The sequence below is a fragment of the Papio anubis genome, chromosome 2, assembly GCF_008728515.1.
Source record: "Papio anubis isolate 15944 chromosome 2, Panubis1.0, whole genome shotgun sequence".
Classification (NCBI taxonomy): domain Eukaryota; kingdom Metazoa; phylum Chordata; class Mammalia; order Primates; family Cercopithecidae; genus Papio; species Papio anubis.
The window spans coordinates 114260363-114332451 of record NC_044977.1 but is presented as its reverse complement, the minus strand read 5'-3'; the positions used below and the strand labels follow the sequence as shown (position 1 = coordinate 114332451).

At 37.6% G+C, this 72089-nt stretch overlaps 1 long non-coding RNA gene across 2 annotated transcripts; it reads right to left on the bottom strand.

Annotated features, from left to right (window-relative positions):
* Nucleotides 1–23269: 23269 nt before the first annotated feature.
* LOC103882176 lies at nucleotides 23270–71721 on the bottom strand. Of its 2 annotated transcripts, XR_002520472.1 has the most exons (7): nucleotides 71077–71721; nucleotides 70125–70307; nucleotides 64323–64470; nucleotides 60946–61035; nucleotides 44536–44641; nucleotides 30539–30686; nucleotides 23270–23731 (listed from the first exon to the last, which is right to left on the bottom strand). It is a non-coding gene; the product is annotated as an uncharacterized LOC103882176 (long non-coding RNA). The 2 variants fall into 2 exon arrangements; XR_002520473.1 differs by lacking the exon at nucleotides 30539–30686.
* Nucleotides 71722–72089: the final 368 nt, after the last annotated feature.

Below are 72089 nucleotides of genomic sequence, written 5' to 3'. Positions count from 1 at the left end.
ATGAAACACGTAAAATATATGAGGTAAAATTCACCAATAAGAATAACCAGAAACAATAACCAAAAGACTTATAAATAATATAAAATAAGAACATTTAAAATAATAAATGATGAAATCAGAAACACTAGAATGACACAAAACAGTATTTAAAAATACTAGGAAATCTTAAAAAGAAAAATAGATTTATATTAATAAAAATAAAATCATCACAAAATCAAACATATGAGTTAAAAGATTGAATGTAAATTGAAAAGAAAGTTGGTGAAGTAAAAAATAGATCATTTTTGTGAACTTCCTATATTTACCCAAGAAGAATATAATCTCTAATTGTTAGAAGTAGGTTTCAACATACATTCAGATGAATCTGTTTCATGTTAAAGCGTATATATACATGTTAATGATATGTCTGCTTCTTTATCAATTACTGAGAAAAGTATGTTATTATGGAAGTAAAGATTAGAATATCACTTCTTTATACCCATGTAGAAAATGCAATTTTAAGACAGGCACAGTGGCTCATGCCTGTAATCCCAGCACTCTGGGAGGCCGAGGAGGGCGGATCACAAGGTCAGGAGATTGAGACAATCCTGGCTAACATGGTGAAACCCTGTCTCTACTGAAAATACAAAAAATTGGCTGGGTGTGGTGGCAGGTGCCTGTAGTCCCAGCTACTTGGGAGGCTGAGGCAGAAGAACGGCGTGAACCCAGGAGGCAGAGCTCTCAGTGAGCCAAGATGGAGTCACTGCACTCCAGCCTAGGCGACAGAGCAAGACTCCATCTCAAAAAAAAAAAAGTAATTTTAAATATATGTAAATATACTTATTTATAATAATCACAAAAAAAGTAGTAAGAATAAATTTAGTAAAATGTTTCTAAGACCCTTATTAAGAGAAACTATAAAATCTATTTGCAACACATTTTCACTGATGTTAGTGATATACACCATAGTCATAAACTATAATGTCACTATATCATTAAAATATCAGTTGTACCGAAATGAATATATCAACTTAGCATAATTACAATGAAAATTCTAATAAACTTTTCATAGAACTTGATGGACAACTAAAGGACCAACACTAGTCAAGACTCTACCAAAGAAGAGGGTGAAAGACTTTAATCTACTAGGTCTCAATATTTATAATCAAGTTACATTCCTTATGACTGGACAGAAATAGAAAGGAATGAAGAGCCCAGAAAGAGACTGTATATACATGGAAGTTTGATATATGATAGATCAGCAGAGAAAGGATGTAATTTTCAATAAATCATGAAGACCAACTGATTTTTTTTTTGGAAAATAAATGAACCATCATCACTTTGGAAAATAATAATCACTTTGGAAAATAATTACATGACCCTTTGAAAAATAATTCATCAGATCTCTATCATACAGTGTACATGTACACTTTAAATCCAGATGTATCAAATATGCAAATGTAGAAAAAGAAAAACTTAAATCTTAGACAAAAACATAAGAAACCGAGGCAGAAAACTATTAAACAGGATGCATAAACATACCCCATTAGGGAAACTACTGATCCATTTAGCTTTATTACATTTAAAACTACATAAAAACACACACAGACACACACAGACACACACACACACACCAGAAAATGACAAGGTTCAGGCTGGAAGAAGAGATTTGCAATTCTTGAGATGAAATATTAACATCCTGAACATTTAAAAAACTTACATAAATCAAAAAGTCGAAAATAAACAAGCCAATAAATATTAGCCAAAATGTAAGAACAGATAATTCACAAAAGAAACCTGGGCAGTCAGAAAGCAAATGCAAAGATGTTTGGCTTCACTGTTAATCATGACTATATAAAATTTTAAAATCACAATGGGATAATGTTTCACATCATTCAGGCTCAGAGTATTTTAAAGTGTAAGAATACACTTGGGCATAGATGTTGAGCCATGGGAACTCCCAAATAAATGGAAATTGCTCCAAATTGGAGAGCACTGTGATGCCTCCCTAGTAAAGTTGAAATTAAGTATCCCCTTAACCCAGTAAATCCACTAATATGAATACAGTGTGGAAGATTCTTCCACATACTTATGACACATGTATAAGAAAGTTTAGCAAAGCAGCATTTATCATGGCAAAATAATTGAAAACATCCTAATTGCCAATCAAAAGAGATTAAATATTTATAGAATTAATGCCACAGTAATTAGGATGATTAGTGTAGAGACACGCTGCCTAACATGGCAGCTATTAGCCACATTTGGCTACTGAACGCCGGAAATGTATCTAGTCTGGTGTAAGATGCACTGAGAGTAAAGGACACAAAGAATTACCAAGATTTACCAATTTAGAAAACAGGGTTGTAGTTTATATTATTGCTATAAGCTTTTATTTATATCCTCCCCTCCAGTATTTTCTGCTGCTTTCTCCAACTTTGTTTTCATTTTTAACAGTCCTCAATCATAAAGGTATAATATATATTGGGCATTCAAAAATCATACCTAAATCAGTATGTGTTTCTCTAATTTTTTACACACATTTACAGAAAAAAAGTGTTGCTGCTTTTAGCAAAGATTAAATGCATAAAATTATTTTAGAGGATTGAAATATTTAATCCTCATCTCAAAATAGAACAATGAATATATTAGATCTAGAGTTTCAGAATTATAAACTTTAAACTTAACTTTCAGATTTTAAACTATACTTCCTGTTCATATACAATCATTGCATAACTAATCAGGGTCTTAAAATGTAATACAAGTTATCATCCATTAATAAATAAATATTAGTCACAAAAAGGCATTCAATTTGGGGCAACATTGCTGTTATGTTATTTTCAGACATACTTTGATGCTGTCTGGGAAATGTAACACCTACAGACCCAATATATTGGTTACATTCAAAATTTATTGGCAAATAGAAAGTGAGTAGATATTCAACATGTACCATAAATATCCAATCACTAATATAAACATCCCTGGCAAACAATTATTTCAACAAGTGTCCACTAAATCTTGCTGGCCTAGCAGAGAGTGCTGCAAAGTGAACACTGAACTTGCTCCAGAAACCTCCAAAAACCTAACATTCTAAATAAACCTGCCAATATTTCTTTTTTCTTTTTTTTAACTGTACTTTAAGTTCTGGGGTACATGCGTACAACGTGCAGGTTTATTACACATGTATACATGTGCCATGTTGGTGTGCTGCACCCAATAACTCATCATTTACATTAGGTATATCTCCTAATGCTATCCCTCCCCCTCCTCCCCACCCCATGACAGGCCCTGGTGTGTGGTGTTCCCCACACTGTGTCCAAGTGTTCTCATTGTTCGATTCCCACCTATGAGTGAGAACAGGCTAAACCTGCCAAGATTTCTGAGATGCATTTTATACAGCATCCTCACAGTCATAACGGAAGACGCCATGTGTAGCTCTGCAGAGAACAAATGAAGGAAGTCACAGTTGCTTGGCAACTCAGGCAACACTATGCTTGTATCAATTTTGACTGCTCTATGACTTTAGGCTAACCACTAACCTCACTGTTTCTCAAGAAACACAGAATATACCACGAGGTATATTTTTAATTACTCATAAGATTTTTGTCTACAATCTAGTAAAATCAGTCCTTAACTATCCACGTTTTTACTTACTCCAATTAGTAAAAAAAGCACGTGCTTTATTGTAATTGTGTAGACCTATGTTTTTAATCAAAAGAACACAAAGAAATTAATAGGCATATGTTCAGTCTTTGAATATTTACATTTATAGGCACACATACTTAAAAAGTCAGTTCTATTTAGGGAATAATTTAACCATTTAAAGAAAAGATGACGGTTAAGAGAATGGGTAGGTAAAATAATATTAATGTCAATGAAAGAACAATATAAAAATTACTATTCTATACCAGGAATCAGTAAACTTTTCCTGTAAAGGACCAGATAATAAATATGTTAGACTTAATGTGTCACACAGTCTGTGCTGCAGCTACTTAACTCTGCCCCTGTAGTGTGATAACAGCCATAGACAATACATAAATGCATGAATGTCGCTGTATTACAATAAAACTTTATTTACAAAAATAAGCATTGGATTAGATTTGACCCTTTGGCTGTAGTTTGGCAACTCCTATCTGCAACATTCAATAGTTTAGAAATTTGTGATTGCACAGAACACTGTACTCATTTTTAAAAGAGACAATGCAGTATTAAACAATTCTTGTACTACTTATCAGGTATTTAAACAAAATTAACTTTCCTCTCAGCCAATATTTTTCGTACTGGCTGAGACACGGAATGAAAAGGCTTCAGTTATATTTATTTTCTATCACACTGCATTTATCATACTAGTATTTTCTCTATTTTTAAAAGCAAGTTTAAAGTCAATATCAGTACCTACAAAGCATTATGGTAAAATTGGTCAGAGATAAAAACAATTTACGTAGTGGATTGCAGGAGCTACATCATTCATGTAATGAAATGTATTGATTATTAAGAAAATTCAATCAGCTGTACTGATCAGATTTCTCATGCCGGTGTAGGTTTGTTTCGCCACAAAGAAGCAATCGTTTCTCTTGTTACCTTTGTGAAATTTCAAAGACAAATATACTTTGTTCCGTAGTCAGACAGGTAGTACACTCTTGAATGAATAGCTGCTGATCATTTTAGGAGCTTTTGAGCTAAAAATCAAGGTGGATGAATATTTCAGCTCAATTAAAACACAAAACAAAATTATCTCTTCATTGTGGATTCTCTACAACACCTCTCTCTTTCAAAAACTAAAAATCCTCAGTGAAACTGAACAATAAATAACCATAATAAACCAGATGCTTTCTGTCATTTTCCTGCTTTATGACTCATATATCCTAAGGGTATAATTTATGTCTATATATTAAATACATTTTGTTGCCAGCACAGCCAGGGCCATATTTGCTGTGAACTGACAGAGAGCTGGGTTCCAGTTCTTAGTTTCTAATAGCCAGCTGTGTGTCCTTGAGTAGTCTGGTATGGAACAAAGTATTCCAGAAAATTAGAAGCAGGGTAAATACTATAACTGTATGGGTTCCTATAAACACAGCTTCATGAAACAGGAGAAATATCAGTATTCGTCAATGAACGTCCAGGTGACTTGATGTTTTCCATGCAGTGATCCATGACCAAAAAAATTGATGTGCCTTGTGAGACTCTGAGGAATACAGGATGCTTCTTTGGAGAAGGAATGCCCCAACCTATTCTTGAGAAGCAAGATGTTGGTCAGGTCAAGAGAGACTCCTAAAGCTCCTGTATAAGGGGCTACAAAGATCCCAGGTAATCTCTTTTGAATCTGAGATTCCAGAAAAATTCCCTAGCCCCAGAATGCCTAAAATTTCTCTAGGCATGGCTATAGGAAAAATAATTGCTGATGAGATGAGGACTGGGCTCTAATGATTTTCCAGCAGTGGACAACAGAGGCAGGAGCAGAGAAAAACCCATAACAGTGAGAGGTCAAAGGCATGGGAGGCAATGAATATTACAGTTCAGAAGACAAAGTTCTGAAAGGCTCCCACCTGAAAAATCCCAGAAATTGCCACTACTCTTGAGTAAAACACTTTATGAAACACTGAGGCACTGAGGACCACAGTGTCATGTCCAGTTCTATAGCAGATTCATGATGATTATTGATTTTGTCTTAAACTTTAGATTATAGGCAGTGTGCATATATAAGAATACACACATGCAAACTGGGCATATAGATATGGAGAAATTAAACAATCTGCTACATATCTATTTTATCCACAGTCCCAGGAACAATTTCTTCTTTAGAACCCTTTCTTCTTTAGAGGTGCAATGGTGAGAGACGGGTAAGAGCAATATAAAGAGCAATGTAAAGAGACAGGTAAGAGCAATGTAAAGAAAAGGTTCACTGCTTGAGTAATGGAAGTAAACCTTCTAGAGAGCACTTAGCCCAGAAAATATTCACGTTCCCTGCTAAAACCATGGCAAACTTTAGAAATTCTTTCCCATGCAGTCATGTTGACAGCTCCTAGAAGTGTATTCCTGAAGTTGCTACACAGCCACAACCATAATTCCTGCTTCACCCAGATTCCTCCAGTATCAAAAAAAGAGGGCTTCAAATTGAATGGTGTGATGAAAACATCAAATTATTTAAAGATTAAGTCAAGCATTTGGGGATAAGAAGAAAAAAAATCACAGCAATTGGCAGAGAGTGAGTAAAAATCAAGAAGTGTTTGGTCTGTTCTAGACCTCGCAACAGTCACAATGCAGATCAGGCAAGACAGGACAGTGTAGCATCCAGATTGGACAAAAAAAGAAAGACCTGATACTGTCTTGATTATATGTGGCTAATAACTTTTCCCTTCACCTGAGGCAGTAGGGATATTGACTTAAAAGTAGATCAATGTTAGTTCCAACACCCAGATCCGTTCAACTCACTCATAGTTATGAGAAAAACCTGTACTAAGATGCAACTGTCTTTCCCACAGGTTGATTCTTAATGTGGTTCTTGCAACATAGTGTCCCATGGTAAGACTGTAAACCAGTTGTTCCCCTGAGATGTAGTACATGCAAAGAAAATTTTAAAAAGCTCATCAATTATGTGCTAAGTGTTTACAGTACTAATGCTGGGATACATTTTTTAATAATTATTGAGCAACTTCTGTCAGCCATTAGGTGCTAACAGTATAGCATAAAGTATAGTATAAAGTTATAGTATAAAGATACAGACAGGCCTGGGTATGCCACTATTAGGAGCTCTGTTTACTCAGGAGAGAAACTGAGCAATTTTTAGTTACTTTGCAAGGGCAGCACAGCTTATATAAAGAGTAAGTTACTTATAATTTACATTCAGAGTGTAGGTTGTGTTGGGGTCAATTGGTTTCCTCCAGGCACAGTTACCTACAGAAACCTCTGTGAAGTACACCTCTCCTAAATATTAAATTAAAGATTTTGATATACAGTCATCAAAACTAACAACTTGATCTTACTCTTGACTCCATCACAGAATTTAGTGTTACCGAGGATTATTTATGATCAAGTATACTACATTCAAAATTACACTAAAAGGATGGAAATTAGTCTTCCTATTTAAGTGGATAGAAAACATGTCCTTTAGACCAAGGTTCTTCAAATAACACCATATTAGTAGGCCTTAGCAGGACCTAAATGGCAATTGGTACACATTTAAACCCTCTGGTGATGCGCAGATACCTTTTGTTTCTGAATGAAGGTAAAAATCCAGAAGTCTTGAACACCTATTACATAAGCAGCAAGGAGGAAGTTCTACATTAACCGATGAAAATCTTGGCTTGTATATTCACCCAGAAGGGAAGCCATCTTAGCACTTCAAAAAGATAAGCTATAAGGGAGCCTTCAGGCAGACCAATATGTTCTTCAAATTGGATTTCTCTAATCCCTGAACTGTGACCAGCAAAGACTTCAGTCTGGAAAATTGATTTTTCAACTACACTTCCTGAGGACTCACCAGAGCCACAAAGTAAAAGAAACAATAATTCTTCTTTGCCCAGTGTATTGATGAAATGAAATCACATGGTATTTTTATACCCACTAGTATAACTGAGAAATAGTCTTGTAATTGGTTACCTCTTGATAGTTAAAATATTACATTCACTAAGGGAGGAAGGTTGTTTATGTACCATGTGGGGTGATACCACACACGTATTTTGCTCATTTTGATTTCTTTTAGTTTTGTTCAATAAAAGCTGAACTGCCAGGCCAGAGTTTCTTCAAAAGCTTTAAGGAAAGAAGGAGAAAGAAAATAAACTATGGTTTCATCTCAATGTTGTAGTATAACACAAAGACAAAACACGGGTCCAGCCCCCAAGGAGTAGTAATTCAGAGATGGTTGTATCCTGCAACAATGGCATAAATAATAAAAATAAAGAATTGTTTTAGTCAAAGTCTGCTGTGTGTTTCCATTTTAATAGTCTTGTGTCTATATTACTGCATGCCACCATATGTGGCAGGTAGATGAGAAATACTTCTCAGTTCCTCATAAAGCACAATGGTGTTGAAGTGATGAGGGTTTCCTTGCATGCATATCCAACCACCCAGCAGGAAAGTGATCTCATAAGCATCTTAAAAAGAATAACATCTCCACCAAGGAAAACTGATTCTGAATCATCTTCCTTTAGCACTTCAACAAGCAAAAGAAGAAATGTTTTATCTTTCTTATACTCTCCAGTCTCCTTTGGAGTCCTTTTTATCATTCTTCCTGGCTTTTTTATCCATAAATAATTCAACAGGTGAATTCCTTTAATGATATGGTCACATGCCATCTGGAATCATTAATTAAGATATATTTACATTAAAAACTTTCTCTTACCTATTCTTTAGTAACAGAATTTTTATGTTATTTTTAACTTTTAGCATTAGATTTTCTTTCTTGTCAAAAAAATTAATAACTCAGCAGCTCAGTAATTTTAACACTATAATTAGTTTTCAACCGATGGTGAATTTTGAAAGATTATTTTCTTTATTAGTTTTCATATTAGGTTAGATCTAGACAGCACTGAGTACTAGGTAATTACTTAGGTTTTATCTCTATAAGAAGTTTGCAAATTTCTTAGAGACAGGGTTTATTATGAATGGACTTATTTTTAAAGTACTAAAGTAGGTGGCGGTAAGTAACTAGTTGATCTTCCATAATGTAATTTATTGTTTCTTCTGCATCTCAAATCTGTCTATGCTAGTGTCTGACACTTGTAAATCATTTCAGTATTCTTTGTTATCTACCTTTTAGCATCCATTGAATCCTTCTTTAATCTCTAGTTATTGTGTAGTAGGTTTTAAAACTGTTACATGAGAGGTGAGGAGGTCTGAATTTTAGGCAAGAATGGCATTGACTTTTTAAAGAAATTTGATATATTTGGACTTCAGTAACCTCCTAGGTTTAGAAGACAAAAAAAAAAAGAAAAAATGTTGGCCGGATGCGGTGGCTGGTGCCTGTAATCCTAGCACTTTGGGAGGCCGTGGCGGGCGGATCACGATGTCAGGAGATCGAGACCATCCTGGCTAACACGGTAAAACCCTGTCTCTACTAAAATATAAAAAATTAGCTGGGCCTGGTGGTGGACGCCTGTAGTTTCAGCTACTGGGGAGGGTGAGGCAGGAGAATGGTGTGAACCTGGGAAGCGGAGCTTGCAGTGAGTGGAGATCACGCGCTGCACTCCAGCCTGGGCAATAGAGCAAGATTCCATCTCAAAAAAAAAAAAAAAAAAAAAAGTTTACTGTGCTAGGTTGTATATATGTAAAGTTACTTCCAGTACTAAAATCCCAAGTTTCATAATTAAATGTCATAAGATTAGATCAATATTCAGTTGACACTTGAACAACACAGTTTTGAATTGCACAGATGCAGTTATACATGGATTTTCTTCCTCCTCTGTCACCCCTAAGACAGCAAGACCAACCCTGCCTCTTCCTTCTTTTCTTCAGTCTACTCAATGTGAGGACAACAAAGATGAAGGTCTTTATGATAATCCATTTTCACTTAAGAAGGGTAAATATATTTTCTCTTATAATTTTCTCAATAACTCTTTTCTTTAGCTTGCTTTACTGTAAGAGTACAGTATATAACACATATAAAAATATGTGTTAGTCAACTGTTTATGTTATTGATAAGGCTTTCAGTCAACAGTATGTATTAGAAGTTAAGTTTTTGGGGAATCAAAAGTTATACATGGATTTTCAACCTGCTTTGTTCAAGGGTCAACTCTATATGCCTATCTCGCCCAGTTAATTCAGAATATTCCAAATTAAAATTACATGAAAGGTCAAAATAGCATTTAAGCTTCCAAATAATAATAGCATTTAAGCATATATACCTTCTTAGAAAACTTTGCAAGTACATATGTTTTTCTCCCGATGATAAAATCTTACTTTTATAAGAATAATGTTCTTCTGCAAAATAGATGTTCCAAAGGTAGAACTGGAATCAATGGTTATAGTTTGCAAAGAGATAGATTCAACTTCAATCTACCAAGACCTTTCTAACAGTCAGAGTTTTCCAATAAATGGATTGACTACCCATGGGGTATTAAATTAGCCTCTCCAGGGAATTAAGGTAGAAACCAACTAACCACTCGGCATTAATGAGAAATTGGACTAAGGATCTTTAACGTTCCTTCAAATTCTGTAGTGAAGGGAATAAGACCCAATCAGGACTTCTGAAGTTATTATTTTTTTGAAATGTCTCTTTCTAACAATCAGATATTTTAGCAGATAGAAAAGCCTTTTTAAAATATCAGTTTTTCATAGTGCTCAGTCATTTAGGATAAAGACACTTTTAAAGATCAAAGACTTACAGAGGGTTTGTTATGTACTTGTTTTTAAGTATCTGCCAGAGCCCCTATAATAAGCTGCATTCATAATGTTTTGCCCTACAGGGGAAAAAAAGTTTGTCGTAGTAGGAGGAAACTACAGGCCACTGTCTGGTAGATTAGATGGACAGTCCTATGAATCTTAATAGGCATTGTAATCCATATACAAAGTCATTCCCAGATAAATGCATTAAAGACATGGAGAACACATGACTTTAGCAGTTATGTTGCTATTATCCAGAGAAACAGTTACTTTGTGAGTTACAGGCTGCTTTGAAAACCCACTCAAAACAAAGATTTAGATCGAAATCTATTTGGATCTGAACAGACAAGCGAGAAAGAATGCAGGACGTCTTGACAGTGGCTCCTTTCCATCTCTTCCCAATTCTACATCATTTAGAGATGTATGTTTAGAGCACATGGAGCAATTAGTTTATGTTCCATAAATAATGATGCTATATTTACATCTCTTCAGATCCAGTCTGAAATCATGTCTACTTGTGTCTCTGGCCTGCAGAGACTTAAACATAGCTTGGCTCAAATAAGATCTCAACTCCTTTGTCACCACAGCAGGAGGAATTAATAAGAAACTTTCTTCCCTGTACTTAGAAAAGCACCTGAAAAATAGCTTCAGAGCTCAGAACCAAAGACAAAAAGTTACGGTCCTGGGATTAAACTGATTCTCAGAGATCAGATGCCTCCAAGAAGTATGGTAGGTTTCTCTGACTGCAGAAGGACAGGAGATGGAAAGGCTAACCCTGAAATAAGGAGACAGCAGTAAAAGCAGAGATCAAGGAATAGTATCTGCAACTTAACAGGGCCTGAAAACCTACACAATATGCACGAGTAATGCAGACACTCAAGTAAGGTTCTTGCTGTTTACAATACTGTATTTGACAAACCTCAGCCCAGCAAGTCCAAGAAAAAATGTCAACTAAGCTAAAGGGCCTGAAAAGCTAGAGCTGATCCAGAAAAATAATCAGAATAGATATCCTGTGATACAGAACTGCTAGAGGAGATAACTTAGGATCTGAATAAAAATATATTCACTTGAGAATTCTTCAAGGGAAGCATAAAGAACTCCTGGAGCTAAAAGTTACAATTTCCAAATTTAAAAATTCAACAGATGAGTTGAAGGATAAAGCACTATTGAGGCCCAAATTAGTGACTTGGAAGTTTAAGTGTGAGAACTCTCACATTGTCTTAAAATACAGAGCAAATTAAGGAGATGAAAATCACCAGGTAAAAATAAAATAAGACAATCAAAGAATAAACGCAGAAGAACTAACATAAGAATATTTTGTTAGCTCCAGAGGAAAAACAGGAGCAGATGGAAGAAAAGAAAATAAACTAATATCAGAAGGAAAATTTCCCAAGGAAAGGAACAGACCTGAGTCTGAAAATTCAAGGGACTTGCTAAGGGCTGGATTGATGAGAAAAGACGTGCAACTAAGCATGCCTTGGTAACTTCTTGAACTTGGAAGATAAATTTTTTTAAAAATTCACAGACTTTCCAGCTGAAAGAATCACTTAGCTAATAAAGGGAAATTAAAGTCAAACTGAGAATGACTAGAAAATAGAGGAGTAGAAGCAATCCGGCTTCCCTCTCCTCCACAGAAAACCACCAACCACTATCCAGTGCCAAAATTATCACCAGCAAAAGTCCAGAACGCAAAACTGAGTCTGTGACAATCCCAGGGGCCACAGAGAAGTGAAAAACTATGAGCAGAAAGTAAGATAAATGGACCTCTCCAGCCATAAAATCTCTCGCCCAAACTTCCAGGCACTTCATTGAAAAGTCCTCCTGGACTCACTGGGAAAAGTGAGCTTGAGGCAGACATCCAGCTTCCCCATGACCTTGGGTTCCTTCACAGGAAAATGGTCCCTGCTTCAATCCATGGAAACCATCAAGCCTGTAGGGTGAATAATTCTGAGGGCAACTAGAAATGAAGAGTGGATGTGGGGCTAGCAGCTCCCAGCATGTGAAACTCAGTGGCTGCTCTTCATGTCAGCCAAAGGAGATGCCAAATCAGAGATGCTGTTCAGCAGCACCATGCTGTAAGAGGCATGCTCCATAGGTCCTCTGGACACAAATCCCTAGCCAGTCTTCTCACACAGCCAGAGTATCTCATCTGGGGTGGGCAGTGCTCCAAGCTTTTGTGAGGGCCACAGGAAACCTGGACTTAGTGTCCTATCAAGTGCCTAAAAGGAGGCAGCAGTCTTGAACTAAAGGAACCCAATAGTCAATCTGCATAAAACTTTTAGACAGGCGTACTTGTAAAAGACCAAACCAAGCCAGACAACAAAGACTGGAATAACTAATACTTCCATGTGAAGGCATGACATATGTTTATATATTAAAAAAAAGAGAGAGAGAGAGAGAGAAAAACATGGAGCCATGACATTCACAAATGGGAAAAACAAAGACCCAGTAATCAAACCTAAAGAGATAGTAATGTGTGATTTTTCAGATGAAGAGTTCAAAATAACAGTTCTGAGGAAACTCCAGAAGTAATAAAACCGCAGTAGTAAGTCCTTACCTGTCAATGTAAATGTAATAAATTATCCAATCAAATTCATACTAGTACCAGACATCTCACCTTCAATCCAGAGTAAATAATAGCCAGTGGAATCGCATTCACAGAACCACTGAAAAAAAATGATTACAGTCCAATAATCCTACAGGCAAATGCTATATTAATTACAGGTTGAGGTGAAAGAAAAATATTTTAGGAAGTACAAGACATCAGAGAATATATCACCCATGTACTACCTCTGACGAAAACACTTTAGAAAATTTCCTAATCAAGAAAAAAATCAATAAATATTAGTTATTACTAATATTATTACTAAATGATCTCACCAAAAACAAAGAGATTAGGTAAAAGAAAAGAGTAGTAAATGTAATCCAAGTGTAATAGAAATTGGATTTTTAAAAATACTTTCAAATTAATAAGGGGGAGGGCTAGCAGACTGAACACAAACTTGACCAAAGCAGAAACAATAAGGAAAAAGAACATATAGAAATAGAAACAATTTTTGAGATACATAGATGATGATAGATAGATAGATAGATACATAGATACATAGATATCACCATGGAATACTCTTTAGCCATAAAAAAGAATGAAATAATGGCATTTACAGCAACCTGAATGGAATTGGAAATCATTTTTCTAAGTGAAGTAACTCAGGAATGGAAACCTAAATATCGTATGTTCTCACTCATAAGTAGGAGCTAAACTATGAGGAAGCAAAGACATAAAAATGATACAATGGATTTTAGGGACTTGGGGCAAATAATGCGAAGGGGGTGAGGGATAAAAGACCACAAATTGGGTACAGTGCATACTGCTCAGATGATGAGTTCACCAAAATCCCACAAATCACCACTAAAGAATTTACATAACTAAATGCCACCTGTTCCCCAGAAACCTATGGAAACAAAAAAAAAAAAGGAAAGAAATTAAAGCAGAATCTAAGTAATTAAGAGAAAGTGAGACAAAATAAATTTAAAAAGTGATTCCAGTAGTAGTCAAGGAGTCAGGGAGAAGACCAGCTATAGACTGTTTGAAAATAAGTAATTTTTAAAAAGCTTAATGAAGTGTAAGCAAAGAGATATCATGTAAGGGAAATCAAACAGAAAGTGGGATGAACTGAGGAGGGGTGTACAGTATCAACCAGAATGGGATATAACATTAAATACACTAGTCAGATAAAATGGATATAATTATGAATCAGTTAATATACGATAGTGAAAAAAGTGGCTGTGTAACTGTCATAAACATGTATGTAACAACCAATATAGCTGGTAGTTCACAAAATCAAACCTTTCTAAGGTGCCAGGATAGCAAAGAATAAAAAGTTAATTACTGTGGGAGTCTTCAATGTATTTCTGTCAGAAATGGACAGATGTAGTAGGTTTGAGTCAGATAAAAATTGAATAATAGAATTCATTAAATGTGAGCTAATATATGTTAAGAACTATACATACCTCAAAAGAAACAGGAGGATTTCAGTAAATGTATGTCCCTGTAATGTTTACAAAAATTAGTCATCTTGGTCACAAAGACAATCCTAGTGAATTTTTTTTAGGTAAAGATTTTTCAGTCACATTCTCAGCATAATACAATACAATTAAAAATTAATAGACCTAGTAAAAAATTGTAATACAAAAAATAGGCAAAAGGCTCATATCAATGATATACAAGCCATTATAAGTTGACATAGAGAAGACAAATATCCCAACAGAAAAAAAATGGCAAAGCATATGAATGAATATGCACAGAGAAGATATCCAAGGTCTTAAAACAGGGCAAACATGCTCACATTTACTGATTAGCATCAACAGTGAAAGAACTGAATAAAATACTGTGTATCTACACCCTGGAAAAATGTGCTGAAATTCAAAGCAAAGAATTAGAGACTACTCATTTGAGTTGGAGGGATTTCCATTGCATATTATTTTTAAAAAGCAAGATAGTCAAATCTACAGAGACTTGGGGAAAAGAGTGGGAAGGGGGGTGAGGGGTAAAAGTCTACAAATTGGGTACAGTGAAAGTATCCAATACAATAAGATTAATGGTCATCAAGGGCTGGAGATGGGAACAGGGATTAACTATTGATCCCAGCAGAGATCATACTGGGGTGATGAAAATGTTCTAAAGTGGATTATGGTAATGATTGTAAAACTCAGTAAAGTTATTTAAAAATCATTGAGCTGTGCACTTAAAATAGATGAATTTTATGTTATTTAAGTTACATTTTGTTTAAAATTTTTAAAAAGACATTTTTTAAAGGTATAGAAAAATGGGCATAATATTATTGCTTTTTTTTTGCAAAACACATAATTGAGGAAGGTGTAAGAGAAGACTAAACAAGCAATAAAATAAAATAAAAAGATTCCACTAAAAAAGGAGCATATATGGAGGGCACACCAAAGATGGCTGAATAGGAACAATTCCAGCCTCCAGCTCCCAGCCTGAGTGATACAGAAGATCGGTGATTTCTGCATTTTCAACTGAGGTACAGGGTTCATCTCACTGGGGAGTGCCAGACAATCGGTGCTGGTCAGCTGGTGCAGCCCGACCAGTGGGAGGTGAAGCAGGGCGAGGCATTACCTCACCTGGGAAGCACAAGGGGGAAGGGAATTCCTTTTCCTAGCCAAGGGAAACTGAGACACACAACATCTGGAAAATCGAGTAACTCCCACCCTAATACTATGCTATACCAAGGGACTTAGCAAACAGCACAACAGGAGATTATATCCCACAACTGGCCTGGAAGGTCCCACGCCCACGGAGCCTCCCTCATTGCTAGCACAGCAGTCTGAGATCTAACTGCAAGGGGACAGCCAGGCTGGGGAAGGGGCGCTGGCCGTTGCTGAGGCTTAAGTGGGTAAACAAAGCCACCAGGAAGCTCCAATTGGGTGGAGCCCACTGCACCTCAAGGAGGCCGGCCTGCCTCTGTAGACTCCTCCTCTGGGGGTAGGGCATAGCTAAACAAAAAGCAGCAGAAACCTCGGCAGAGGTAAATGCCCCTGTCTGACAGATTTGAAGAGAGCAGTGGATCTCCCAGCATGGAGGTTGAGATCTGAGAACAGACAGACTGCCTGCTCAAGTGGGTCCCTGACCCCTGAGAAGCCTAACTGGGAGACATCCCCCACTAGGTGCAGACTGACACCTCACACCTCACACAGCGGGGTACACCCCTGAGACAAAGCTTCCAGAGCAAAAATCAAACAGCAACACTAGCTGTTCAGCAATATTCTATCTTCTGCAGCCTCCACTGCTGATACCCAGGCAAACAGGGTTTGGAGTGGACCTCAAGCAAACTCCAACAGACCTGCAGCTGAGGGTCCTGACTGTTAGAAGGAAAACTAATAAACAGTAAGGACACTCACACCAAAACCCCATCAGTACCTCACCATCATCAAAGACCAAAGGCACATAAAACCACAAAGATGGGGAAAAAGCAGGGCAGAAAAGCTGGAAATTCAAAAAATCAGAGAGCATATCACCCTCCAAAGGAATGCAGCTCATCGCCAGCAACGGAACACAGCTGGATGGAGAATGACTTTGACGAGCTGAGAGAAGAAGGCTTCAGTCCATCAAACTTCTCAGAGCTAAAGGAGGAACTATGTAACCAGTGCAAAGAAACTAAAAACCTTGAAAAAAGACTGGATGAATGGATAACTAGACTAATCAGTGCAGAAAAGACCTTAAAAGAACTGATAGAGATGAAAAACATAATACGAGAACTATGTGACAAATGCACAAGCTACAGTAACCAACTCGATCAACTGGAAGAAAGAGTATCAGTGACTGAAGATGAAATGAATGAAATGAAGCAAGAAGAGAAGTGTGGAGAAAAAAGAGTAAAAAGAAATGAACAAAGCCTCCAAGAAGTATGGGATTATGTGAAAAGATGAAATCTATATCTGATTGGTGTGTCTGAAAGTGATAGGGAAAATGGAACCAAGTTGGAAAACACTTTGCAGGATATCATCCAGGAGAACTTCCCTAACCTAGTATGGCAGGTCAACATCCAAATTCAGGAAATACAGAGAACACCACAAAGATACTCCTCGAGAAGAGCAACTCCAAGACACATAATTGTCAGATTCACCAAAGTTGAAATGAAGGAAAAAATGTTAAGGACAGCCAGAGAGAAAGGTCGGGTTACCCACAAAGGGAAGCCCATCAGACTAACAGCAGATCTCTTGGCAGACTCTACAAGCCAGAAGAGAGTGGGGACCAATATTCAACCTTCTTAAAGAAAAGAATTTTCAACCCAGAATTTCATATCCAGCCAAACTAAGTTTCATAAGTGAAGGAGAAATAAAATCCTTTACAGACAAGCAAATGCTTAGAGATTTTGTCACCACCAGGCTTGCCCTACAAGAGATCCTGAAGGAAGCAATAAACATGGAAAGGAACAACAGGTACCAGCCATTGCAAAAACATGTCAAAATGTAAAGTCCGTCGATGCTAGGAAGAAACTGCATTAACTACTGAGCAAAATAACCAGCTAATATAATAATGACAGGATCGAGTTCACACATAATAATATTAACCTTAAATGTAAATGGACTAAATGGTCCAATTAAAAGACACAGACTGGCAAATTGGATAAAGAGTCAAGACCCATCAGTTTGCTCTATTCAGGAGACGCATCTCACAGGCAGAGACACACATAGGCTCAAAATAAAGGGATGGAGGAAGATCTATCAAGCAAAAGGAAAACAAAAAAAAGCAGGGGTTGCAATCCTAGTGTCTGATAAAACAGACTTTAAACCATCAAAGACCAAAAGAGACAAAGAAGGCCACTACATAGTGGTAACAGGATCAATTCGTCAGGAAGAGCTAACTAACCTAAATATATATGCAACCAATACAGGAGCACCCAGATTCATAAAGCAAGTCCTTAGAGACTTACAAAGAGACTTAGACTCCCATACAATAATAATGGGAGACTTTAACACCCCACTGTCAATATTAGACAGATCAATGAGACAGAAAGTTAACAAGGATATTCAGGAATTGAACTCAACTCTGCACCAAGTGGACCTAATAGACATCTACAGAACTCACCACCCCAAATCAACAGAATATACATTCTTCTCAGCACCACATCACACTTATTCCAAAATTGACCACATAGTTGGAAGTAAAGCACTCCTCAGCAAATGTAAAAGAACAGAAATTATAACAAACTGTTTCTCAGACCACAGTGCAATCAAACTAGAATTCAGGACTAAAACTCAATCAAAACCGCTCAACTACATGGAAACTGAACAACCTGCTCCTGAATGACTACTGGGTACATAACGAAATGAAGGCAGAAATAAAGATGTTCTTTGAAACCAATGAGAACAAAGATACAACATACCAGAATCTCTGGGACACATTTAAAGCAGTGTGTAGAGGGAAATTTATAGCACTAAATGCCCACAAGAGAAAGCTGGAAAGATCTAAAATTGACACTCTAACATCACAATTAAAAGAACTAGAGAAGCAAGAGCAAACACATTCAAAAGCTAGCAGAAGGCAAGAAATAACTAAGATCAGAGCAGAACTGAAGGAGATAGAGACACAAAAAACCCTCCAAAAAAATCAATGAATCCAGAAGTTGGTTTTTTGAAAAGATCAACAAAATTGATAGACCAATAGCAAGACTAATAAAGAAGAAAAGAGAGAAGAATCAAATAGATGCAATAAAAAATGATAAAGGGAATATCACCACCGACCCCACAGAAATACAAACTACCATCAGAGAATACTATAAACACCTCTACGCAAATAAACTAGAAAATCTAGAAGAAATGGATAATTTCCTGGACACTTACACTCTCCCAAGACTAAACCAGGAAGAAGCTGAATCCCTGAATAGACCAATAGCAGGCTCTGAAATTGAGGCAATAATTAATAGCCTACCAACCAAAAAAGTCCAGGACCAGATGGATTCACAGCTGAATTCTACCAGAGGTACAAGGAGGAGTTGGTACCATTCCTTCTGAAATTACTCCAATCAATAGAAAAAGAGGGAATCCTCCCTAACTCATTTTATGAGGCCAACATCATCCTCATAACAAAGCCTGACAGAGATACAACAACAAAAAAAGGAATTTTAGACCAATATCACTGATGAACATCAATGCAAAAATCCTCAATAAAATACTGGCAAACTGAATCCAGCAGCACTTCAAAAAGCTTATCCACCATGATCAAGGGGGTTTCATCCCTGGGATGCAAGGCTGGTTCAACGTAAGAAAATCAATAAACATAATCCAGTATATAAACAGAACCAAAGACAACAACCACAGGATTATCTTAATAGATGCAGAAAAGGCCTTTGACAAAATTCAACAGCCCTTCATGCTAAAAACTCTCAATACATTCAGTATTGATGGAACGTATCTCAAAATAATAAGAGCTATTTATGACAAACCCACAGCCAATATCATACTGAATGGGCAAAAACTGGAAGCATTCCCTTTGAAAACTGGCACAAGACAGGGATGCCCTCTCTCACCACTCCTGTTCAACATAGTGTTGGAAGTCTGGCTGGGGCAATCAGGCAAGAGAAAGAAATAAAGGGTATTCAGTTAGGAAAAGATGAAGTCAAATCATCCCTGTTTGCAGATGACATGATTGTATATTTAGAAAACTCCATTGTCTCAGCCCAAAATCTCCTTAAGCTGATAAGCAACTTCAGCAAAGTCTCAGGATACAAAATCAATGTGCAAAAATTGCAAGCATTCTTATACACAGGTAACAGACAAACAGAACCAAATCATGAATGAACTCCCATTCACAATTGCTTCAAAGAGAATAAAATACCTAGGAATCCAACTTACAAGGGATGTAAAGGACCTCTTCAAGGAGAACTACAAACCACTGCTCAGTGAAATAAAAGAAGACACAAACAAATGGAAGAACATACCATGCTCATATATAGGAAGAATCAATATTGTGAAAATGGCCATACTGCCCAAGGTAATTTATAGATTCAATGCCATCCCCATTAAGCTACCAATGACTTTCTTTACAGAATTGGAAAAAACCGCTTTAAAGTTCACATAGAACCAAAAAAGACCCCGCATTGCCAAGACAATCCTAAGCCAAAAGAACAAAGCTGGAGGCATCACACTACCTGACTTCAAACTATACTACAAGGCTACAGTAACCAAAACAGCATGGTACTGGTACCAAAACAGAGATATAGACCAATGGAACAGAACAGTCCTCAGAAATAATACCACACATCTACAGCCATCTGATCTTTGACAAACCTGAGAAAAACAAGAAATGGGGAAAGGATTCCCTATTTAATAAATGGTGCTGGGAAAATTGGCTAGCCATAAGTAGAAAGCTGAAACTGGATCCTTTCCTTACTCCTTATACAAAAATTAATTCAAGATGGATTAGAGACTTAAATGTTAGACCTAAAACCATAAAAAGCCAAGCTAGGTAATACCATTCAGGACATAGGCATGGGCAAGGACTTCATGTGTAAAACACCAAAAGCAATGGAAACAAAAGCCAAAATTGACAAATGGGATCTAATTAAACTAAAGAGCTTCTGCACAACAAAAGACACTACCATCAGAGTGAACAGGCAACCTACAGAATGGGAGAAAATTTTTGCAATCTACTCATCTGACAAAGGGCTAATATCCAGAACCTATAAAGAACTCAATCAAATTTATAAGAAAAAACAAACAACCCCATCAAAAAGTGGGCATAGGATATGAACAGACACTTCTCAAAAGAAGACATTCATACAGCCAACAGACACATGAAAACATGCTCATCATCACTGGCCATCACAGAAATGCAAATCAAAACCACAATGAGATGCCATCTCACACCAGTTAGAATGGCAATCATTAAAAAGTCAGGAAATAGCAGGTGCTGGAGAGGATGTGGAGAAATAGGAACACTTTTACACTGTTAGTGGGACTGTAAACTAGTTCAACCATTGTGGAAAACAGTGTGGCGATTCCTCAAGGATCTAGAACCAGAAATACCATTTGACCCAGCCATCCCATTACTGGGGATATACCCAAAGGATTTTAAGTCATGCTGCTATAAAGACACATGCACACGTATGTTTATTGCGGCATTATTCACAATAGCAAAGACTTGGAATCAACCCAAATGTCCATCAGTGACAGACTGGATTAAGAAAATGTGGCACATATACACCATAGAATACTATGCAGCCATAAAAAAGGATGAGTTCGTGTCCTTTGTAGGGACATGGATGCAGCTGGAAACCATCATTCTCAGCAAACTAGTGCAAGAACAGAAAACCAAATACCGCATGTTCTCACTCATATGTGGGAACTGAACAATGAGATCACTTGGACACAGGAAGGGGAACATCACACACCAGGTCCTATTGTGGGGACGGGGGATGGTGGAGGGATAACATTAGGAGATATACCTAATGTAAACGACAAGTTAATGAGTGCAGCACACCAACATGGCACATGTATACATATCTAACAAACCTGCACATTGTGCACATGTACCCTAGAACTTAAAGTATAATAATAATAAAAACAGAGCATATATGATGAGCTCTCTACATTTATGTAAAATTTTATATATGTATGTTATATGCATAAATATTATGGTACCTGTTATTAACTTTAAATACTTCAGCATAGTATTTTGAGGAATTTCCATACTGTTCCCCATAGTGGCTATCCTAATTTACATTCCCGCCAACAGTGTATGAGATGTCTTCTTTCTCCACATTCTCGCCAGCATTTGTTTCTATAAAAGCCATTTTAATGGCTGAGATGATATTACATTGTTGTTTTAAATTGTATTTCTCTGATGATCAATGATGTTGGCTTTTTTTATGTGTCTATTGGCCATTTGTATGTCTTCTTTTGAGAAATGTCTATTAAGATCTTTTGCCCATTTTTAAATGAGATTATTTTATTTTTTCCTTTTGACTTGTTTGAGTTCCTTATATATTCTGGTTATTAAGCACTTGTCAATGGGTAGTTTGCAAGTGTTTCTTCCCATTCAGTGAATTGTCTCCTGACTTTGTTGATTGTTTCCTTTGCTATGCAGAAGTTTTTCAGCTTGATGTAATCCCATTTGTCCATTTTTGCTTTGGCTGCCTGTACTTGTGGGGTATTGCTCAAGAAATATTTGTCCAGACCAATGTCCTGAAGAGTTTCCCCAGTGTTTTCTTGTAGTAGTTTTACAAACTGGAGTCTTACATTTAAGCTTTTAATCCATTTTGCTTTGATTTTTGTATATGGCAAGAGATGGAGGTGTAATTTCATTCTTCTGCGTATGGATCATTAACATATGATCCAGCAATCTCGTTGTTAAGCATGTATCCTAAAGAAAGGAAATCAGTATATGAAAGAGATATCTGCACTCCAGAGTTTATTATGGCACTATACACAATAGCCACAATTTGGAATCAACCAAAGTTTCCATCAACAAATGAATGCATAAAGAAAATGTGGTACATATACACAATGAGATATTATTCAACCAAAAAAAAGAAGAAACTCCTGTCATTTGCAACAACATGGATTGAACTGGGGTATATTCTGTTAAGTGAACTAAGCCAGACATAGAAAGACAAATTTTGCGTGTTCTCACTCCTGTGCAGGAGCTAAAGTTAAAACAACTGATTTCATGGAGACAGAGAGTAGAATATTGGCTACTAGAGGCTGGGAAGGGGATCAGGGTGGAGGGGAAAAAGTGAGGATGGTTAATGGGGACAAAAATATAGTTAGATAGAATGAATAAGGTCTAGTATTTGGTAGCACATCAGGATGATACAGTCAACAGTAATTTATTGTATATTTTAAAATATTGAAAGAGTAGACTGGAATGTTTCTAACACAAAGAAATGATAAATTCTTGAGGTGATGGATACCCAATTACCCTGATGTAATTATTACACGTTGTATCCTGTATCAAAACATCACATGTGCCCCATAAATATACATAACAATTGTGTACCCATAATCATGAAAAAACAAAAAAATTTTTGGGAAGTGATTAAGTCATGAGGGCTCCACCCTTGTGAATGGGATTAATGACCTTATAAAAGGGGTTTCCGAGAGCTGCCTGGCCCTTCCATCTCTCTGCATGTGAGGACAGAGCATTAATCTCTTTTGCCTTTCTGTCATGTGAGGCTGCAGTGAGAAGAGGATATCTTGGAAGCAGAGAGCAGCCTTCACCGTGTGTAAAAATTTTGTAAGAGATTTCTTTCATTATAACCTGAAAGTAAGATTTTGGGGGACTGCTAACTCTCACCCCCTACATCAAACTAGTTGCTACCATTCTCAACCAAAGAACCTCTTCAGAAAGAAATTAGCTGTGTCAGTTCACAACAATAAAGAAATAAAAGTATCTTTTAAAAAAGAAAAGTATACAGATTATCTCTTCATTAAAAGAATAATGCCATGAGTATACACAAACAAAACTTTCACATTTAATTTTTGGGAGGTCACAGGTTTGCCCATTTCCATTCACAGACTACTGGGTCTACTGCATTGGGTCTAATGCAAATTCAACCTTTACTTCAGTAGACAAGAAGTGAAAGTTGAAGGACACAGGTAGGATCCCTGATTCTATTCAATTACAGTATTCCAGAAGTAAACTTTTTGGAGGCAGACTTTTAATAATGTACAAGATAGGATAGTTTTCTGATCAGAGAGATTTGCAGTTCTTTCTCTGCAGGTACAGACTAGTGTATATGTGTCCATTTGGCTGGTTGTCCATCATGGCCGGTTAGTGAATGCTAAGATTTCATAATGAGAAAGTCACTGCAGAAGTTTCCTTTCTTGCTTGGGTTTTGAAAAGCAGGAATATGAATGAGGAAATGACCAAAATCTTCATCTCACTGGAAAACATACAGTAAAGGAGGAAATCCTAAGAAATAAAGGAAATTAAATTAGATAAGAAATGGACAGAAGTACCTTGAACTCATAATTAGAGATTTTTATTTAATTAAAATGAGCCACTGAGAGGTTTTTGATTAGTTCAATGGGTGATCTTCTTCCACGAAAGTTACTAAAAAGACAAAAACAACTGGCATTTTTGAACTAAAGGAGGAAAGGTGGATGTCTGAGAGCAAATTAAGAGAAAAAAAAATGATAGTGGCTGCATATGAAATTGAGAGACTAATAGAAGAAAAATGAAAACTATTTAAAGACATTATTTAGGAAGAAACTACAAGATCTGTTGATAGTGAACAAAAGACAAATTTCCCATTGATGTAAGGTGAAACAAACACACATTTCATCCATCCACCAGCATCTCATGAATCTTCTAAAAGTGCTACTTCCAACATGTTATCTTTCTGTCCCCAAAGGGGAGAGCCTTAGTTTAGAATCTTAGAATAAAGTCTAAATTCCTTATCTTGAAATTTAAGACTTTCTGCAGTATAGTCCCAAATTCTCTTTCTCAAAACTACCTTTAAAAATAATTCTGATAAAGGAAGACATTTATGCGGCCAACAAATATATATATATATATATATATTTTTTAAAAAGCTCATCATCACTGGTCGTTAGAGAAATGCAAATCAAAATCACAATGAGATACCATCTCATGCCAGTTAGAATGGCAATCATTAAAAAGTCAGGAAACAATAGATGCTGGAGAAAATGTAGAGAAATAGGAATGCTTTTACACTGTTGGTGGGAATGTAAATTAGTTCAACCAGTGTGGAAGACAGTGTGGCAATTCCTCAAGGATCTAGAACCAGAATTTCCATTTGATCCAGCAATCCCATTACTGGGTATATACCCAAAGGATTATAAATCATTCTACTATAAAGACATATGCACACATATGTTTATTGCAGCACTGTTCACAATAGCAAATACTTGGAACCAACCCAAATGCCAATCAATGATAAACTTGATAAAGAAAATATGACACATATACACCATGGAATACTATGCAGCCATTAAAAAGGATGTGTCCATGTTCTTTGCATGGACATGGATAAAGCTGGAAACCATAATTCTCAACAAACTAACACAGGAACAGAAAACAAAACACTGCATGTTCTCATTTATAAGTGGGAGTTGAACAATGGGAACACATGGACACAGGGAGGGGAACATCATACACCAGGGCCTGTCCCGGGGTGGAGGGCTAGGGGAGCGATAGCATTCGGAGAAATACCTAATGTAGATAATGGATTGATGGGTACAGCAAACCACCATGGTACGTGTATACCTATGTAACAAACCTGCATGTTCTGCACATGTATCCCAGAACTTAAGGTATAATAAATAATAATAATAATAATTCTGATTGCAGGAGTCTTGTGAGTTTCTGTTACACAACTCAGAAGCAGATTTAAAACTAATTTTATATAATTCAATCCTGATCAAGAGCAGGGCTTTCTTATCCCACTATCTTTCTAAGTATTCCACCTTCTATTCTAACATAGGGAGATGTACGAGGGGGTGAGTTAGAGAAATCAGTGAATGCATTTCACATTCAGGTGGAACACTGTCTGTGTGGGATGGATCTGCAGGTGGGAAGGGTCTGGGCAGACACATAAGCACAGGTAAGCTAAGCAATTGACTTTGGTCTATGGGCTGACCATGCGCTGTGTTGGCCTCACTAAAGGCTATGTCTCTCTTGTAAGAACTTTCATTTCTTCATTTCACTCTCTCCTGTCATTAGAAGCCCAATTTTTCTTCCCTCAGCTTCTGGTTACTTTTTCACTCATCCCTGTGAGTTGAGAAACCATGGACCTGTATGATGGTTGAGTATTTGTAACCATCATGGCTCCTCAGTGGACAACTGCAGACTCCCATCTAGCTCTGACACAGTTCAAGCTGGAGGAAATAAGAGTTTCCTGTGGGGTATAAGCAAAAGGAGGAACCCACAAAAATAGCCATAAAATAGTTATTGCCATTAAGTTACTTCATGTTTCCTAAATTTTAAAAGTAATTGATTCATTCTTCATCAAATGTTTCACTGGTTCCTTGGTATTTTAGTCTGCTTTGGAGTCTAAGCTACATTTCTAAGACTCTTAGCTTTTCCATTGCCTCATTTCATTATCTTTATTCCCATTCCACTTCAAACTTCAGGCCCTATGGTCATGTCCTAAATACTTTTATCATTACAATTGTTCTCTACCGATATATTAGGTTAGTGCAAAAATAATAGCGGTTTTTGCCATTAAAAGTAATGGCAACAAATGGTAATATTAAGTGCAACCACCCTGACACAATGCCATAAAGTAAATTTTCAACCCTGCTTCATCCCAAAGTCTACCTTCTTCATATTTATACCTGGACTGCTGATTCAATCACTGCTAGAGAATAATCACACAACCACTGAGATTGATACCATTAAAAATTCATGGCTTCAAATTGTAACTGTCCAGAAATCTTGCAGTTCTTCTCCAGGAAAATCTCTTTCCTGTTGTCCACAGTGACTATTTTTATACTTCTCCACCTTCCTCAAACCTCTGAACCAGATGCTGCTCACTTCATTCTCAACAAATGACCTAAACTGCTGTTAATAAAGAAAATAGAAACCTGCTGTGTGTAATTACCTCAATTCCTCCACCAAACCCATAACCTCATCTGTTTCTGAATATTTACCCATATTCTATCCTCCTTCCCTTGCTATAAATGCAAAAATTAACATATGTCCTCACAATGTATTATTCTCTTTTTCTTTTTCTTTTTTTTTTTTTTGAGATGGAGTCTCGCTCTGTCACCCAGGCTGGAGTGCAGTGGCCGGATCTCAGCTCACTGCAAGCTCTGCCTCCCGGGTTCACACCATTCTCCTGCCTCAGCCTCCTGAGTAGCTGGGACTACAGGCGCCCGCCACCACGCCCAGCTAATTTTTTGTATTTTTTAGTAGAGACGGGGTTTCACCCTGTTAGCCAGGATGATCTCGATCTCCTGACCTCGTGATCCGCCCGTCTCGGTCTCCCAAAGTGCTGGGATTACAGGCTTGAGCCACCGCACCTAGCCTATTCTCTTTTTCATATATTATTTTGGAGAGGTAAACAGGAGTTTCTGCTGGATAATATTGGTGGCTACCTCCACATTGCCTGACAAGAAGCTGCCTGAGATTAGTGGCTCCTCATTCTCCAATGGGAGGAGATTCTATTATTTTCAGCTTTGCACAATGTGTCCAGGTTCTATCACACCAGGGATTTGATATCCATGATAGCAGGTAGCTAGCTGCGAGATATTTGTCTGTGACCCCTTGAGTAGTTGGTATGCAAATCTAGACTGCATATTATTTGCTCTCTCCATTTAGTACAAAGGATAATAACAGGAGAGTTAGAGCCCCTTCCTAAGAGCACCGCTCTACTGTGGGTCCAACTGTGCCCAGGAATAAGGCATATACAGATCTAATGCATTTCAGCATATAGTCTCTTCTTTAGTCATTGTGCAAGAATAAGTAGGGTCATCTCGCTCCAGGGATACAGGTTTACTCACACCATCCGTACTGTTAAGTGTTTCCCCAATCATTCGTAGCTGACAACCTCTCCTAGGGAGTAAAGGTATCACTACAAGATGCAGGAACTAACATCTGTGACCTTCACCTCAGTTTTAAGATGTTTTTCCAGTGGTGTGGTGGGTCTCACTCTATCTTACCTCCTTCAGGACTGCTGACATCATGTAAGAGAGAGTTCCAGGTCACTGGCAATGGGAAAATCCCTAAGATGGAGCTAGGTGCTCTGCTCATTCTGACATCAAGATGTACCACCCCAACATGCAGGGTTTTTATTTTGTTTTGTTTTGTTTTGAAATAGAATCTTGCTCTGTCACCCAGCCTGGAGTGCAGTGGTGCTATCATGGCTCACTGTAGCCTTGACCTCCCAGGCCCAAGCAATCCTCCCACCTCTGCCTCCCTAGTAGCTGGGACTATGGATGCACCCATCACACCTAGCTAGCTTTTATATTTTTTGTAGTGATGGAGTTTGGCCATGCTGCCAGGCTGCTCTTTAACTCCTGGGCTCAAGTGATCCTCCCACCTCAGCCCCTCAAAATGCTGTGAGTACAGGCCTGAGCCTGTAATATGCAGTTTTGATAAACTGTACCCAGCAACATGCAGTTCTAGTAAACACCAAAGTGACATGAATCATAAAAATCACAGCTCAAACCATATCGTAATCACAAAAGGAGCCCAAAGTATTAATAAAAGAGAATACAAGATGTTGAAAAGTGATAACAGCCCTTCCTAGCAGAACAAATGGAAGGACAACCAAGGCCATGATAGGCTAACCAAAGACTTCAATGGTTCAGATGCAATTTTGTTTACAAATCTCACTTTTTAACCATCCTCAGAATAAGAAATTGAATGCATGAATTATTTCCTGGCACCCCATCAGCACTGATTCATTAAGATGGGTGGCTGGCACCCACTTTGACTCTGCCTGGACCTATGAGGTAGCAGGTGATTCCAGAGGGACTTTCCATGGAACAGCAGGCAGAAGCTAACTGCATGGTGGTCCAAGAGCCTAAGAAGTGGATTCCACCTGGGTTGTTTTTTTTTTTTTTTTGTTTGTTTTTTTTTTTTTTTTTTTTTTTAACATACCCATACACTCGATAATAAATTATCAGTATCCATCTTCCACTGGCTTGCAGCACGTCATTTCTTCACATTTCCACAATATTTTGCTCGAACTTCACTATCATTTGGATTTGGGTTTACTTTTATTCAGCTGTTTTTTTCCTTGATTTCACATTTTCCTCACGTGAGCAGCGAATACAACTGGACTTCAAATCAGAGCATTTGATCTCTCCTTGTGCTTAACTTTCCAGGAAGATGTCGCAATTGCCCCTAAACAATAATCAAAAGGCACTTCTCTCTCTTCCTCTGAAAAAAATCACAGCTCTCGGATGGGGAAGTGAGTGGAGATGTTACATCTCTCACATCCTTACTTTAGTTTCGAGAGTGAGAAGAGATGAAAGAAGATGAAAACAGACTTCAAAACACACAGAAAACTCCTGTATTTTCAAAGGGGAAAAAATGATGGCATTCAAAACACTACAGAGCAATATAAGCAGTATCTCCAACTCCCAAACAAATAAAAGAACCTTTCACAAAAGAAATCTTATGTAACCTGAGACAGTAAACCTCTGTACAGTTTGGCAGTTGGTTTTATAGCTAAAATAGTCAGGCTTTGCCTCGACATACCCACGGTTCTGGAACATGAAACTTTTCAATACCCATCATGTTCAAATTATTGCCACCCCATAATTTCCTCAATCCCGTTCCACTGAAATGGAATGTGAATTTCCATCTTAGCAGCCATTTTAAATCAAGAGGGGCAGAAAATTACCTATACAGTCTGTTATGAACTTCCTAAACTTAAGTAAGAGATTTCAATCCCATGCAAGTAGAAACCAGTGGTGAATTTATGACATGAGTTTTGCCTTTTAATTAAGAACTTAAAAAAGAGGTGACAAAGCTTTTTTGAATGCTTTGAAAAGAGGCAAAATAGATCTATTGGAGAGAGCTTCTGAGTTGGAGAGTTGAGTACAGGCAACCTCACGAGGAGCTGGGACCTGGGAATCAGCATTTACTCTAACTTGTAGTGAACGTCAGGGAAGGGTAGGTGGTGGAGAGGGACAGTTTCGGCAGGTGGAATTTAATGTCTAGAGACACGCGGTGTCTTTTGGCACAACTGGTGATTATCATCATCAGAGAGCAATTGGGTGGGGTAAAGTCTCTGTAGGTGGAGGGTGCACTGCAATGGGGTATCTGGGATGCTGGCCAACAACAGGAAAGACTGGCAACAAGGAAAGAACCTCAACTCCTGGACTCTTGTGTAATTTAATAACTGAAGGAGAATGGAGGGAGCAAGGCAGCATTTCAATACAAATGACAACAATTGCTAACTAACAATAACAGATTTGCTAAAACACTGAGAAGGATTGAGTTTTGTACTTCACAGAGGAAACTGCTACTCGAGCTACAAAGTCTTCCCAAATTCTCTCAGCTAGTGGGTCCAGAGCCAGATTTATCAAAAGGCAGATCTACTTAGAACTCATAAACATCATGCTGCATTTTACTGAGCTAGAAAGAGCAGAGGTTCAGGGAACTCGGGAAATGAGTCACAGGGTTGTGACCCACATGTAAGTACATAACAGTTCCTGTTCCCATAATTTTAAAAGTAAGGAAACATAACTAAAAAGTCTACAGCATTCTAGAATTTACATAGCACTTTCACTTGGGTAGTCTCCAAATCAAGATAGAAACCTAGATAATGAGGCTCAGTGTCCAAAGACCTAACAGAATCAGCACGGTTCTGTCTAGGATGACTTGAACATTAAACCATCCTTTAAAAAACATCTACCAGAATACATAGGAGAAAGTTTTAAGACCTTGGATTAGGCAAAGGGATTTTAGATATGACAACAAAAGCACGAGCCCTAAAATAAAAAAATTGTTAAATAAGGCTTTTAACACTGTTAAGAGAATAAAACAGCAAGCGTATTTAAGTAATTTATTTTCAAATCACATATCTGACAAATGACTTGTATCCAAATCTCAGAATTCAACATTTTCAAAAATCTCCCAATTTTTAAAATGGTCAAAGATTTTTTTAAAATGCTTCACCAGAGAAGATATACAAATGGAAAATAACCTCAGTGTCATTAGTCATTAGGACAATGAAAAAATTAAAACCACAATGCAATACAACATACATCTATTTAAATAGTTGAAATTGATAGAACTAACCGTCATAAGTCTGGCAATGAGGCAGAGCAACTGGAACTCTCACACATTGCTGGTGGGAATGTAAAATGGCACAGCCACTTTGGAAAACAGTTTGGCTGTTTCTTCCAAAATTAAACATACATTTACCATATGACCCGCAATCCCACTCCTGTTTATACAAGAGAAATAAAAACTTATGTTTACCAAAATAGTTGTAAGCTAATGTTTTCAAGTGCTTTATTCATAACTGCTAAATGTTGAAACAACCAAAATGTCCCCCAATTAGTGAAACAGTTGCACATACATTCAGTGTAACATTGCTCAGTAACAAAAAGGAACTACTGATATGTATGACAACATGAATAATCTCAAATGCATTATGCTAAGTGCAAGAAACTCCATTCAAAGACTACACACTCTATGACTCCATTTATGTGACATTCTGGAAAAGGCAAGAACTATCAGGCAGAGAACAGATCAGTGGTTCCCAAGGATTGAAGTGGAGGAGGGGCCAATTACAAAAAGGCAGCATGAGAAATTGGTATGTGTGTGTGAAGAAACTCTTTAGTAGCTTGATTGTGGTGGTGAACACAGGACTCCATGTATTAGCAAAATATATACCACTGTACACCGCCCCAGAAAAGTTTACTGTAAATTAAAGAATAAAAAATTATAAACATTAAAAACTGATTATATATATATAATTTTTACTTTTGCTGAATAAATTCTGTGTGTGTGTATGTGTGCGTGAGAGAGAAAGAGAAAAAGAGAGTAAAGAGAAAGAGATTTTGCCAAAAAATAATGGTTCTTTTATGAAAGTATGGGAAGTATGGGCTGACCCCTCATGCAGTGTTTTATGCAGAGTAACTATTCAATATGCATTTGTTAAGTCAAAATGAATAAAAGAATAACAAAGTATACTAGTTATTTCAAATTAATTTCATTTACAAAATATAAATACCAAAATTAAACAATTAATGATATTATAACTGTCTCAGTAATGATTCACATTGAGATCTTTGAACTTATATCACTCTCAACACACAAAACTTGCAAAGTTACATAAAAGCAACAAAGCCAACTCAATTAATGTATTAGCATATTTAAAACTCAGGGTGCCAATGATAATTTTGGTTGTCACTTTAAGTTATAAAGCAGCAATTTAAAAATCGTAATAATGAAAAAGAAGACTAAGACTTATACATATTATGTATGATTATGATTTTCTGCACATATTAAAATTAATCTTTATTATAATTGATGAATATAAAATACATAAAATTACTTTAGAACGATGTGGATACAAAGAAAGTATATCAAAGGAATAATATTTCATATGCTGAATGCATTTTATATTTTATTTTTAATCCAAATTTTTGTAGAATGATTCAATGCTACTTTAAAAATTAAAGTAGCTTGTAAAGAATACAAATTACAGTCATTATAATGATTTGTTTTAAAAACAGATTACAGCTTAAATAAGTTTCACGTGAAAGGACTCAACAATAATTCAAAAAGCAAAAGAAAATATTGAGAAAACAACCTAAGTGTGATATTAGCAGATATATTTCACTTCTGAACATAGATAAATGCCAAATGAAATTATCTTTTGAAAGCATAAACTCTTAGGAATTTATTTTAATTTATAAAATAGCTACAGCTGTTAGTATGAAAGTCTAATAGTGTTTATTGACATGCACTGAATTGGGAAAAAAAGATACAAGGAAATGAAAAGTGTACACATGCAACAGAATTTTAGGATGGTGTATATGCCCAAGCTCGCAGTGTATATGCTTTCAATAGAAAGCAAGAATCTGGTTAATAACGAAGCCCCTCCCTAATCTTAAGAAAGTGCAGCAGAAAATAAAATTAAAGAAAAAAATTATCTCACTTTGCAATTGTGTATTTTAGACATTTCAATTACCAGTTTTAATTTTTCCTTGCAACATGAAGCTTTATTTCCAAGATAGCTAGTGCAACCTCACATATTAATACTTGTGTTGTTATCTCTTTTGATGAAGACTTGACAAATATTCCTAATTGAACAGTGGAACAACAAGGATATGGAAATTACATCCAGCAACTTTTTTTTGTCCAGAACAACTAGTTCAGAGTTTGCCTATGAGTCAGTAATGTATTTTATGGTGATTACTAATATTTTCTTAGGAGTTCAATAAATATTTGGACAAAAAACAGACAAAAGTTATATTAATTTATCTAAAGTATAGAACTAAATAAAATATTTGGAGAAAATGTTAACTCGTGTCGCACATCCAAGATGATGATGATAAATTATTTGTAATGGATTGTTAGTGGTGCCACAATACAGATACAATTCTCCTCCTAAAAATCCTCATCTAACAAGATTTACATTTCCTCTTACCTTTTTCTATAAAAGTGGTTGATGGTCATGTATCTAGACTGTGACAAGTAAAGATACTGACTATGAAAAATCACAGATTATATTCAGCACCTAGCACAGTGACTGGCCCACACTAATATTCAATGAAAGTTTATTGGACTGATGGGAAATGTGAATAAATTCTATGTAAAAAGAATAAAATTATGTTCTTAGGACATTATGCTAGAGTCATTTTTAAGTAAAATGGATATTTTATTTTTGGAGGATTAGGAATATTCTCATACACTATATGCATGAGCAAAAATTTATACAGATTTTCTGATAGAAATTTACTAACTTTTTTTAAAGTCTTAAAATGTATATACACATTGATCTAACATTCTTAGATCTAGGAATTTATCCCAAGGAAAGTATTTGGAATTTGCACAAAAAAATGACTATGTTTTTAATAACAGCAAAGACTGGAAACCTTCTTCTAAATATATAATAATAAGTAATCGGTTAAATAAATTATGGCAGACTCACATAGTGAAATATCTTTGAACTCATTAAAAATGATGCTTTTTATGGAAACATGTTTTATACATTAAGTAAAAATGTAGTTTACATTGGAATGTATACTGTTATCTCATATCTTGTGCAAATATATGTATGTGCATGTATACACAGAAAAGTGGTACATACCAAGTTGTTAATTATTATCTATGAATGGAGGATTTTAATTATCTTTTTTTCCTATCTGAATTTTATAATTTTTAAACAGTAGACCTTATTTATTGCTATTGAAGTGTGAAAATACAAGTAAGAAAGTAAAAAACTGATGTTTGAAACAAAAGAGCAACAAGACCACTCACCACCACAAAAATGACTAGCTTGCCCCTCTTCTGGCTAAGCTGAGTGATTGGTACTTCTTTACCAACACAACTCTACCCATGCTATAAACCTCCCACCTGCTAGACAAAAATAAATAAAGAAATCCAATCATCAGCTGTCTCTGTTTCTCTCTCTCTCTCTTTTTTAATCCCAAGGACTTCAAAACAGTCTCTGTTTCTTGATAGCATTTGATCCAGAGTGAGTTTCTGCTTTGTAATCCATCCTCAGAACCATCGGCACAAACCCAAGCCCATAAGAAGCTCCTCTCAACATCCCCTTACTGAGGTGCTTTCACAATGACACTTAAATGCACTCTCAGATCCTGCTGCACCAAGAAAAATAAATCCCTTTGTGACTCTGAGTTTTTGTGATGGTCTTTGGTTGTTTCTTGTGATGATGATGGTGATGATGGTGGTGATAATGATACTGATGACGTTAGTAGTAGTGGTGGTTGTGATGATAGTGAGGCTGGTGATGATGGTAGTGATGATAGTGGTAATAGTGATGATAGTGCACAGGTGTTTTTAAAACTAGTAGTATTTGGACCCCAAGAAACCGAAGAAAAATGTTCTCTTTCACATAGTACAACAACACTGTAGTAAGTCCTACGACTTCCAGCACAGGAGAGGCAATCTAGTGAAGCAGAAAGAAACTCTACTAAGAGTCAGGAGTTATAGGTTCTAGTTCTGGTTCTGTCGTTAGTTTACTTTGTTACCTGGAGCTAAACCTCTCAGGACCTCATTTAATTCACCTGCAAAATGAAGATTTCTGGATTGATTTCTAAAGTAACTTTTCATATTGTGCAGCTTTTTGTCTCTGTTCTAAGTTATTAAGTCAGAGACCCGGACTAGATGATCTACAGTCTAACTCAACTACCTGTTTTTGTAATTAAAGTTTTTATTTACATATAGCCACATTTATTTACACATTATCTATGGCTGCTCTCATATTACAATGGCAGATCAGAGTGGTTACAATAGAAACTATATAGCCCACAAGGCCTAAAATATGTATTATCTGACCCTTCACAGAAAAATTTTGGTACATTAACATGCCCCTGCTCTAGGAGAATGTTAACAAGAGTCTGGTATGTTGAAGATACATCTTATTAGCAGAAGGTCTGCTTAACAAGGTAGGGATTTCCATCCATCCTTAAGGTTCACTAGTGTGTCCTTAGCACCTATGTCAATGCCTGGTTTCTAGCATATGCTAAATACATACTTGTTAAATGAATGAGTGTATTAGGATGAATGACAAAATGAATTATAGCCTCTGGAGAGCTGAAATGTTTATTCTTTAGTATTTTTCCTGTCTTGCCAACGTTTCTATTTGCTATGGAATTTAAAACATATCCAGATGGAGGGAAGTTTATATACAACACCCATTTTCAGTGTTGTCATATAGCATGTCCAAGTGTATATAGTTCCAACTACATAACGGTGCTTAGTCTGAAGTGAATTCTAGTATGATTTTCAAATACAGTAGCAGCATACAATATCTCATCCCCCTCAGGAGACAAGCGTGGATTAATAAAAGTAGACTCTGAGATTTCTGGAAAACACTTCTTCCTCAGTTCTGAGGACAACAGAATCAAGTAAAAGTGGAAAAGAATCACCATATATTATAATCTTAGTACCAGTATTTATTGTTTTCAGATTTCTAAAAATAAGGCTTGCTGATTTTTTTTTATATACTTTAAGTTCTAGGGTACATGTGCACAACATGCAGGTTTGTAACATATGTATACATGTGCCATGTTGGTGTGCTGCACCCATTAACTCGTCATTTACATTAGGTATATCTCCTAATGCTATCCCTCCCCACTACCCCCTTCCCACAATAGGACCCGGTGTGTGATGCTCCCCTTCCTGTGTCCAAGTGATCTCATTGTTCAATTCCCACCTATGAGTGAGAACATCCAGTATTTGGTTTTCTGCTCTTGCGATAGTTTGCTGAGAATGATGGTTTCCAGCTGCATCCATGTCCCTACAAAGGACACAAACTCATCCTATTTTATGGCTGCATAGTATTCTATGGTGTATATGTGCCACATTTCCTTAATCCAGTCTGTCACTGATGGACATTTGGGTTGATTCCAAGTCTTTGCTATTGTGAATAATGCCGCAATAAACATACGTGTGCATGTGTCTTTATAGCAGCATGATTTATAATCCTTTGGGTATATCCCCAGTAATGGGATGGCTGGGTCATATGGTATTTCTAGTTCTAGATCCTTGAGGAATCGTCACACTGTTTTCCACAATGGTTGAACTAGTTCACAGTCCCACTAACAGTGTAAAAGTGTTCCTATTTCTCCATATCCTCTCCATTACCTGTTGTTTCCTGACTTTTTAATGATTACCATTCTAACTGGTGTGAGATGGCATCTCATTGTAGTTTTGATTTGCATTTCTCTGATGGTGAGTGACGATGAGCATTTTTTCATGTGTCTGTTGGCTGTATGAATGTCTTCTTTTGAGAAGTGTCTGTTCATATCCTCTGCCCACTTTTGGATGAGACTGTTTGTTTTTCTCTTGTAAATTTGTTTGAGTTCTTCGTAGGTTCTGGACTGTTGCTGTTTTTTTTTTTTTTTTTTTATTATTATACTTTAAGTTCTAGGGTACATGTGCATAACATGTAGGTTTGTTACATATGTATACTTGTGCCATGTTGGTGTGCTGCACCCATCAACTCGTCAGCACCCATCAACTCGTCATTTACATCAGGTATAACTCCCTATGCAATCCCTCCCCCCTACCCCCTCCCCATGATAGGCTTTGGTGTGTGATGTTCCCCTTCCCGAGTCCAAGTGATCTCATTGTTCAGTTCCCACCTATGAGTGAGAACATGCAGTGTTTGGTTTTCTGTTCTTGCAAAAGTTTGCAGAGAATGACGGTTTCCAGCTGCATCATGTCCCTACAAAGGACACAAACTCATCCTTTTTTATGGCTGCATAGTATTCTATGGTGTATATGTGCCACATTTTCGTAATCCAGTCTGTCACTGATAGACATTTGGGTTGATTCCAAGTATTTGCTATTGTGAATAGTGCCGCAATGGAACATACATGTGCATGTGTCTTTATGGCAGCATGATTTATAATCCTTTGGTTATATCCCAGTAATGGGATGGCTGGGTCATATGGTATTTCTAGTTCTAGATCCTTGAGGAATTGCCATACTGTTTTCCATAATGGTTGAACTAGTTTACAGTCCCACCAACAGTGTAAAAGTGTTCCTATTTCTCCACATCCTCTCCAGCACAGCACCTGTTGTTTCCTGATTTTTTAATGATTACCATTCTAACTGGCGTGAGATGGTATCTCGTTGTGGTTTTGATTTGCATTTCTCTGATGGCCAGTGTTGATGAGCATTTTTTCATGTATCTGTTGGCTGTATGAATGTCTTCTTTTGAGAAATGTGTTTATATCCTATGCCCACTTTTTGATGGGGTTGTTTTTTTCCTGTAAGTTTGTTTGAGTTCTTTGTAGGTTCTGGATATTAGCCCTTTGTCAGATGAGTAGATTGCAAAAATTTTCTTCCATTCTCTAGGTTGCCTGTTCACTCTGATGGTAGTGTCTTTTGTTTTGCAGAAGCTCTTTAGTTTAATGAGATCCCATTTGTGAATTTTGGCCTTTGCTGCCGTTGCTTTTGGTGTTTTACACATGAAGCCCTTGCCCATGCCTATGTCCTAAATGGTATTACCTAGCTTTTCTTCTGGGGTTTTTATGGTTTTAGGTCCAACATTTAAGTTTCTAATCCATCTTGAATTAATTTTTGTATAAGGAGTAAGGAAAGGATCCAGTTTCAGCTTTCTACTTATGGCTAGCCAATTTTCCCAGCACCATTTATTAAATAGGGAATCCTTTCCCCATTTCTTGTTTTTCTCAGGTTTGTCAAAGATCAGATGGCTGTAGATGTGTTATTTCTGAGGACTCTGTTCTGTTCCATTGGTCTATATCTCTGTTTTGGTACCAGTACCATGCTGTTTTGGTTACTGTAGCCTTGTAGTATAGTTTGAAGTCAGGTAATGTGATGCCTCCAGCTTTGTTCTTTTGACTTAGGATTGTCTTGGCAATGCGGGCACTTTTTTGGTTCCATATGAACTTTAAAGCAGTTTTTTCCAATTCTGTGAAGAAAGTCATTGGTAGCTTGATGGGGATGGCATTGAATCTATAAATTACCTTGGGCAGTATGGCCATTTTCACGATATTGATTCTTCCTATCCATGAGCATGGTATGTTCTTCCATTTGTTTGTGTCCTCTTTTATTTCACTGAGCAGTGGTTTGTAGTTCTCCTTGAAGAGGTCCTTTACATCCCTTGTAAGTTGGATTCCTAGGTATTTTATTCTCTTTGAAGCAATTGTGAATGGAAGTTCATTCCTGATTTGGCTCTCTGTTTGTCTGTTACTGGTGTATAAGAATGCTTGTGATTTTTGCACATTAATTTTGTATTCTGAGACTTTGCTGAAGTTTCTTATCAGCTTAAGGAGATTTTGGGCTGAGACGATGGGGTTTTCTAAATATACAATCATGTCATCTGCAAACAAGGACAATTTGACTTCTTCTTTTCCTAACTGAATATGCTTTATTTCTTTCTCTTGCCTGATTGCCCTAGCCAGAACTTCCAACACTATGTTGAATAGGAGTGGTGAGAGAGGGCATCCCTGTCTTGTGCCAGTTTTCAAAGGGAACGTTTCCAGTTTTTGCCCATTCAGTATGATATTGTCTGTGGGTTTGTCATAATTAGCTCTTATTATTTTGAGATACTTTCCATCAATACCGAATTTATTGAGCATTTTTAGCATGAAGGGCTGTTGAATTTTGCCAAAGGCCTTTTCTACATCTATTGAGATAATCATGTGGTTTTTGTCTTTGGTTCTGTTTATATACTGGATGATGTTTATTGATTTGCATATGTTGAACCAGCCTTGCATCCTAGGGATGAAGCCCACTTGATCATGGTGGATAAGCTTTTTGATGTGCTGCTGGATCCGGTTTGCCAGTATTTTATTGAGGATTTTTGCATGATGTTCATCAGGGATATTGGTCTAAAATTCTCTTTTTTTGTTGTGTCTCTGCCAGGCTTTGTTATGAGGATGATGTTGGCCTCATAAAATGAGTTAGGGAGGATTCTCTCTTTTTCTATTGATTGGAATAGTTTCAGAAGGAATGGTACTAGCTCTTCTTTGTACCTCTGGTAGAATTCGGCTGTGAATCCATCTGGCCCTGGACTTTTTTTTGTTGGTAGGCTATTAATTATTGCCTCAACTTCAGAGCCTACTATTGGTCTATTCAGGGATTCAGTTTCTTCCTGGTTTAGTCTTGGAAGAGTGTAAGTGTTCAGGAAATTATCCATTTCTTCTAGGTTTTCTAATTTATTTGCGTAGAGGTGTTTATAGTATTCTCTGATGGTAGTTTGTATTTCTGTGGGGTCGGTGGTGATATTCCCTTTATCATTTTTTATTGCATCTATTTGATTCTTCTCTCTTTTCTTCTTTATTAGTCTTGCTAGCGGTCTATCAATTTTGTTGATCTTTTCAAAAAACCAACTCCTGGATTCATTGATTTTTTTGGAGGTTTTTTTGTGTCTCTATCTCCTTCAGTTCTGCTCTGATCTTAGTTATTTCTTGCCTTCTGCTAGCTTTTGAATGTATTTGCTCTTGCTTCTCTAGTTCTTTTAATTGTGATGTTAGAGTGTCAATTTTAGATCTTTCCTGCTTTCTCTTGTGGGCATTTAGTGCTATAAATTTCCCTCTACACACTGCTTTAAATGTGTCCCAGAAATTCTGGTATGTTGTATCTTTGTTCTCATTGGTTTCAAAGAACATCTTTATTTCTGCCTTCATTTCGTTATGTACCCAGTAGTCATTCAGGAGCAGGTTGTTCAGTTTCCATGTAGTTGAGCGGTTTTGATTGAGTTTCTTAGTCTTGAGTTCTAGTTTGATTGCACTGTGGTCTGAGAGACAGTTTGTTATAATTTCTGTTCTTGTACATTTGCTGAGGAGTGCTTTACTTCCAACCATGTGGACAATTTTGCAATAAGTGTGATGTGGTGCTGAGAAGAATGTATATTCTGTTGATTTGGGGTGGAGGGTTCTGTTGATGTCTATTAGGTCTGCTTGCTGCAGAGATGAGTTCAATTCCTGGATATCCTTGTTAACTTTCTGTCTCATTGATCTGTCTAATGTTGACAGTGGAGTGTTGAAGTCTCCCATTATTATTGTATGGGAGTCTAAGTCTCTTTGTAAGTCTCTAAGGACTTGCTTTATGAATCTGGGTGCTCCTGTATTGGGTGCATATATATTTAGGATAGTTAGCTCTTCCTGTTGAATTGATCCCTTTACCATTATGTAATGAATGGCCTTCTTTGTCTCTTTTGATCTTTGATGGTTTAAAGCCTGTTTTATCAGACACTAGGATTGCAACCCCTGCTTTTTTTTGTTCTCCATTTGCTTGGTAGATCTTCCTCCATCCCTTTATTTTGAGCCTATGTATGTCTCTGCATGTGAGATGGATCTCCTGAATACAGCAAACTGATGGGTCTTGACTCTTTATCCAATTTGTCAGTCTGTGTCTTTTAATTGGACTATTTAGTCCATTTACATTTAAGGTTAATATTGTTATGTGTGAACTTGATCCTGTCATTATGATATTAACTGGTTATTTTGCTCGTTAGTTGATGCAGTTTCTTCCTAGCCTCGATGGTCTTTACATTTTGGCATGTTTTTGCAATGGCTGGTACCTGTTTTTCCATGTTTAGTGCTTCCTTCAGGGTCTCTTGTAAGGCAGGCCTGGTGATGACAAAATCTCTAAGCATTTGCTTATCTGTAAAGGATTTTATTTCCTCTTCACTTATGAAACTTAGTTTGGCTGGATTTGAAATTCTGGATTTAAAATTCTTTTCTTTAAGAATGTTGAATATTGGCCCCCACTCTCTTCTGGCTTATAGAGTTTCTGCCGAGAGATCTGCTGTTAGTCTGATGGGCTTCCCTTTGTGGGTAACCCGACCTTTCTCTCTGGCTGTCCTTAATATTTTTTCCTTCATTTCAACTTTGGTGAATCTGACAATTATGTGTCTTGGAGTTGCTCTTCTCAAGGAGTATCTTTGTGGCGTTCTCTGTATTTCCTGAATTTGAATGTTGGCCTGCCCTACTAGGTTGGGGAAGTTCTCCTGGATGATATCTTGCAGCGTGTTTTCCAACTTTGTTCCATTTTCCCCGTCAGTTTCAGGCACCCCAGTCAGACATAGATTTGATCTTTTTACATAATCCCATACTTCTTGGAGGCTTTGTTCATTTTTTTTTTCTTCTTTTTTCTTTAGATTTCTCTTCTCACTTCATTTCATTCATTTGATCCTCAATCACTGCTACTCTTTCTTCCAAGTGATCGAGTCGGTTACTGAAGCCTGTGCATTTGTCATGTATTTCTCGTGTCATGGTTTTCATCTCTGTCAGTTTGTTTATGGTCTTCTCTGCATTAAGTACTCTAGTATCAATTCTTCCACTCTTTTTCCAAGATTTTTACTTTCCTTGCACTGGGTACGTAATTACTCCTTTAGCTTTGAGAAGTTTGATCGACTGAAACCTTCTTCTCTCATCTCATCAAAGTCATTCTCCATCCAGTTTTGATCCATTGCTGGCGATGAGCTGTGTTCCTTTGCAGGGGGAGATGCTCTCTGATTTTTTGAATTTCCAGCTTTTCTGCACTGCTTTTTCCCCATCTTTGTGGTTTTATCTGCCTCTGGTCTTTGATGATGGTGATGTACTGATGAGTTTTTGGTGTGAGTGTCCTTCCTGTTTGTTAGTTTTCCTTCTAACAGTCAGGACCCTCAGTTGCAGGTCTGTTGGAGATTGCTTGAGGTCCACTCCAGACCCTGTCTGCGTGAGTATCAGCAGCAGAGGCTGCAAAAGATAGAATATTGCTGAACAGCGAGTGTACCTATCTGATTCTTGCTATGGAAGCTTCCTCTCAGGGGTGTACTCCACCGTGTGAGGTGTAGGGTGTCGGTCTGCCCCTAGTGGGGATGTCTTCCAGTTAGGCTACTCAGGGGTGAGGGACCCACTTGAGCAGGCAGTCTGTCCCTTCTCAGATCTCAACCTCCGTGTTGGGAGATCCACTGCTCTCTTCAAAGCTGTCAGAGTCCTTTGCATCTGCAGAATTTTCTGCTGCTTGTTGTTGTTGTTGTTGTTGTTGTTGTTGTTTAGCTGTGCCCTGTCCCCAGAGGTGGAGTCTACATAGACAGGCAGGCCTCCTTGAGCTGCTGTGAGCCTCACCCAGTTCAAGCTTCCCAGCGGCTTTGTTTACCTACTTAAGCCTCAGCAATGGCGGCGCCCCTCCCCCAGCCTGGCTGCTGCCTTGCTGTTAGATGGCAGACTGCTGTGCTATCAATGAGGGAGGCTCTGTGGGCGTGGGACCCTCCCAGCCAGGTGTGGGATATAATCTCCTGGTGTGCCGTTTGCTAAGACCCTTGGTAAAGCGCAGTATTGGGGTGGGTGTTACCCGATTTTCCAGGTGTTGTGTGTCTCAGTTCCCCTGGCTAGGAAAAGGGATTCCCTTCCCCCTTGCACTTCCCAGGTGAGGCGATGCCTCGCCCTGCTTCAGCTCTCGCTGGTCAGGCTGCAGCAGCTGACCAGCACCAATTGTCCGGCACTCCCTAGTGAGATGAACCCAGTACCTCAGTTGAAAATGCAGAAATCCCCTGTCTTCTGTGTCGCTCACGCTGGGAGCTGGAGACTGGAGCTGTTCCCATTTGGCCATCTTGCTCCGCCCCCCCCGGTTCTGGATTGTTGATCTTTCTTTTGTTTGATGTAGGCTCTTTGAACCAACACCACCAGTAATGTACCCAAAGTCAAAAAGAGGTTTATATAGCTTGTATCTTCTGTTTTTCTATATACTGGAACATCCAGTAAGTTTCTCTCTCACTTTTAAAAATAGAGATGGGAATCTCACTTTGTTGACCAGGCTGGTCTTTAACTCCTGGCCTCAAGCCATCCTCCCATCTTGGCCTCCCAATGTTCTGGGATTACACGGGTAAGCTATTGCGCCTGGCCAAGTAAACTTTTCTTTAAGAAGTGTATTCTCATTTTTTTATTTGATAAATAAAAATGTATCCATCATGTTGCATATAGAGGTTTTTGTTTCACTTACTTACTTTACATGTCATCAGAGATGATGGCAATGATAAATAGCTACTGAATAAAGAGTGTGGTCTTTGGAATTGCAGACCTGGTTCTGATTTCCAGCTCCACAAACTTACTAACTCTGTTGCTCTAGGCGAGTTATTTAATTTCACCATGCCTCAGTTCCTCACTTCTAAATTGTGAATTATAAAATATATTTTATATATTAGTTCAGAGCAATAAATAAGAGAATATATTTAAAGAACCTAACACTATTCCCTGCACATAGTCTGTTCTCAAAAATGATAGCAATTATTATATCTACTTTGATTATACCATATATCCAAATGATATGTATATTATTATATATTACATAATTGTGTTTTATAGCGTATCTATGAGAACACCAATTGCAAAAGAGAAGAAAAAAATGCTTTAAAGTATTATCTTACTTGAGTCATTTTTACTTTAGAGTTTAATTTTAATCTTTTGTCAGGTCAGCAACACCCAAAACACTTTTCCAATTATGAGTCTATTTTTTCTTTGAAAAGGAAGTCTGTTACATTGGTTCACCAGTATTCTTCCCTAATAATACCAGAGAGATTTGCTGTTTCTATCTCTCAAAGAGGTCATAAAGGGTCAGCGTTGCTTCAGGAACTTTACTAAATAAAGCTGCTCATTCACAACTGGGCATGCAGTGGATGCTACTAACATGCATATAAGAGGACACAGCAAATATTCATTGATAGCTCTTATCATTAAAGGGCATAGAAAAGTTATTTTATTTCATTAAAAATCATATTGTAAAGTTCTGAGAGTTTACAGAGTCCTTATTCAGAAGATAATTATCTTTATCAGTATAAAAATCACCAGCATCATCTTGAAATTAAAATTTATTTAAAATCTTAATTCCAAAAATATCTGATTGCCTTATATATATATAAATATATATATAATTGTACTAAGAGCAGTGGAAGGCATAAAGATGAACAATGTAAACCTCTGAAAGACTAGTTTTCTTTTCCTGTTTCTACTTCCTGTTTAATACTGAATTTGGCTTGGTTGGCCACAAATTGCATAGAGTTTGGATATGGTTTTATATTTGTGTTTTAAATGTCTTTAAATAGTCTTGTGTGTGTCTTGAAACTATCCCAAAACATTTGGCGATATTAGATTATTGATTTGAGTTTCTTTGAAGACCTTGACACTCAGTGTTAACAATTTTTAAGCTCCTCTGTGATATCAGGACATATACTCAATGTTTATTTCTGTACCTAAATTAATGAGATTCCTTCTAACCCATTCTATATTGGCAGTGTTGTTACGGAGAATTATAGTAAAAGGCAAAGCAAAAAAAAATGAGTGTATAAAAACTTTGAGAATATTACAGAATCACAGAAATTTTAAGAAAGCAGATGATACATATTGAGTTTTTCAGATACCTAAACTTTACCTTGAATTCTGGAAGAAACTCAAAATTTCTTCCTTCCCATACCATCCTGCCCCCACCAATAAATTTTGGACCTAAGAAAATATTAGTAGTGATCAAGACACTATGACCCATAACTAATAGAATTTAAACTTTGCTTATTTGGAGAGAAGATATTTAAATCATTTAATTTCAAGTAGCTTGTTCCCCTAGAATTTGTATTTTGGACCCACCTTGTTTTGATTCTTTCTTCTCAAATTTCTTTAGATGAGTCTGAGTCTACTTTTCTTCTCAGAAGAAGCCCCATCTTTGAAAGATGCTTACAGCGGTACTTTGGACCTAGGAAAGAAACATTCCCATGCTCTCTTGAAGATATTTTCCTTGGAATTTTCACCTCGACTTCTCTCACCATCAGAGTAGCAAAATCGAGAGCACTGAACTTAGGTATAGGCTTTGGAGAAAATATGCAGAAGTAGGGAACACTTTTGTAGGCATTAGGACAGAAGAAGAAAATCTTCTCTACAAAGATATGAATTCTTCACAACCCCTATCATCATTGTGATTCACTTACCTTTGCTTTCTATGCATGCATCTATTTGGGCACCTAGTGAAGTGGTAAAACTATGGTAACTATGGTATGTGGCTGGTCAAGCATTTCAGGATTTGACTCCTAGACACCTCTCTCAATCTTTTCTATTCCAGAGACATTAAGTAACATACTGCCGAATAGGCTCAATTAGATTTAATTTGCTCATTTTGGATTGTTGTACTTTATGTTAGCTTTCTCCAGAGAAATAGAAAGAATAGAAGATTATGCATGAGTGTGCATGTGTGTATGTGTGTGTGCACGGGTATCAGAGATAGATTTATTTTTTAATTGGCTCAAGTGATTGTGGGGGCTGGTTAAAAGTGAAATCTTCAGAGTGGGCTGGCAAGCTAAAGAATAAGGGAAGAGTTGATGTTTCAACTCAAGTCAGAAGGCAGTCTGAAGGCAGAATATCCTTTTCCTCTGGAAAAAGAAAAATTGAGTCTTTTTTCCCCTGTCTTAAAATCTTCAACTTATTAGATGAGGTCAACAAATATTCCAGAAGGTAACTGCTTTACTCAGTGTCTACTACTTTAAAAGTTAATCTCATCTAAAAAATACCTTCACAGAAACATCTAGACTGGTTTTGACCAAATATCTGCGTACTATGGCCTAGCCAAGTTGACAAATAAAATTAACCATCACACTCTTCTATACATTAGCCTCATTAAACTAAAGATTTGAAATGTACAGTTGACCTTTTCTAAAATGAAGATTCACGGAGAAGTCCTTTGTTTTCATATAACCTGATAAATGTTGGACAGCCTTAATATGGGTGTCCTATTCCACAGAAACATGTATTCAATAACAATGAAAGAAAATCACTGAGAAAACATTTACTAATATCGCTGGCAAAGGGAAACATTACACTCAGAACACACAGCAACAGTTTTAAATATAATCTCTCAATCCTTTTTCATCTCACACAATACAATAGCTACCCACAGTGTCTGATTTTTAGGTTCTAGGCTCAGGTATTTAAAAGCCTCAAAAGCTCTTAAAACTCAGCTTTCATTGGCTTTTCCCCCACCCTTTTTCGTATTTCCATTGTTTCACTTCTCCAGAAGCAATCTTTGCTCCCCTAGTTAGGTCTTCAGCATTTATAATTTGTCCTTTTTGCCTTTTCCAGTCTCCTGCTTCACCCACTACCTGGGCCAGCATATGAAAAGTTTGGGAAACCAGCTGGTACATACAGAAAAGGCAGGGAAATGGTAGTAGGTTTTTAACACTCACACATTAACTTTTTCAAAACCCATTTTTAACAGGATTTTTAAAAATTCCCCTGGGATTATTGTTACTTTTGGGAGTGGGATTTGCCACAGGTGCATATCTTTCAACTTGTACCAAAAGCAACCCAACCCACCACTCTTTCATCTACCATCCACTTCTATTCACAGTCTATGCAACAGTGAAAATATAGAGCTCCTTGCAGTTCCCCAATACATCATGCATTTTCTGATTCCTACGTTTTGACATGCTATTTCTTAGGCCTTATGTATCCCTTCTCTCTCATTTTGCTTTCATGACTATCCACACATAATTTAACCCCTAGCTCAAATATCATTCTCTGAAGTCTTTGCCAGCCAAGTTTCCTTCTCCTCTCTGGTTCCACTTTGCTATACATACACCAAAAATAATGCTTTTCATATTACATTGGAACTATTGTTTCATGAGTCTATTCTAATCAAACAGAATTACTTAAGGACTAAAACCTTACTTTGTACATCTCTGCATCCATAATTTCATTAATCGAGACTTTTAGCTATGACAGATAGAAATCAAATTCTAATTTAGGCATAAAAGGAAAACTACTAGTTTACTAACTAATACATTCTGGATTATGTAAACTTAGATTAGTAACTCCAAAGGAAAGCAAATCTTTTTTTCCCAAATGTCCCACAGATTAATTCCCCTATAAGTTATAGGCACTTCTGTGAATTTATGTCAGGTACTACGATTAGCCCAGCCTAAGTCAAATATCTGTCACCAAGAGCTCAGGAGACGTTGGCATCATAATTATTACCCCAACGGGACCAAAAGTGAGGAAAGGGTGTGCTGATACCAAGAGAAAGCGGAAAGATGGCAACATGATAGGCAGCTAAAGACCAGGGCAACTACAATTTGCTACTCTGGAACTTAGCACAACTTGTGGTACTTACAGGTGCTCAAAAAATATTAAATTAATAAACAAACAATAGTTGTCCTTCTTTGATCTTAGGATCTAACAACAACTTTACCAGCATATTGTATTTCTGAAGACAATTACCGACAATAGTTCACCTCAAATTTCACAGCATTGAACTCTGATACCTTATAAACCAACTGTTCTCCAAATATTTCCAACCTATGACTTTGGAAATGCAATGTTAACATCATGTAAAAAAATTGAGAAAGTTTACAAGTAATCAAAAATTCTCATCAAGGTTTAAACACACACACATATACCCACATAAATTTATATATTTGTATTTATGCCCACAAATATATACACATTAATATTTATGCACCTACATATATATACACACATAACAAATGGTCATTCTCATATCAGAGAAATATAGCCTAATAAAGAGTCATCAAACCATAAACTTGATAAAATCTGTTTTGCAATCAGCCCTACAACTACATACTAAAACTGTTCTAAAAATGTAAGTTTAAAGGCTAAGATCCCTCCTGTTTGGGTTAGTTTAGGCACTGTTTCGTCTAAAGAGAAAGAACTAAGCAAGATGAAGACAAAAGAACAATTAAGTAGTGGATAAGAGAGTAAAAGTAAGCTTTCAGACCCTTTTCCCACATGTCATATTTAGATCAGTCTTGCTTTATTGAGGGAGGTTGTCTTTGGCATCAAGTTACAAAAACATCTTTAAAGATGCAATTTTTATGTTTTAAAAATGATGATTGTCGTTTACTTTGTTTTTTTAAAACAAGTCATTAGCCTTAAAATATATTTTCTTTTTAAATAAAAACCCAGGATTGACCCAAAATCATACAAATAGAAGCATAATCCCTCTCAATAACATTTTAGAGTATTTTGTTCTCTTTTCATTACCTCTTATCTTTGCAGCTATTCTCAGCAGCATCAGAAATCCAGAAATAGTGCCGAGCAGATATTTTGTCCAAACTTGTCAAAAATAGGCAACAGACACAGTTATATACAAGTAAAGCCATTACTGAGTCTGTGGGAGCCAAATGAACTATACAAGGTGTTAATTAATTTTGCATTTCTAACATTTCAATCATCATTTCCTTGGAAGTGGACACCCACAGGAAGAAAAGAAATGTCGCCACATGTAGCTATTATGTACAAAAAATATTCCTAATATACAAATGCAAACCTTTTCTTGGATAACATTTATATTTTCTATTAGCATCTGGCTCCTTTTTCAATAAAGTTCAGTATTTGTGACAGCCTTTCTTTCAGAAATGTGAAGGCTTCCTTGCCGCGAGCATTTCAAATGTTCAGAAATACCAGCTGTGATTCAAATGATTTATAAGGTCATCACCCAAGAAAAGCCATGTACACTGAATTTTCTAGCTGCCAAACAGAGGGAAAATATAAAGAGAGATATGTGTGTGCTTGTGTGTGTGTGTGTGTGTGCTTGGGGAGGTAACTTCTAGAATGGATGGTGAGACAAAACAGTAATAAATAACGGAAGTGAAATGTAGAGTGTAAAAAATAGACCTTAGTTCCTAGATACTTCTTTAGCCTTCCACAGTCGCCAGCATACTGCCTTACACAGAGTAGGTACTCAATAATAATTTGTTTAGGGTATAAGTAAAGAGAAACTGAGTCTCTATGTAAAGTAAAATATCCATAACTAAAGATCCCCTTTAAAAAAGGACAACTTGATCTACTTTATTCTTCATAATAAAACCAACTGACCTTTGCTTAGTGCTCACTATCAATTAGACAGTGGGATAGGTGCTTTCCATGATTGATCTGATTCTAACTTTAAAGTAATTCTATGTGGCATTTATTATTACTATGCTAATTTACAGATGAAGGAAGACAAGCACAAAGCTCAGAGGAGCTCACAGCTGCTGTGCTTTCCTCCTGAAATCTTTTTCCCCTAGCTCTAAACATGGCTGTTTCCTTCTCCTCCATGTCCCAGCCTAAATTCCACCTCCTCTCAGCCTTTGCTCATCACCCTTCCCCCATAGAGTTACACTACATCTCACTTTCCTCACAGCACTTTCCCAACAATTACCATCACTTTTAAATTAATTCATTTTTCACTTATTCATGACCTAGCTCGCTCATTAGTATAGTCATTCCATAAGAATGGTGCATAACAACAAGAAAAGTACTAAACATATTTTTATAGGAATTAATAAATGTTTCAACTATCACAGGGCTAGTAAGAATGAAGAGGGAACTCTAACACACATATTTGACTCCAGATCTCAGTATTTGAATCCCTAGTAGTGTTCCTTACTAATTTGTTCATTCTTTCATTTTTTTATTGAGCACTTACTATGTTCCAATCACTTTTCTTAGCAAAGGGAAAGCAGTGGTAAACAAGTTAAACAAAACAAAAATCTTAGACTTACGGTGTCATGGAGATAAAAGACAATGAATAGTTATGGAGCAACAAGTGTTATAACCAGGGGAACGCACGAGAGGCAGGGGACTGAACATGCAGACAGGGAGTGAACAAGAGAGGTTTTGCAGAGAAAATGATGTCTACCAAATAGATGAAAAGTTTGTGGAAGTCTGGTAGTTGAAGGCTCAGGAAGAAGCTTCATGGAAGAGGGAATAATAGAAAATGTTTTCAAGGAGGCGAAATAACATGGACTGCGCCTTGGAAGTTGGCAAGGAGAGGAATGGAAGGAAGTGAAGGGCCAGGTCAGGAAGGGTGTTGTAAATGAATCATAGAGTTAGGAATTTAGGTTAAGAAAAAATTGGGGAGAAATTCTGGGGCGTGTCCAAGATGGCCGAATGGGAACAGCTCCAGCCTCCAGCTCCCAGCGTGAGTGACACAGAAGACGGGTGATTTCTGCATTTTCAACTGAGGTACAGGGTTCATCTCACTGGGTCTTGTCAGATAGATGGAGCTGGTCCGTGGGTGCAGCCCGACCAGTGAGAGCTGAAGCAGGGTGAGGCATCACTTCACCTGGAAAGTGCAAGGGGGAAGGGAATTCCTTTTCCTAGCCAAAGGAAATTGAGACACACAACACCTGGAAAATTGGGTAACTCCCACCCTAATACTGCACTTTACCAAGGTTCTTAGCAAACGGCACACCAGGAGATTATATCCCACACCTAGCCGGAGGGTCCCACACCCACGGAGCCTCCCTCATTGCTAGCCCAGCAGTCTGAGATCTAACTGCAAGGCAGCAGCCAGGCTGGGGGAGGGGCACCTGCCATTGCTGAGGCTTAAGTAGGTAAACAAAGCCGCCTGGAAGCTCGAAATGGGTGAAGCCCACCACAGCTCAAGGAGGCCGGTCTGCCTCTGTAGACTCCTCCTCTGGGGACAGGTCATACCTAAACAAAAAGCAGCAGAAACCTCCCCAGAGGTAAATGCCCCCATCTGACAGCTTTGAAGAGAGTAGTGGATCTCCCAGCATGGAGGTTGAGATCTGAGAACAGACAAACTGCCTGCTCAAGTGTGTCCCTGAACCCTGAGAAGCCTAATTGGGAGACATCCCCCACTAGGTGCAGACTGACACCTCACACCTCACACGGCAGGGTACACCCCTGAGATGAAGCTTCCAGAGCAAGAATCACACAGTAACACTCGCTGTTCAGCAATATTCTATCTTCTGAGCCTCCGCTGCTGATACCCAGGCAAACAGGGTCTGGAGTGGACCTCAAGCAAACTCCAACAGACCTGCAACTGAGGGTCTGATTGTTAGAAGGAAAACTAACAAACAGAAAGGACACCCACACCAAAACCCCATCAGTACCTCACCATCATCAAAGACCAAAGGCACATAAAACCACAAAGATGGGGAAAAAGCAGGGCAGAAAAGCTGGAAATTCGAAAAATCACAGTGCATTTCACCCTCCAATGGAACGCAGCTCATTGCCAGCAATGGAAAAAAGCTGGATGGAGAATGAGTTTGACAAGTCGAGAGAAGAAGACTTCAGTCAACCAAACTTCTCAGAGCTAAAGGAGGAACTATGTAACCAGTGCAAAGAAACTAAAAACCTTGAAAAAAGAATGGATGAATGGATAACTAGAATAATCAGTGCAGAAAAGACCTTAAAAGAACTGATAGAGATGAAAAACATAATACGAGAACTATGTGACAAATGCACAAGCTTCAGTAACCGACTCGATCAACCGGAAGAAAGAGTATCAGTGATTGAAGATGAAATGAATGAAATGAAGCGAGAAGAGAAGTGTGGAGAAAAAAGAGTAAAAAGAAATGAACAAAGCCTCCAAGAAGTATGGGATTATGTGAAAAGACCAAATCTACATCTGATTGGTGTGCCTGAATGTGACAGGGAAAATGGAACCAAGTTGGAAAACACTCTGCAGGATATCATCCAGGAGAACTTCCTCAATCTAGTATGGCAGGTCAACATCCAAATTCAGGAAATACAGAGACCACCACAAAGATACTCCTCGAGAAGAGCAACTCCAAGACACATAATTGTCAGATTCACCAAAGTTGAAATGGAGGAAAAAATCTTAAGGGTAGCCAGAGAGAAAGGTCGGGTTACCCACAAAGGGAAGCCCATCAGACTAACAGCAGATCTCTCGGCAGAAACTCTATAAGCCAGAAGAGAGTGGGGGCCAATATTCAACATTCTTAAAGAAAAGAATTTTCAAACCAGAATTTCATATCCAGCCAAACTAAGTTTCATAAGTGAAGGAGAAATAAAATCCTTTACAGATAAGCAAATGCTTAGAGATTTTGTCACCACCAGGCTGGCCCTACGAGAGATCCTGAAGGAAGCACTAAACATGGAAAAGAACAACAGGTACCAGCCATTGCAAAAACATGCCAAAATGTAAAGTCCGTCAATTCTAGAAAGAAACTGCATCAACTACTGAGCAAAATAACCAGTTAATATCATAATGACAGGATCAAGTTCACACATAACAATATTAACCTTAAATGTAAATGGACTAAATAGTCCAATTAAAAGACACAGACTGGCAAATTGGATAAAGAGTCAAGACCCATCAGTTTGCTGTATTCAGGAGATCCATCTCACATGCAGAGCCACACATAGGCTCAAAATAAAGGGATGGAGGAAGACCTACCAAGCAAATGGAGAACAAAAAAAGCAGGGGTTGCAATCCTAGTGTCTGATAAAACAGACTTTAAACCATCAAAGATCAAAAGAGACAAAGAAGGCCATTCATTACATAATGGTAAAGGGATCAATTCATCATGAAGAGCTAACTATCCTAAATATATATACACCCAACACATGAGCACCCAGATTCATAAAGCAAGTCCTTAGAGACTTACAAAGAGACTTAGACTCCCATACAATAATAATGGGAGACTTCAACACCCCACTGTCAACATTAGACAGATCAATGAGACAGAAAGTTAACAAGGATATTCAGGAATTGAACTCAACTCTGCAGCAAGCAGACCTAATAGACATCAACAGAACCCTCCACCCCAAATCAAGAGAATATACATTCTTCTCAGCACCACATCACACTTATTCCAAAATTGACCACATAGTTGCAAGTAAAGCAATCCTCAGCAAATATAAAAGAACAGAAATTATAACAAACTGTCTCTCAGACCACAGTGCAATCAAACTAGAACTCAGGACTAAGAAAATCAAAACCGCTCAACTACATGGAAACTGAATAACCTGCTCCTGAATGACTACTGGGTACATAATGAAATGAAGGCAGAAATAAAGATGTTCTTTGAAACCAATGAGAACAAAGATACAACATACCAGAATCTCTGGGACACATTTGAAGCAGTGTGTAGAGAGAAATTTATAGCACTAAATGCCCACAAGAGAAAGCTGGAAAGATCTAAAATTGACACTCTAACATCACAATTAAAGGAACTAGAGAAGCAAGAGCAAACACATTCAAAAGCTAGCAGAAGGCAAGATATAACTAAGATCAGAGCAGAACTGAAGGAGATAGAGACACAAAACACCCTCCAAAACATCAATGAATCCAGAAGTTGGTTTTTTGAAAAGATCAACAAAATTGATAGACTGCTAGCAAGACTAATAAAGAAGAAAAGAGAAAAGAATCAAATAGATGCAATAAAAAATGATAAAGGGGATATCACCACCGACCCCACAGAAATACAAACTACCATCAGAGAATACTGTAAACAATACTATAAAAGCAAATAAACTAGAAAACCTAGAAGAAATGGATAATTGCCTGGACACTTACACTCTCCTAAGACTAAACCAGGAAGAAGTTGAATCCCTGAATAGACCAATAGCAGGCTCTGAAATTGAGGCAATAATTAATAATCTACCAACCAAAAAGTCCAGGACCAGACAGATTCACAGCCGAATTCTACCAGGGGTACAAGGAGGAGTTGGTACCATTCCTTCTGAAATTATTCCAATCAACAGAAAATGAGGGAATCCTCCCTAACTCATTTTACGAGGCCAACATCATCCTGATACCAAAGCCTGACAGAAATACAACAAAAAAAGAGAATTTTAGACCGATCACTGATGAACGTCGATGCAAAAATCCTCAATAAAATACTGGCAAACCAAATCCAGCAGCACATCAAAAAGCTTATCCACCATGATCAAGTGGGCTTCATCCCTGGGGTGCAAGGCTGGTTCAACAAACACAAATCAATAAATGTAATCCAGCATATAAACAGAACCAAAGACAAAAACCCCATGACTTTCTCAATAGATGCAGAAAAGGCTTTGACCAAATTCAAGAGCCCTTCATGTTAAAAACTCTCAATAAATTCGATATTGATAGAATGTATCCCAAAATAATAAGAGCAATTTATGACAAAACCCACAGACAATATCATACTGAATGGGCAAAATCTGGAAAAATTTCCTTTGAAAACTGGCACAAGACAGGGATGCCCTCTCTCACCACTCCTATTCAACATAGTGTTGGAAGTTCTGGCTAGGGCAATCAGGCAAGAGAAAGAAATCAAGGGTATTCAGTTAGGAAAAGGGAAATCAAATTGTCCCTGTTTGCAGACGACATGATTGTATACTTAGAAAACCCCATTGTCTCAGCCCAAAATCTCCTTAAACTGATAAGCAACTTCAGCAAAGTCTCAGGATACAAAATCAATGTGCAAAAATCACAAGCATTCTTATAAACCAGTAACAGACAAACAGAGAGCCAAATCGTGATTGAACTCCCATTCACAATAGCTTCAAAGAAAATAAAATACCTAGGAATCCAACTTACAAGGGATGTAAAGGACCTCTTCAAGGAGAACTACAAACCACTGCTCAGTGAAATAAAAGAGGACACAAACAAATGGAAAAACATACCATGCTCATGGATAGGAAGAATCAATATCGTGAAAATGGCCATTCTGTCCAAGGTAATTTATAGATTCAATGCCATTCCCATTAAGCTACCAATGACTTTCTTCACAGAATTGGAAAAAACGGCTTTAAAGTTCATATGGAACCAAAAAAGACCCCACATTGCCAAGACAATCCTAAGCCAAAAGAACAAAAGTGGAAGCATCACACTACCTGACTTCAAACTATACTACAAGGCCACAGTAACCAAAACAGCGTGGTACTGGTACCAAAACAGACATATAGACCAATGGAACAGAACAGAGCCCTCGGAAATAATACCACACATCTACAGCCATCTGATCTTTGACAAACCTGAGAAAAACAAGAAATGGGGAAAGGATTCCCTATTTAATAAATGGTGCTGGGAAAATTGGCTAGTCATAAGTAGAAAGCTGAAACTGGATCCTTTCCTTACTCCTTATACGAAAATTAATTCAAGATTGATTAGAGACTTAAATGTTAGGCCTAAAACCATAAAAACTCTAGAAGAAAACCTAGGTAATACCATTCAGGACATAGGCGTGGGCAAGGACTTCATGTCTAAAACACCAAAAGCAACAGCAGCAAAAGCCAAAATTGACAAATGCGATCTCATTAAACTAAAGAGCTTCTGCACAGCAAAAGAAACTACCATCAGAGTGAACAGGCAACCTAAGGAATGGGAGAAAATTTTTGCAATCTACTCATCTGACAAAGGGCTAATATCCAGAACCCATAAAGAACTCAAACAAATTTACAAGAAAAAAACAAACAACCCCATCAAAAAGTGGGCAAAAGTTATGGACAGACACTTCTCAAAAGAAGACATTCATACAGCCAACAGACACATGAAAAAATGCTCATCATCACTGGCCATCAGAGAAATGCAAATCAAAACCACAGTGAGATACCATCTCACACCAGTTAGAATGGCAATCATTAAAAAGTCAGGAAACAACAAGTGCTGGAGAGGATATGGAGAAATAGGAACACTTTTACACTGTTGGTGGGATTGTAAACTAGTTCAACCATTATGGAAAACAGTGTGGCGATTCCTCAAGGATCTAGAACTAGAAATACCATTTGATCCAGCCATCCCATTACTGGGGATATACCCAAAGGATTATAAATCATGCTGCTATAAAGACACATGCACACGTATGTTTATTGCAGCACTATTCACAATAGCAAAGACTTGGAATCAACCCGAATATCCATCAGTGACAGACTGGATTAAGAAAATATGGCACATATACACCATGGAATACTATGCAGCCATAAAAATGGATGAGTTCATGTCCTTTGTAGAGACATGGATGCAGCTGGAAACCATCATTCTCAGCAAACTATCGCAAGAACAGAAAACCAAATACTGCATGTTCTCACTCATAGGTGAGAATTGAACAATGAGATCACTTGGACACAGGAAGGGGAACATCGCATACTGGGTCGTATTGTGGGGAGGGGGGAGGGGGGAGGGATAGTATTAGGAGATACACCTAAGGTAAATGATGACTTAATGGGTGCAGCACACCAATGTGGCACATGTATACATATGTAACAAACCTGCATGTTGTGCACATGTACCCTAGAACTTAAAGTATAATAATAAAAAAAAAGAAAGAAAAAATTGGGGCACTATCAAAAGGGAGTAAACTAATTGCTATAGTTACTTTTTGGAGTAGAAAAAGGGAAGATGAAAGCAGCAAGAACTATTGAAGTAGTCACCTATAAATGCGTAATGCAAGAACAGAAAGCAATAAGCACATTTGAGAGCTGTTATGGATACATTTTAAAAGGAGAATTCATAGGACCAGATTGATTTTTTATAGAGGAAATGAGGAGGAAAGGAAAGGGTGAAAGAAAAAGTCTGGATTTATAGCTTGGGCAACCAGATGCCAACACTGAGACATGGAAAACAGGAGCCAGAGCTGTAAAGTGGTCAATGGCAAAATGGTGGTGTGGAAGGTGAAGGCAATGAGTGCAGGAGGTACATGGGGAGTTTGAGATTAGACTTTCAAATTGAGAGACCCAGGATGAAGTTTGATAGGGTCCTAGAGTTCAAGGATGAGTACTGAACTGCAGCTGTAGATTTTTGTTTTCATCAGGTGCTAATTGAAGCCATGCGAAGGATGAGCTGGCCTAAGGAAAACACACAGACTGAAGCCTGAGAAACAAGATTCAAGGGAGGCATGGAGAATTAGGAGCTTTAAAAAAGACTAAGAAGACCCATCCAGAGAACAGGAAAAAAGCTAGAAAGTGCCACAGGTGCCAAGAGAGGATTTCAGAGTGAGGGGAGCCTAAAAGTCTCAAAGTGTTGTAAAGCATGTGTGGACTGAAGTGGACTGAACACTGACAGACGTGAGGCAGAGGTAGGTCAAAGTCATTTGTATTATAGGACTGAATGGTCAGAGAGTTGGAGCTAGGATTATGACAGGACAGGACATGCACATGACATCTGTGAGTTTATTGCTGAAGACTTCAACAAATGGCATCTGAGTGTTCAAGGATGACAACAATGCAGAGACGTAGAGAATATGCCAGAGTCACAAGCCTCTCAAGGGCATGGGTTTTTCACTTGGGTGGAGGCATATGGGTGTGCAGAGAAATGTGCAATAAGGATGAGCAAGCCTGGCCAGGAGTGGTGGCTCACACCTGTAATCCCAGCACTTTGGGAGGCCAAGGTAGGAGGATCACCTGAGGTCAAGACTTCAAGACCCGCTTGGCCAACATGATGAAACCTCGTCTCTACTAAAAATCCAAAAAAAAAAAAAAAAAAATTAACTGGGCATGGTGGCATGTGCCTGTAGTCCCAGCTACTCAGGGAGGCTGAAGCAGGAGAATCGCTTGAACCCAGGAGGCAGAGGTTGCAGTGAGCCAAGATCGTGCCACTGCACTCCAGCCTGGGCAACAAAGGGAGACTCCATCTCAAGAAAAAAAAAAAAAAGCAAGCCTAGCTCCCAACAAAGGCCCTGTTTTATCCCAAGACATAACTTATTTGACTCAAAACAAGGAATAGAAATTAACTTATATAATGTTCTAGAAATTTTTTATTATTTAAGTCAAGAAAATATATGTATGCTTACTGCTTCAAATATTTCATAAAGAAACTCCTACACATTTCAATATTTCAAATAAAAACAGCTGTGATTGGACATCCTGTCAATGATCTAGATTTTGGAAGACTGTATCATATTAGCTCCAAACTTATGGAAGAATTTGGATGGAAAACAAATCTTTTAACTGATTTCTATCTCTTAGAGCTGTGAATGCATGTTTCACTGCTTTCCAAAACCCCCAATTCATTAATTAGATCCTGGCAAATAAAAGGGAATTTCCCCTCATCTTGGCAGGTTTGTTTTAAAATGTTCTAATACAGAGGATGGAACTCATAATAGGATTTTTTAGCCCACTCAGTGGAAATGCATCTTGGAAATAATAAAGATTACAACCACCTAATCTTTCAAACAAGCTTCTTCATCTTTTCCTGGACTAGCTAGCACCCATTTGTCTTTCAATTAGAATCTTTAAAAGATAACTTTATGTTTTAAACTTAGGTACTTTATGTTATCAATTGAGTTTTTTAAATTATGTTTATGAGTCATCTTTTCCACAAAACCATTTTTACCCTTGATCTCTATAAACACAACTGTAGCTAAATTAGCCTCTTTTATGTTTGCATAAAGTAAAAGATTCCAAGATCACAGGTTTTTCTTCAGAATCACAGACAAAACTAGAAAAATTAACTCACATATATAAAAAATAAAGTTTATAGTTATAATTGATAAGATATGAGTGAGTTACTTTTCCTACCATACTCCCATGAAAAGAAGAGACAGGCATTTGGGATAGACAGTGCCAAAAAGAGAAAAAAATAAACTTTAACTCACTACATCATCTTTCTCCACAGTTCCCAAGAAAAGGCACCTCCCAACTCAACACAAGGGAGTTTATTTGGACCTAGGATCATCTTTCTCCACAGTTCCCAGGAAAAGGCACCTCCCAGCTCAACACAAGGGAGTTTATTTGGACCTAGGATTTGCTTTTCACATATCCCCAAAATCCTCAGTGTCAAATAATCTTAGGCACGTGTGAAAATCAGTGACTTCATACTCCAGTCTGAGCTTTGTTTGAGATTTTTTAAAACAAGTAGTGAGGACAGACACTCCAGGATTCCAAAAGGCCTAGGTATCAAACAGATTCTGCCGTCTTTCATAGTTGCCTACCTGTAATTCCACCTGCCACCCTCGCTTCACAGCTTGTTCCTTGCTAACAGATCACTGCCTAATGTTGCCACACATCCAGTCTCAGGTGAGACAATGACTGCTCCCTGGCCTCCCAGCTTCTCTTACATCTGAGGGTGCCAAGAGAATGCAGCTTGAGCCAATGAGGCATAAAGCAACATTTGCTTGAGGAAGTTGGTGACTTTTGTCTTCCTGAAGAGAGAGGTTGAGAATGATTGGATGTGCTTCCTCTTTCTTCTGTCAATGTGGACAAAATATCTGGCACATCTTGTGATAAAGATGCAGCAAACATGTATATTTATATGATCAACAAAGTAAGGTAGCAGAACAAAAGAGGAGAAATCAATGTAATCTCTGATGATAACTTGAGCAACTGAACTGATATCAGAAAAATCTCACTTCTGGATGTTTTGTTTCATAAGCAGAATAAATGCCTACTTACATCAGTCTTTTAGGTGAACTTTCTGTTATTGGAAACTAAATAAATTCACAAGGGATGTACTTTTATTGTTTTCTCACATTGGGCACATCGATTTTAGCACTCTGCTTGTTAGGTTTCTTTTTCTCCTTTTTCTTTTCAGCTGTCTGAGCAGATCTAGACTTTTTTCCTAACCCAATGCCCTGTGGAAAGTGGTACTGAGGATGGGTTCCACCAGCTTTAAGAGCTGTGCTGGTCCTTGCCCCTTTCTTCTCCTGGGACGTAAGTTCTTATGTGCAGTGAGGGGAGTCACAGCTCCCTACTTTATTTGAAATGGGCTCACTGGTCAGGTCCCACATTAAACCTCCAACCAGAATGATTTGGGGCTGGAAAATTCTTACAAAAATTTTGAAAATGCATATTTCATTCTTTTCTGTAAGTAAAATATATCTTCCAGGAAAAGGGTACACATTAATATTGGTGTAGCTTATTAAAAACCTTAGTTAACAGAGCCATTATAAATTTATCCTTTTTCTAAGAGAGAAGAAAAATTATCGTGTATAAGTTTATAGTTTGAAGGCGCCTCAAGCGTCTGAAGGGGAATATTACCAAAGAAGAAAATCAACCTGTCCCTTAAGGAGATCAAAAAGGAGAGTCATGCCACTGGGGAAGCTGGTTTAATTAAAACAAGAGGTAAAAAGCAATGTTCAGAGGTTCCAGAGAGTCCGGAGTTGTACAAAGCAAAGAGAGCAGTGCAGACGAGAATTGCAGTGGGAGAGAAGCAGCCTGGGGCAGGATGCCTTCAAGTTAGGTTAGGGTGCAAGGCAGCTGGTACAGAGGCTTACAGGAAGCCAGTTGAGATCTTGGGGCTTTCAGAGCCTATAGGCAATGTGCTCGGGGGCATGGGCAGAGGCCTGATGATTGATCGCTTCTCCTACACAGTAGAGTTGATGAAAGTCCTATGGGAAATCTTAAAAAGAAATATGATCTTTTCTCTTGTAACACCCCCAGTGCCTAGTATACGTGCAGTAAGTATGCTGATAAACATAAGTGCTATGTCCTAGTTTTGTTTTTTTTTCTCCAACCAGGTAAGTTCCTTAAGAATGGGAAGCATCGGCTGGGCGCAGTGGCTCACGCCTGTAGTCCCAGCACTTTGGGAGGCCGAGGCGGGTGGATCAGGAAGTCAGGAGATCGAGACCATCCTGGCTAACACGGCGAAACCCCGTCTCTACTAAAAATACAAAAAATTAGCCGGATGTGGTGGCGGCGCCTGTAGTCCCAGCTACTCAGGAGGCTGAGGCAGGAGAATGGCGTGAACCCAGGAGGTGGAGCTTGCAGTGAGCCGAGGTCGAGCTACTGCACTCCAGCCTGGGTGACAGAGTCAGACTCCATCTCAAAAAAAAAAAAAAAAAAAGAATGGGAAGCATCTCCATCCAGACAAGTGTCTTAAATAGCTTTCTAATTTAATTAATTACTCATTCATTTATTTAGCATTTACTACATTTTTAACTATATAAATACAAGGAAGAAAATCGAAATGAACGTGATCCCATCTAGATAATCATGGAGAAAGTTCAAACAATAGACAGGTACAAAATAAAATGACAAACTTTCCCATCTCCGCCACTCATTCTCACCAGTGATAATCATTGTTAACAGCTTATTTTGTGTGTGCCCAGATCATTTCCCTCCCTCACCTGGAAAAGTATACATCTAGCCGTGTTCTTTAATCTTATCTAGAGAATGCCAGCTTGCTCCTCAGTTTTCTAAAATATGTGCATATGTCTTCCACAGTGACTCCAAACACAAATATTCCAAGGTCTCATTGGACAAGATAATCCTAAATTATCTAGGTCCTTGGAAACTTTATTGAAAAAAATAATATTTATTTGGAGGAGGTAAAACTTATTATGATCTTTGAATAATCTTAATTTCTATACTTACATCGGGAAAGACATGAGATGAGTACGGATTCGAACATATTTATTTCTTTAGCCATTCACTCAATCATCTTTATTTGGTTGCTCTGTGAATCTAGGATGTGAAAACCAATGGTCACTAACATCATAAAAAGAGAGATAACCAGCCATTGTGCTACCTCCTGATGAAAGTCCACAATACTGCCTATGAAGTAACCTTCCCAAGAAGTCAAACCTGAATCTGGTTAAGGTGATCTGAATCAGATCACCAATTTACAGAAAATATAAATGCTAAAGCAATACATTTAACACACCACAGGGATACAATCAACAACATCCAAACTGTTGGAAACACCATAAAACAAATAATTTGACTTCTTCAACAAATGAATTGATGGCAATAAAGAGATGAGTGAGAGTCTACATATTAAAAAGACCCAAAATATAACAACCCATTCAATTCATGAACTTGATTTTGATTGAAGCAAACAAACTGTAAAATAAATAAGACGAGGACATTAGAACATTGGCTATTACTTGATGATCTTTAAGAAAATGTTTAGTTGCAGTTATGATTTTTCCCAAAGTATTGCTTTTCCTTTAGCAATACATACTGAAATACTTATATAAAATGATATGATGTCTGGAATTTGTTTCCAAACACTTCAGGAGGAGGGAGGAAGTAGATGGAATGAGATTGGTCATGAGTTCTAAATAGTTAAAACTAAGTGACAGCTACATGGCTGTTAATTCTATCCTATTTTTGTATATTTTTGAAATTTTCTACAAAAAAAAAAAAAGTTAAAAGAAAAGGAGCATACATAAACCATTACATTGAAATAGTCACAGATCAAATAAAAATTGAAAATTAAACTCTTAAAACATAGTTATTTTGCTATAATATGCTATGTAGTTATTTTTTACCCCAAAGGTACCTTTTAGAACTTAGACCAACAAAGTTGAGTAGAGTCTGTTTATAAAAACTAAATGACTATGTAAATCTTTATAGAATTTATTCTAGTTTTCCACACATTCTTTTTTCTTTTTTTTTCCTCTCAGTTCACATTAGTTGGGATGTTAGAAAGAGACAATCAAAAGAATTTGGGGGTGTGGTGGCTCATGCCTCTAATCCCAGCACTTTGGGAGGCTGAGGCGGGTGGATCACAAGGTCAGGAATTCGAGACCAGCCTGGCCAACATGTTGAAACCCCGTCTCTACCATAAAAATACAAAAATTAGCTGGGCATGGTGGCATGTGCCTGTAATCCCAGCTACTCGGGAGGCCGAGGTAGGAGAATCGCTTGAACTCAGGAGGCAGAGGTTGCAGTGAGCAGAGATCGTGCCACTGCACTCCAGCCTGGGCGACAGAGAGAGACTCTGTCTCAAAAAAAAAAAAAAAAAAAAAAGAGAGAGAGAGAGATTTGAGGCTAATCAGGGATAATGGCAAGAAACCAAGAATTCTGAAGAGTAGGTGTTAAAGGAGGTCTGAGATAAAGCTGAAATAACTTTAGTAATTTATGTAGATGATACAATGAAGCTAAGAATAGGGAATGTGTATGTAATGGAGTCAGGTTAATTAGAAGGAGGGAAATGATTTCAGAGGAGCACACTGAGTTCAAAATTGGAAACGAAACTAAAGAAAGCCAAAATGTAGACATTTTCAGAGAAGTAAATTCTGAGAGAAAAAATCAAATGTTAAGGGTATTGGAAATTTTGAAAGATGAAGAGAAGAAAAATGCCAAGTTGTCCTGTAAATACAAAGGTTTGAAGGATGACTTATGGGCAGACAGCAGCTATTTCAGAACTCTTCAGGCTGAGGGTGGAAGAGAAGGTCGAAATGCCATTGTATGAAAGGCTGACCTCTCTGGGGTCTTAATAGAAGTCTTGATTCAATTGTCAGAGTCACTATGTAATTTTTCAACAGGAGCCTAGATGGAGAGAAGTCTACAGCAGAGCAAAAATGGATAATGCACATTTTGTCTTTATTGCATCATGAATGAAGAAAAAAGAAACCTGCTTCTCCCACATCCACTCATGCAGACCCAAAAACACTCAACACAGACTCAGCCATATTCTCATCACATCAGTTCTAGATATTGAGGCTACACAGTTCAAAGCGTATGGCCTTTGACTTCAGGCAGACCTCAAATCATGTCCTAACCCTGCCACTCACTAGCTGCATTAATGAAATAATAATCCTTAACTTCTCACCTACTCCACAGGGTAGGTATAAGGATTAAATGAGATATAAGTTACAAAGTGCTTAGCCTAGATTCTGGCACATACTAATCGGTAATAGTGATTCTTCTTCTTAGGCTGCTATAAGAGGAAGAATCTCTGATCAGACTCAGAAACACGGTGAAGGGTTGCTAGGAGAACTTGAACTGCTGCCATTGAAGCCAGTGGTCTATATCTCAGCAACCTACAATGTCTCTATGTGGATGACACCCAGCATACTGCTTGGGGAGATCCTACTAGAGATAATATTAACCACACACTCAAAAGAAACTTGCCTATGTGGTGTGATTTGGGGAAAACTCAGACTGTTCTCCAGTTAGTCTGCCATAATGCCTAAAATTCTCTCATCAAGGACAAATTCCTTTGAGGGAAAAGATCCAATAAAAGATGAGGAACTTTTCTAAAACATTAATCATAATGAATATTATATATTTATTTTTAACCCCCAGCACCTATCATAGTGTCAGATGAAGAGTAGGTGGTTAATAAATTGCTCTTAAAATTTCACTGGATAAGTGTGTATCACAAATATACTATGCCTCCAACACTGTGCAAGGCTTTGGGGAGGCAATAGGGAACAAAATAGGTGAAGTTATTGCCTTTACCGAGCTTCTGATCTAGTGAATAAATGAATTAATTCATTAGTGAAGTAACAATAGAACTGTTTAGATGTTTGGACCATATGACCTTGAATTTTTGCTAATGTTTTACAATATTCATTGATTTACCTCCCACTGTAATTTGTCACAATTGTATTAACTACTCTAAAATGCATAGCAGTGTATGGTGACTATGGTGGTTCATGCCTATAATCCCAACACTTTGGGAGGTCAAGGTAGGAAGATTGCTTGAACCTAGGAGTTCAAGTCCAGCTTGGGCAACATAGTGAGACCCCTATCTCTGCAAAAAAATAAAAAATTAGCTGGGTGTGGTGGCACACTCTTGTAGCCCCAGCTAGTCAAGAAACTGAAGTGGTAGAATTGCTTGAGCCCGGGAGGTAGAGGCTGCAGTAAGCCATGATTGTGCCACTGCACTCCAGCCTGAGTGACAGAGCAAGACCCTGTCTCAAAAAATAATAATAAAATACACAGCAAATAAATATGGTAAGCAAAAAGACCCAAAATTAATTTTTCTTAAAATGCATTTTAAAATGTCGAACACTCACCTCCTTCCATGTAGTCTTATTCTATTCAGACAACTTCTTCACCAAGTAAGCCAAATGTACTTATGTTCAGATGTCCTGAAGAATTATTTTCCAATTTGGGGATATGCTCTTCGCGAGGACACACTGATGACTAGTTGCCTAAGCTGGACTTGAAGACGAGGGAACAAAAGGCTTAAGCAGAGATAATAAAAATTATTCTGAAACATAAATTGGGTGTTACCTTCCCCAAAACCATTGAAAAAATTAAAGCCAAAAGAAGAGGGCAATCTGTAGGGAAAAACTGGGAAAGCTAATGAAGTAGACCAAAAGACTAAGGGTGTCATTAATGCAAAACAATGCATTGTTTAGAACACACCCAAGGTTATCTAATTTTGTGAAGTTTGTGCTTTTCATTGTCTTCAGCTATTTTATAATTCTGTAGAGGTATACATTAACCTGCAGAAAACTGATAGCAATGCAAATAATTCTTGGTTAGAGGCATGCAAATAAACTCTGTCCAGTGGAAATTCAATAGACTTCCCTCTCCCACTGTTGAAGAAGCTAGCTTTGCATCTATTAAGCAAATTTAAATCAGCCTTTCTGATGAGCTTGTGTATTGGTTGGCTGTTTAAATTCTCCTTTGTAGCAACCAATTTTAACAACTGTTCCAGTTCCTTCACTAATTAGTGAGTGAAATAAAAATGTTGACATGTATCTATTTTATATTTGTATGAGTCATGATTATATCCTCTTTTATCATTTATCCTTTACCAATAGTGTGCAAACCAAGTGAAATATCCCTACCATAGTCTTTATAATTCCTTCCTCTTAAAAGAAATGAAGACTGAGACAAGTTGATCCATAGAAAATTATTTGATCTAATAAGATCAAACAGCATACATAGAAATGCAATTCCTACGGACATGGATTTGATAAAGTGATCATTTTACCTTCCTGAAAGGAGTATAAAAGGGCATTTCAGAAGTCCTGGAGGATTTATACCTTGCCCGCAGTGGAAGAAAATAATTATATTAGCCTCAAACCATCACCACAGGCTCATTTCAAATAACTATGAGGAACTACAGCCATATAAGCCAGTAGGTACTTAGTATTGTATAGATCTATTTAGAGATGATCATTTAGAGAAATGAATCAAATTTTATTAGTTTGAGGACAGGAATTTCAGTTCACCAAAAATTATGCCCATATCTAAGTGTACTTTCCTTACTTCTAGAAGTTAGCAGTGCCCACATTCTCTTCAGTTCTTTTTTCATCACATAATAGGGTCATTCTAAAAGTGGAACGGTATTTCTTTTTTTAATGTGTTCATAACATGTGGTTTGCTAAATCTAACATAATTTATATTGCTGCTCAATTCCCATTATTGTGTCATTATTCATGGGTTGGTTATTGCAAAACTTGGACTTGGCTAATAATTTGAGACTGGCCATGTGACAGGTCTCTACACAAGAAACAACATGTGATGAGGCCCAAAGACAAATGTTCTCTGAAAGAAAGCAATATACTCAAGTTATGTGAAACTCAGGTCAGACTTTTAGAAATAGACTTTTGCAAATATAAAGCATATAATTCCCAAAAGATGATCCTCTTATAGGTCTGAAGATTCAAAATGTTATGAATGAAGAAATAAACATGAATGTACATAGAGATGTGGAATATGTAATTCATTAACAACCATACTTTTCTCATTATATTTAGTAAAAGCAAAGCTTCACCAAGGGCCTAGAAACCCAACTCACTACAGTCTACAATGAATTATTCATCTGTGTAATGAGTAATTTTACCAAATGACTTCTAAGGCCCTTTTAAGCATGTAGAAAGTATATATTTTTAAATTTGTTCATACTTTTCAGTTTTTCATAAAACTTCAACACAAGTGAAAATTTTTAGACAGTGGATTTTGAATAAACAAAAGAAAACTTTGAATTCAAACCCATCCAGGAAGATTTAGAATTAAAAGTAAGATGAGCTTATTATTTAAATCATTTTTTAAATCAGGCACAATCAAGATAAATGATAGAAATCTTAGTAAAGCCCTCTGGAGCCTGACTAAAGGAGGCACCAAACAACTTTGGCACAAATGTGCTGAAAGATGGAGTGAGGAAGATGTGAGCTCAGCCAATGTCAGACAGGCCAAGTCTAAGGTGGAAATTCCACCAGGTACTGGAGCTCATGAGAGATGTCAGGGAAGGAGATATAAAATTGAGCTCTAAAGCCATAAAACAGTGAACAGAGGCAAACAAGCCATCCAAGAATTTCAGAGAAGGACTGAGAAAAGAAGAAGGAAAAAACAACTGTACACTTCTCCAAAGCCAAGAAAGAGAGCGAAGATTCAAGCACCACGGAAGATAAAAGCAGAGCTCTATTCATGCTCCACCAAATTTGGCAATAGGCTCCAAAAATTATGGAATAATGGAGATTTTCCATTAGCACACACACAAAAAAAAGCTACTATAGTCCTTGCTTCCTGAAAGTTAAAGATAGTAATTCTGTATTTTCACTCAGAATCAGATGTGTAATAAATTTTTCTAGATTGGATAAATATATGTGAAGTCTTGTACCTTTCTACTGTACAAGATCAACCTGGGAGCACCTGGAAAAAAAGTGTGCTTTCTCTCTTTTATTGATGTTTTACAGAGATGATTTTAACCAGAAAATACAAAATTGAGATTAAGATTTAGCATGCTGCAAAAACTGCATCTACAGTCATCAGTGTTGAAAAACAAGATCTTTATGAAACAAACATGATGTGTTTTATATAATATCTATAAAATATAAAAGGCTACAGATTCATTCAAGGCTAGTAAATAACGAAAGAAAACTAACCACATGCAAATGCTAAAAGAGTCTGAGATAATCATGAAAAATGTGATGGTAGTTGTATGTAGGGAGGAGTGAAAAGCAGGTTTTTAAAAGACAAAATGCAAAGGTTTCTCCTACACAGTTTGGTAGCACAGAGAGGTGGTTAGCAGCCCTGAAGAAAATAAAATTCCAGGGTTTAGACAGGCTACCTGAAGATATTTACAGAGCACTATTTAAACAGACGGCAAGCTCTGTTGCTGCTTAGCTGCTGTTTATTCCCAGAATCTTCTTCCCCTAGCCAGGTCACCATAAGATCCAAGCAGTGCTTGTACATAATTATTCTCAAGGCAACCACATAACAGAGAGCTGGAAATGCGTCTCGGTTGAATAGTGTTCTCTTGATTTGACAAACACCCTTTTGCATCTATCTGCACATCCTCCTGTAACATTTGCAGGCACTGAATTGTGCCAAAGAGTTTTGACAAAGCCTCAGGTGCGGTCAGTAGCTTTTCCTTTTCTTTCTTTTTATATTGGGAGGGATGGGGGATAAGAGGTGGGGAAATGTGCTAGGGTGCCACAAGTACCATTGTGAGCCTTAGAATGTTTCCCAAGTAGAAAAGAAGTAAACATCACTAGAGACAGGATTTCTAAAGCCGTTGTGCTTGTTAAAAAGACAAACAAAGAAAGACTCATGGGGGCAAAAATAACAAACCAGCTCTCAATTCATTTTCCAAATCCTTCTAAGGGTTTAAAATAGTTAAACTAAGGCCAGCACATCTTTAACTACTGAACAACACATTCCTTATCTAGTTTTTATGACTCCTCACACAATTTATATTCCTGCTAAGAACCCTGTCTGGCTTCTTCCCCAAACCCATGCCATACAGGAGCCTGGCTCCGTGGCAGCCCTCAGGGTCCAGGCTGTGGGAATCCAGGAAGGTAAGGCTGTTGTAACAAGGTCCTGCCAGTGGTGAAAGCCCTTTAGCCAAGAGCATTGTAGGAAGCACATTGTATGAATTCTGTCTTGTCTTGACAACTTTGTGTGATCCTAACATCATCAGAATTTCAGGCCGGGCGCGGTGGCTCAAGCCTGTAATCCCAGCACTTTGGGAGGCCGAGACGGGCGGATCACGAATTCAGGAGATCGAGACCATCCTGGCTAACATGGTGAAACCCCGCCTCTACTAAAAAATACAAAAAACTAGCCGGGCAAGGTGGCGGGCGCCTGTAGTCCCAGCTACTCAGGAGGCTGAGGCAGGAGAATGGCGTGAACCCGGGAGGCGGAGCTTGCAGTGAGCTGAGATCCGGCCATTGCACTCCAGCCTGGGCGCCAGAGCGAGACTCCGTCTCAGGAAAAACAAAAACAAAAACAAAAACAGAATTTCATTAATATGAATATAAAATGACACACTCTTTTAAAACACTAATAATCTATTCGAATTTAAGGCAATGTCATGCCACAGCATTGAGAAGAAAAAGCAAATCTATATGACACTCCAGCAGAGTCAATATTGAATATCAACACAGTATAATTTAAAGGCCAATACTGATTGTGGTTTTACCAACAGCCAATCACCTTACAGACTACTTCATACCAACAAAGCTTAGGGTGTATCTAAGCATATGGCAGCACTACTAAGAAATATTGTCCCTGTTCTACATCGTCATTGCCCTAGACAACAGATGACATCCCACACTCCCATGTCTGCTCCCAATTCTTGCTAAGACCACTTTATCACAGCATCTTCTGTACAAATCTCTTTCCTACATACTCATTCATTGGATCCTTGTCCCATTGGGAACACACTTTATTTATGGAGGGGAAAAATCATGTTTTACAGTCAGAGAGCCAAAGGTTGAAATCTCAATTCTACCACTTAGCAGATCTTCTTACCTTCTAGATGGCATTATCTGTCACATGTTCCCTTAAAAAGTCAAAGATTGGGGATTCTGGGATGAGCAGGGGACAGATTTTCTGGTGACTCAGGCACTGTCTCTATTCTCCAGATGGTGATGATCTGAGCCTCATCCATACCCTCCATTTTGGTTCTTGCTAAGGAGCTATTCACTCTGCTACAGAGGCTCTCTAGCAGTCATGTGCAATCAAAAATAAAAACAATACATTTCTTATTAATAGCATTTCTATTTGGTCCTAAATTATAAACTGAAGAAATGTCTGGCCTCTGTTCTGCTGTCAAATAATAATGCCACTATTTGCACAGTGCTTATTATATGCCAAGCACTTTACACACAGTATCTCATTTCATCCTAACAAGAACACTGTGGAACAGGTGCTGTTCCTCATCATTCTGCAGATAAGGAGATTTGGGCACTGTGAGTTTGCATGACTTGCCTATGTTAAAAAGCTATCCAGTGGCTGGACCTAGATTCAAATGCAGGTAATCTCTACCCTGAGCCTGAATTTTTAACCGCTCCCCTCTACTAACTCAAAGTAGTAGTACTGGGCTGAGAAGAAATGCCTTCTCACTGTTCACAGTACGAAATGGAAAGAATGGAGAAAAAAAAATAAGAGAAGAGCACAGTAAGAGAAAAACATTTTATCAAGAAGACTTAATTAACAACAGGCATTATGAACAGATCAGCATGGTAATACAGGGAGACAAAGCATAAAGCATTTTAGGGACTTAACTAACAGCTAAAGAGAGAACACATCTCCATAATTTTATAATTATCAATGTGTGATAATCTTCCAATTTTTACGACAGTGCTTATCAGACTGTACCGTAACTATCACTTTTCATGTTTATTTCCCTCTTATACTAAGAATGTGGTCAGAGTCCTTTTCATCCTTGTATCTACAGAGCTTAGCCCCATGACTGGCATCCAGCAGACAATCAAATAGTGTTGGATGAATGAGTGAATTGAATACTGAAAACTCAATTTAGTGTTTATGGGCGCCAAACATTTAAGGATTTTTAGGGAAAAAGCAAACCACAGAGGCCTGAAGCAGTGAAGTGCCTTAAGGAAGAAGATCTTTACCTGGATCATGTAGAATGAGTGGGATTTTAACTTCAGCTAAGGACTGATTGAAAGATGACAGGGTGTTGTTTTAATGTCATTCCAGCTTTTTTCGACTAAACTTGCCAATTCTACGAACAAATGCTTAGAAATGCAATATTGTTTTCTTTTATGAGCTAGGTTGAATAATCCTGGGACCAAAAGCTGTGAATAAAAGATAGTACATTTTGGCAAACTATAAAAAAGAAAGGTGCTAAAGTAAAACTAATTAGAAAGTGTATGCCAAGAAAAAAATCAAGAATCTGTTTTTCAAGAATTGTCCCTTCATATAATTGCCTATGGACTTTCTATTATCTGGTAGCAATACTGCAATATTCCAACAGCCTAATTTAGATTTCTACCACTCCCTAATTCTAACAGATGTTTAAAGAATTTCATGGTCTTCTGATTACTACTTTAGAAACATATTTACATAAATAATACACAGTGATGTTGCTTTGGCACCAACATACATTTTCAGAGTTACTCTTACCAAAGGATATTGAGATTACAACAGAAGATAATCTATTCTAACCTAAGAGACATACTCAGAACAAGCCATCACTCTTCTGTATTTCTAATACATCATTTTCCTCATTAGATTTTGCTAGTACAACCTTTCCACCCATATGCATTCTTCAATGACATAAGTTTACGTTCAATTGATTGCGTATGGCAATCAATTCCTTAAAAGCTACTCTTGAGTTAGGTGCCCGAGTTTATATATGCATCATAATTTTCAGAAAAAGAATTTTGAATTGTCATAATCAGCCATGCACATAGAGTTAGAAAATTCAGGAACCAAATTGGAAGAGATAAGGTAGAAATTTATTACAATTGTTTTATGCCTTTATTAACATAGATGGAATCATTTTCAGTGCCAAAATTTGGGGCTTTTTAATGATCATTAATTATTTCATTCCATAACATTTACCTTTGAAAACATGTTGGGACTGTGATGTTGAATTAAACTACAGCTGGGTTCTTTGCTTGTCATGGACAACATTGATATTTTGATGAAGTACGGGCATCCTTTGCATATCAGTTTAGTATTACTGCTGTAACAAAGTAGAACAAACTAAGTGGCTTAAAACAACAGTTTATTACAGTTCTGTAGGTCAGAAGTCTAGCACAGGTCACACCAGACTAAAATAAAAATGTAGGCAGGCTGGAGGTTCTAGGAGGTAATCTGTTTCCTATTCATTTGGATTGCTGGCAGATTTCAACTTCTTGCAGATGTAGAACTGAGATCCCCATTTTCTTCCTGTCTGTAGCTGAAGGTCCTTCCCACTGCATTCTTTGGTTCATGGTCACCTGCCTGCAGTTTCAACTCCAGCAAAAACAAGTACAGTTCTACTCATGTCTCATCTTTTTGACCCAACATTATGCGTTTCTTTTCCACTTTTAAGGACTTGTATGATTAGATTGAGCCCATGTGTATAATCTGGGATAATCTCCCCATATGAAGGTCCTTAACTTTAATCATATCCCCAAAGTCTCTCTTTTTATTATTACTATACTTCAAGTTCTGGAATACAGGTGCAGAACATGCAGGTTTGTTTCATAGGTATACACGTGCCATGGTGGTTTGCTGCACCCATCAACCTGTCATCTACATTAGGTGTTTCTCCTAATGCTACCCCTCCCCTTGCCCCCAGCCTCCAACAGGCCCTGGTGTGTGATGTTTCCCTCTCTGTGTCCATGTGTTCTCATTGTTCAACTCCCACTTATGAGTGAGAACATGCAGTGTTTGGTTTTCTGTTTTTGTGTTAGTTTGCTGACAATGATGGTTTCCAGCTTTATCCATGTCCCTGCAAAGGAAATGAACTCTTTTTTCATGAGTCTTTTTTCATGTCTGCATAGTGTATATCCCATGATGTATATGTGCCACATTTTCTTTATCCAGTCTATCATTGATGGGCATTTGGGTTGGTTCCAAGTATTTGC